The sequence below is a fragment of the Salvia splendens genome, chromosome 8 (assembly GCF_004379255.2).
Source record: "Salvia splendens isolate huo1 chromosome 8, SspV2, whole genome shotgun sequence".
NCBI lineage: Eukaryota > Viridiplantae > Streptophyta > Magnoliopsida > Lamiales > Lamiaceae > Salvia > Salvia splendens.
In genome coordinates this window covers 2,380,183-2,433,174 of record NC_056039.1, presented here as the reverse complement: position 1 = coordinate 2,433,174, position 52,992 = coordinate 2,380,183, and the positions used below count along the sequence as shown (strand labels likewise).

Here is a 52,992-nt window from a genome sequence, read left to right as displayed (position 1 = left end):
CAATCACCTAAATCAAGCACATGTAATATTGCTCCTAGAATAGATGATTTGCTTACCATGTACATTGTATTTCTACACCCTATTTAAAGGGAACATTACACAATGAATAATCATAAAACACAATACAAATCATTGTCTTCTACTGCTTTTCTCTCCCAATATGTCGTCTGTACCATTGAACAATATGCTTTCTCTATATTCTCTTTATTGACCTTTTGGTTTTGTTAGGGCTTGTTTGATAAGTGTGTTTTTCTTTGTCTAGTTGGTATTAAGTGGTGTGTAGTTGTTATCAAATTAGTTGAGGTAAGTTGGTGGTCTAAGTAGTGCTTAGAGTGTTTCGTTTGTTGGGTGTTGGCTGTTTATTTTCATAATTATTCGTCAGACGTTTCAGTGGCAGACGCAGAAATAATAACGATAAGGGCTGTGATTTCTAAATTTATTTTAAAGTAAATTTTTAGATGTTTTAGAATAGTTATAAGGGCTTTTACATAATAATTTGCCTTAAACTTGAATAAAATTTAAAATTTTATAAAAGAAAAATGATTAAAATATAATTTTCGTAAGGGCTTTAGACCATGTTTATCAGCAACCTCCCAACCCAACCCAACCATCCACTTTTTCAATATTTAACTCATTTCTATCTCCTTCACATCATCTTCTACATCATTAATATTCATCCAACCCAACCACACATATTTTCATGGTTTATCAATGACCACCCAACCACACTATTATATATTTATTTTTAATACTATTATTATTACATGAAATACTTATTATTGTAAATTTATCAAAAAACGTAATAAATGACAAACTAAAAATTATATAAACAAACAAATAAAAACATAAATTACAACCATGGAAATACGAAATTGAAAATACATCATTGGTGCTCATACATAAGATGAAAATTAGACATTCAATACCAATAATCTTGAGAAGGGTTAACATTTTGGGAAGGGCTGAAGTTTTGGGAATCGGAGAATATATTATTCTCATCATCCTCATAGCTAGCAACAAGGGAAACTAAAAACTAGGAAATTATACTAAACAATAAGAATTATAGGAGGAGAAAAGATGATATTTTTTGGTGGGCAAAACTATAGCAAATGTGGTCTCTATTTATAGAAGAAGAAAAAAATATGAATTTTGGTATAAATTTTATAATTTTTTAATACTATATGACACAATTTCATTAGCTGAGTGGTGAAATGAGAAGAGAGACCGAACGGTCTGTTTGAGGAGAGAGAGGGACTTGGGTCGATGAGAGAGAGACCCATGTAAGGCATTTATTTTTTTTAATTGAATTTCTGACGTGGAGGTCGACCTCCTACGCCTATAAACATGGTCTTAGCCCCACCCTAGTTATACATAGGTCCGCCACTGGACATCTCGATTGAGTGTGTTGGACCTACTGTTGTACTAGCTCGCTAATCTTTCGCTTAAGTATTTTTTTGATACAATTGGTGAGTCTTGAATTTAAAGGGATTCTATAGAGTGATAGCCATGAAATCATTTTACACCTTTTGTTTATACTATAGAAAATAACAATCATCTTCATTTGGCAAAAAGTATCATATAATAACCAGAATTTATAACTACGATGCTACTCTATCTTTGTAATTAACATACATTTATGTGAAAATAGTTTTTTTTAAACACTGAGACTTTGCTGCAATAATTCCTAGTGGTATACCAAATAAAAGTCCTAGTAATACAACCAAATAATGCATACATGAAATAAATTCAATCATGCAAATTATTGTGACATGTGATTTAAAAAAATATTCTATAGAGCGATAGACTGATAAAATTATATTCTCAACTTGATAATCTTCATTTGAAAAAGTATTATTTAGTAACAAGAATTAACTACGATGTTGTTCCCAGAATTAACCACGATCTTGTACGTACCTACAAACTTTAATGTAAAAGTGATATAAAAATAATTGTGGCCATTCTTTTACTTTTACTTTATTCGAAACAAAAATTATTGTACTCATTGGATTAAGTGATACACGTGAAAACCATCACTCAGAAATAATTACAGTTATTAATATAAACATTAATTCATAGAAGTGTTTCAAGAACAGTTCTTGAACTCAAATGATAGTAATATTATTATTATTATTATTATTATTATTATTAAATCAATAAATAGTAATTAAAATTAATATTTATATCAATCAATAAGTTACTAGCTATGTGTTGTTAAATCATTAATAAAAACAATTTATAATTGAAGTAACTTTTGAGAGAATGTAAGGTTGATTCAAATGGTTTGAAATAATTGAAGTAATTTTTGAGAGAGAATGTTAGTTTGATTCAAATGACTTAAAATAATTGAAGTAACTTTTGAGAGAGAATGTTAGGTTGATTCAAATGGCTTGAAATAATTGAAGTAACTTTTGAGAGAGAATGTTAGGTTGATTCAAATGGCTTGAAATAATTGAAGTGGTTTTTGCAAGAAAATGTTAGGTTCCTTAAAATTTATTCTGACTTGAAATAATTGAGGGTTATGAGGTAATATCTTCCTTTGGTTTTGTATAAATATACATAAATATGTTGGCAATTGAAACTAAAATAATATATTACAACTATTTCACATCAGTGTTCACATAGACGTGAAACCATTATGTAATTTTAATGGGCCACTTCTCCTATCACCAATTGGTTTTAGGATGGAACTCATTGATTTCTATCATGGTATCAGAGCGGGTCGCCGATTGTGGGTCAAATTTAACTGATCCAGCAGTATATCTGGACTGAAAACGAAAAAATTGATTGACCTAGCAGTATATATGGGCTTGAAATTTGGGCCATTGGTCCAACCGATCTGGAAAAAATTGGACAAGTCGTCCAATCGATCAGAAAAAAAGTCCAACCCCTCCAAGGTTCACCTTGAAGGGATTGAGGGAGAGTGTTGACAATTGAAACTAAAATAATATATACAACTATCTCACATCGGTGTTCATATAGACTTGAAATCACTATATAATTCTAATTGGTCACTCCTTTTATCACAAATTGGTTTAAGATAGAACCCATGAATTTCAATCAAAACGTATCCTCTTCCTTGGTTTAATTATTCTAGCAAAACATGAAAAAGGGTGCAAGGTTAAGAAGATAACATGATTATGGTGCAAGAAGCTCCTAATTAGATCAAATATGTCCTCAATTGATTAAGGAGTATAAAGGAAAAAATTGAGGACTTAAATGTAGTACTTAATAGTTTTTCAAAGGTATATGATGATATTCTTTTGAATTGAGAACTTGAGATACTTAAAATAAGTACAAATCTCATTTTTAGGTCACAGAATTTAAAGTGTACTCTTTAACATAAAATAATAAACGGCCTCCATTATGATTTATTCTTATATTATTACAACAAGAATGAATATTTCAATATTCCCACACTTAATTTATAATAACATAAAGATGGAAATTATTTGGGAATAAAGAAAACATTCTTATATGATTATTGGGTCACCAAATTGTGAATTACAGATTATGTAGACAAAATTGATAAAGTTTAGTAGCTCTTTCATCAATTAGATCAACTTCTTGGCCGCAAAAATTCAATGCTTTTGCATCCGAAGCCATTTGAGGTATGCAATCTTGAGCAATTTGTATATAATAACGACAACAACCATCGAATACTGGATCATAAGTCACATCATAACAAAAGGCATTGAAAATTGAGTCCTGGCAACTATTATATGTGACAACTGTGTAGCATGTAGCACTATTTTTTTCATTTATAACTGGAGAAATTATGTTACCATTAATTTCTTGGAGTTCACCAGAAATCAATACACTGATAATCAGAAAAATTAGGATATGAATCATGGTGAAAGTGTTGATGTGAAATGATAGGTTAATAGACTTCTTCTAAATATATTCAAGAAAGTTATAGATGGTTAATTAATTGGATGCATGCGTTTCATTCCTTCAATTTAATTATCCCAATTGAAACCTATGAAATATTAATAATGCCGTTGGAAAAATTGATAGTGAATTTAATATATAACTGTCGGAGATTTATCAGCGGAGGTTACATCAGTAATCAACAATAAATGTACATGTACGTATGTTGGTAAATCCATAAAGTCAACTCCATTTTTTTCTAGTGATTCTTCCAATTGAAACATGTGAAATTTTAATAGTATTCTATACATTCGTGTGGTAATATTGATTCAACGCTACTTAATAATATTTGTGTTAATAAAATGTGTGATTAATTTTGTGCTAATGGCTCTTATAACTAATGCTCTTTTTTGTATACTATATCAAATTTAAGCACTTATTTGTGAACATATTTGGAGGCTCAGACTTGAGAGAGTCGTGGGTGGATTAAAAGGCCTCTTATATGGTCTGCAAATATTTAAAAGAAAGAAGTAAAATTATCATTTTCTCAAACATTAATTAATAGTAAAAAAATCAACTTCTAAAAGAATTATAAAGTGGAGCACTACTATTAAACACACCAAATTTCCCAATTTGATCGTTGAATTGGGGGTCCAAAAACGTCCATCGGTTAAGACAGTGTGAATGAGGCATGCATGTATAAACATTCCTATTGTTGGATTATTTGAGATCACATACAAAGTAAGTCATTTATTCACGGACGAAAAAATTACTTATAAATATAAACCTGCTCGTCTTTGAGTTGTATTAGCAATTTCAGTGAATGGAACATCGAGGCTGCTTGCAAGAAGGCATGCAACCATCATCAAGGAAATGATAAGCTTCCACATCTATAGAGTGAGAGAAATTGTTGGGTACGCTCGCGTCCGGCCGGCCGGCACTCATTGAGACGCCCTGGGCGGCATGAATTAATCGAAATAATTGTAAATTGCACGGATTTGCTCCTGCCTAAGATTGATTCAGTTTGCTTTGGCAATCATCAACGTTATCACACCATCAACCTCCCTATATAATTAAAGAAAGTCAAACATAACCTAAAATTAAGATATTTCATGAAAAAATAGTTTAAATCAATTATAACCATGAGAAAGAGGAGCCAATTCTTGGCCCCGTCTCCTGACCCGGCCGAGTAATAGTAGCCAGCCGGTGAGCCGTCCATACACACTGAAATGGAATTATGTGTATATAATCACATACAAAGTAAGTCATTTATTCACGGATGAAAAAATTACTTATAAATATAAACCTGCTAGTCTTTGAATTGCATTAGCAACTTCAGTGAATGTAACATCGAGGCTGCTTGCAAGAAGGAATGCAGCCATTAAGCAAATGATCATGCAGTGAAGCTTCCACATCTAGAGAGTGAGAAAAAATTAGCATTAATTACTCTGTAAATTGATGAATTTAGTGAATGGAAAAGTATATGAAATTTTGAAAACTATCACCTCTTGGAGGTTGAGAGGATGGTTACGACTTGGTGAGGTTGAGAGAATAGTTAGGACTTGGTGATTCTAAAGAGTGAGTGAGAATGACGAGTAATTCTCCAACATTATGGGCATATAAATAATAATACTGATTGTGTCATAATAATACTGATTGTGTCATAATAATACTGTGTTTGAAAAGTGAGTGAAGTGGAGAATGTTATGTTTCTGATATTGATATGGAGAAACTATTTAAGTAGTAGTAATTTTTTAGAGAGGAAGTTAGGTTCATTCAAACGGCTTGAAATAATTGAAGTAACTTTTGAGAGAGAATGTTAGGTTGATTCAAATGGCTTGAAATAATTGAAGTAACATTTGAGAGAGAATGTTAGGTTGATTCCAATGACTTGAAATAATTGAAGTAACATTTGAGAGAGAATGTTAGGTTGATTCAAATGGCTTGCAATAATTGAAGTAACTTTTGAGAAAGAATGTTGGGTTGATTCAAATTGCTTGAAATAATAGAAGTAATTTTTGAGAGAGAATGTTAAGTTGATTCAAATGGCTTGAAATAACTGAAGTAATTTTTGCAAGAAAATGTTAGGTCGCTTCATATTGATTCTGACTTGAAATAATTGAGGGATATGAGGTAATATCTTCCTTTGGTTTTGAATAAAGATACATAAACATGTTGGCAATTGAAACTAAAATAATATATTACAACTATCTCATATCGGTGTTCAAATAGACTAGAAACCACTATGTAATTCTAATGGGTCACTCATCCTATCACCAATTGGTTTTAAGATGAAACTAATGGATTTCTATCATGGTATCAGAGCGAGTCGTCGATTGTGGGTCAAATTTAACTTATCCAGCATTATATTTGGACTGAAACCGAAAAAATTGATTGACCCAACAGTATACCTGGGCTTAAAATTTGGGTCAGTGGTCCAACAGATTAGAATAAAATTGGACAAGTCTTCCAATCGATTAGAAAAAAAAGTCCATCTCCTCCAAGGTTCACCTTGAAGGGTTTGAGGGAGGGTGTTGGCAATTGAAACTAAAATAATATATTACAACTAACCCACATCGATGTTCATATAGACTTAAAATACTATATAATTTTAATGAACCACTCCTCCTATCACCAATTAGTTTTAGGATGGAACCCATAAATTTATATCAAAACATACCCTCCTCCTTGGTTTAATTATTCTAGCAAAATATGAAAAAGGGTGCAAGCTTAAGAAGATAACACGACCTAGTGATTAATTTATTTTGTATACTAAACAATGGGCCGTAATAATTATTTTATCTTTGTGAAATATAGCAACCAAAACGTAGCCTAAATCGTATTTGTGTTAAAATCATGATTGGACAAAATTACCCTTATTAAAAGTTGATAACATATCATCTTTTAATTGAAGGCTCAGACTTGAGAGAGTCGTGGGTGGATTAATTTGTGTGACTTTTAAATAAGGGTGAAAGCTGTTTCAAGTTTAAACAAATGGAAATATCGTAGTTTATCAAAGTTTAATTATTGGATACCAACCTATATATGTAAGTGTATTGGATGGATGATTATAAATCTGATATATGTCCCATTCTTGTTACACTTATGTCTCCATCACCATCCTGCAACTCACATTTATTAATAAAAAATTTAATCCCCTTTAGTTATGGGATTTGGATGGTGATTTTTATTTGGAAATATGGGCTTAACTATTAGGCAATTACCTTAAGTGGTAATCAATTAACGGTGTCATAGCTTCGTACGACTTAAGTCCCTAACCTTTAATCTCTTTTATGTAAAAAGGCACACATTTTTAGCATATTCATCCAATTGTTTGTTCGATGACAAATTTATTTTAATTATTTGTGGTTTTTTATTGGATGTAGGAAATGATATGATTTTATTAGTCTTGTCTTGGTTGGACAAATTCAGCCCACAATTTAATCTCGAGATAGTGTTAAGTAGGAATAATCTTAGTTTACAAATTTTATTCAAGATTAGCTTGTCTCGATATTATCTAAAATAGAAGTAGATCGAGTCTATTTGTTGACGAAAATTTGTACTCACGAGTCATGACAAATCTTACATAACATTATCCCGAGATGAGGCATCGGATCGTATCTAGTCAACCAAATACTACTACTATTAATAATATACAATATTATACTCCCTCTGCCTCCTTGTAAGTGAGATATTTAATTTGAGCACAAGATTTAACTAATAAAAGTGGATAAAGTGGAGTATTGTTTTGATTTCCTCCTAGAGGAACATGATTATGGTGCAAGAAGCTCCTAATTAGATCAAATATGTCCTCAATTGATTAAGGAGTATAAAAGGAATAAAATTGAGGACTTAAATGTAGTACTTAATAGTTTTTCAAAGGTATATGATGCTATTCTTTTGAGTTGAGAACTTGAGATACTTAATAGAAGTACAAATCTCGTTTTTAGGTCACAGAATTTAAAGGGTACTCTTTAACATAAAAATAACAGCCTCCATTATGATTTATTCTTATACTATTACAAGAATGAATATTTCAATATTCCCATAATTTATAATAACATAAAGAAGGAAATTATTTGGGAATAAAGAAAACATTATTATATGATTATTGGATCACCAAATTGTGAATTACAGATTACGTAGACAAAATTGATTAAGACTAGTATATATTTGTGAATATATTTGTCGGTTTCACAACTACAACTACAGAGATAACATTATCGAGTATCAAAAACAGTAATCCTGATTTAAAGAAAACTGAGCATATTGCATAATTCATTGGATGATAACATTTTTTTCTTAGTACATATCTCTAAAAAATTAGCAGCAGTAATAAGTCTAACTGGTTTTCTGTCAAAGTACCAATTTGCAAAAGCCTCTTGTATGCTCTGCAAATATTTGAAAGAGAAGAAGTAAAATTAACATTTTCTCAAACATTAATTAATACTAAAAGAAAATCAATTTCTAACAGAATTATAAAGTGGAGCACTACTATTAAACTCACCAAATTTCCCAATTTGATGGTTGAATTGGGGGTCCAAAAACGTCCATCAATTAAGACAGTGTGAATGAGGCATGCATGTATAAACATGCCTATTGTTGGATTATTTGAGATCTCTCTAACGGCTTTTAAAAATGCACCCCCTAAATCTGTATCCAAAACTCAATTGTTTAATTAGTTTTGTCTAATAAAAAATATTACTTCAAGCTTGTAGAACAAAAAATATAGATTAGTGTACCAGTTATTAATTGTTTGTCTGTACTTGTACAAGTACTAAGATTGTTCACGCACGATTGCCATCTTTCGCTGTCATAAGAAAGTGGAGGTACCAAACGGTATCGAACCTAAAACAAATACGTACTAATAAGTATGAAATTCGCATTATATTTATCAAAATTATTACTACTGTTTATAGAAATTATTCTACTTAGCTACATACCCTACATACCTGATATGCATCAAATGCACTATCCAATATAATGTCACGCCCGCATTTTCTAAGGATAGAAAACACGGTTGATCGCGACTAGGGGAGGATTAAAGAAGCGGGGAAGAAAGAGGAAAACAACACAAATCGACCATAGCTCGAAACAAATGGGAATAGCTCGAATAAAATCAGAGTATCTCAACAATCAACAACTCGAAACAAATATTATCTCAACAATATTTGGCAAAAGAAACAATATTTAGCGGAAGCATTTCGAGAGTAGAATAATGCTATGTATGAAGACACAACATATTCTAGACATTTGCTAGACATTCTTCACTTTTATGCTCAACACCCACCGCGCTCGTCACCGCTCAACCTGCACATTTTTAAAAAGAAATGCAGGGCTGAGTACTTGATGCACTCAGTGGACTCATGTCGAAAATATTTTATAAAAAGTATTTATCATGCCACCATTGAGTGACCTTGGGGTTTTAACTTTAGAAATTGCCCAAGACACTAAAATCATTTCCATCGTAAAACTCGTGACTGCAGTCATTTTCTCATAGATGTCTACCATATCTGATCCATTGATGACAAAAGCCACATCAGATAGGTTTCCATAGAACAAAACAAAACACGGCATGACAAATATTCATATTATTTTTACATAAAAATATACTTAGGGCATTGCCCTTATTTAAAAAGAAAGCCCACCTCGCTTGCTTATACCACACAATCACGACTTTACGCAACCTTTTACTCTTGGTAAACCTCGTATGTGCAACAACCCTTGTCAATATCACCACACAATCAGGTTTTCCATTATTACAATTATCATGCATGTCATATCGTTCCTTTCATCGTTTTCTTAGATTGTCCATTCCCGAACGTTCATCAACATAAGGAAAAACATGCCACAATATTTCTCAACGTGTTACACATAATCATGCCAGGATACCTTCCTAAATCATACATGCATCATATAATTCATTAAAACTTAGCAACAAGTGATATTTTCACCAAACAACAAAACTGGCAGAATTGAGCGGTTGGTTGTAAAAATCACCAAAAATTGCCCCGACCTCATATGAAGCTAAAATTTGGTCACAACACAGTAGACACATTCGAGTTCATCCAGTTAAAATTTCACACTTAAATCATATCATTTGGTCAATCAAAACATTTATGCAACTCTCTGATCGGAACATAAAAATTCTGGCAGCACTGCGCTGTTCATTTGAAAATTTCACCACATATTCATCTGATGTCCAATAAGGCTGAAACTTTTACACGACTCAGAAGACACTTCAAATTTTCATCTAATTCAAGAATCACATCAAACGGAGGTCATTTGGTCGGTCAAAAAATACGAAACTTTCTGGGCGAGAACACAAGTTCTGACAGAACTGCGCAGTTAACTTTAAAAATTCATTTAAAATTCATCTTTCGTCAAAAGAGGCTGAAATTTATACACAACATAGAAGACATCTCAAAATTTATTCAGTTAAAAATTCGTACCAAAATAAGATCGTTTGGTCGGTCAAACACACGTCGGAATATACTATCCGAACATGATGATTCAGAATTATTCTAAATGAATGCAAAGAATTCAAGGCTGGGAATTGATCGGTGATTACCTTCTTAGGCGGCAGAAAACTCTCTTCTCCAACTCGGTTCATTCTCTAAATTTTAGTTCTCGATTTTTCTTGGTATTGAATTTATGTGTAGAAAGATCGTGGCATTGATTGTATATATATAGGCAAACTAATAGATATTGATGGATTTGGTGGTTGGAGAGATTTAGAGAGTATAGATATGGGGAAATCGTTTGGTGATATGGTTTAGAGAAATATATTTGACCAAGTCAACTAGGAAAAGATTTAATTAGATTTATTTGATTTTTTTTCTCCTTTATTTTTTTCGGGGTGTTACATATAAAGATTGGAGTTTGAATGTCTCGTACTAGATTTTCAGGGAAGAAACACTGCAAAATAATTAATTACTACCAAATATTTGTCAATATTAACTTTTAATTTATTATAATGCTAATCATATAAGTCACTTACCAAACTCGGATCTATTCTCTCAGTGCATGTCACGGGAAGGAGGCTATAATAGTGGAGTATTCGATAAATAAGAGATTGATGTTTATGAATCAAATATGTCAAATTGTTTTGAAGAAATTCATATGTTTACAAAGAAGTGATACATACATGGAGCGTAATTACGGAGGCGGCAAAATATTTCTCTCTGTAGTCGGCATTAAGGACATTCTCTCTGTCACGTAACACAAAAAAGAGACCAAATCAAGTAGCAGTCAAAAAATCACCAAAAAGTAATTAATTTGAGATTCTTACCCTCGAAAGAAAAATCCCCCATCCGAGAGGCATTTCACTCTGCCCACATCGGGGAGACGTGCTCGAAAGCCGTCACAATGTAAGATAGTCGCAAGCCCCCCTGCCGATATTCCAGAAAGAATAGCCTGCAAATAAATACACTATAATTAGATGCATCACAAATATAAAATAATATTGCATTGATTAAAGAAATGAACCTACATTCTCTCCAACGCCCATCCCTTTAGCCAAAAGGTCGTCAACAACAGCATCAAAAATCCTGGATCCACGAAATTGAAGTTTCGGTCCCTGGTACAACATGACGGGTCATGTTAATAAATAATTAAATAAAGTTATTGCAAAGTTTTGAATTACTAACTTACTTGGCCATCAAACTCGGTGTCACCGAGGAATGATGATTGGTCACAATAGGCCACGAAAATCCTATTCCAATTATAGAAATCTGAAAATGATACCTGTTAAATAAAATTAAAACGAATTAATTAATTAATTAATTAATGCTTCTCTCTCAATATATAAATATACCCGGGTTGATTTGGCGATCTGGGCTAAGAATCTCAGAGAATTTGGTAAAAGGCATGAATTTGCTACTGCCAAAAGATTGATTCAGTTTGCTTTGGCAATCATCAACGTTATCACACCATCCACCTCCCTATATAATTAAAGAAAGTCAGACATAACATAAAATTAAGATATTTCAAGAAAAAAAAAGTTTAAATCAATTATAACCATGAGAAAAAGGAGCCAATTCTTGGCCCCGTCTCCTGACCCGGCCGAGTAATAGTAGCCAGCCGGTGAGCCGTCCATACACACTGAAATGGAATTATGTGTATATAATCACATACAAAGTAAGTCATTTATTCATGGATGAAAAAATTACTTATAAATATAAATCTGCTCGTCTTTGCATTAGCAACTTCAGTGAATGGAACACCGAGGCTGCTTGCAAGAAGGCATGCATCCATTAAGCAAATGATCATGCAGTGAAGCTTCCACATCTAGAGAGTGACAAAAAAAATAGCATTGATTACTTTGTAAATTGATGAATTTAGTAAATGGAAAAGTATATGAAATTTTGAAAACTATCACCTTTTGGAGGTTGAGAGAATGGTTAGGACTTGGTGATTCTAAAGACTTGGTGAGGTGGAGAGAATGGTTAGAACTTGGTGATTCTAAAGAGTGAGTGAGAATGACGAATAATTCTCCAAAATTATGGGCATATAAATAATAATACTGATTGTGTCATAATTATATCAAATTGAAAAATATACAGCTTTTCTCCTCTATAACTCATAGCTTTGCAAATAGAGGAAACCACAACTTTTCTCCATAACTCATAGCTTTGCAAATAGAGGAAACCACAGCTTTTCTCCATAACTCATAGCTTTACAAATAGAGGAAACCACTTTTCTCCATAACTCATAGCTTTGCAAATAGATGAAACCACAACTTTTCTCCATAACTCATAGCTTTGCAAATAGAGGAAACCACAGCTTTTCTCCATAACTTATAGCTTTACAAATAGAGGAAACCACTTTTCTCCATTACTCATAGCTTTGCAAATAGATGAAACCATAACTTTTCTCCATAACTCATAGCTTTGCAAATAGAGGAAACCACAACTTTTCTCCATAACTCATAACTTTGCAAATAGAGGAAACCACATTTCTCTATAACTCATAGCTTTGCAAATAGAGGAAACCACAGCTTTCTCCATAACTCATAGCTTTGCAAATAGAGGAAACTACAGCTTTTCTCCATAACTCATAGCTTTACAAATAGAGGAAACCACTTTTCTCCATAACTCATAGCTTTGCAAGTAGAGGAAACCACAGCTTTTCTCCATAACTCATAGCTTTGCAAATAGAGGAAACCACAGCTTTTCTCCAAACTCATAGCTTTGCAAATAGAGGAAACAACTTTTCTCCATAACTCATAGCTTTGCAAATAGAGGAAACTACGTCTTTTCTTCATAACTCATAACTTTGCATATAGAGGAAACCACAACTTTTCTCCATAACTCATAGCTTTGCAAATAGGGGAAACCACTTTTCACCTTAACTCATAGCTTTGCAAATAGAGGAAACCACTTTGATGACTAATCCATTCACATATTTCTCAAAATGAAGAAAACATCAAAAGAGATTATTAAATGGGCCTTTAGCATTTTCAATAAATCGGAAAGTGAAGATAAAGAGGCCCCAATAAGCAAAAGTATTTTTATTTCTTAATTTAATTCCTGACCACAAGTCATTTTTATGGCCAATAGGACTACGTTGGCTTTGATTATGACAGGTAAATCACAGCCGCAACTCTTTGGAAAACAAAAATAATTAATTATGGTTTTATGGAAGTTGTTTAACATTTAACTAATTCTCACTATTTTGGTAAAGATCTTCACGAGGCTTTCGTTTGTAAATAGATTCTTGTTAGTTTATTAATGGGGTTTTGAGTGTGACCGATAACTGTTTTTTTTGGGATCAATTCGTCTTCTTGTTTTTGTCGAATATCAGTGCTCATAATTAGGCTAATACGACAATAATTTTCAGCATTATCCACTATTCATTTCTTGTACACAAATATTTTATTTATTTCGGACTAACTAAGTATGATTTAATATTCATTCATATTTAGTTAAAAATCCATATGAATCGAAAATGAGTTCATAACTAAAAAGGATGTGGTTGATAGTGCTTGACATAGAATCTTGATCGTTGTGACGATTCTTTACTTTATCCAACGAATTGAATACAATAATATACTATTGAATAATGATGGAATGATCTAGTGTGTAGTTAGTTTATCACTTAATTGGGAATAAAGATGGAAATTATTTGGGAATAAAGAAAGCATTCTTATATGATTTCGTGAATAAGAAGAATTAGAGGAACGCCTTCGGTATTTTGGTGCTGTGTTTGAAAAGTGAGTGATGTGGAGAATGTTATGTTTCTGATATTGCTATGGAGGAACTATTTAAGTAGTAGTAATTTTTTAGAGAGGAAGTTAGGTTGATTCAAATGGATTGAAATAATTGAAGTAATTTTTTAGAAAGAATGTTAGGTTGAGTCAAATGGCTTGAAATAAATAATTGAAATAACTTTTGAGAGAGAATGTTAGGTTGATTCAAATGGCTTGAAATAATTGAAGTAATTTTTGCAAGAAAATGTTAGGTTGCTTCAAATTGATTCGGACTTGAAATAATTGAGGGTTATGAGGTAATATCTTCCTTTGGTTTTGAATAAATATACATAAACATGTTGGCAATTGAAACTAAAATAATATATTACCACTATCCCATATCGGTGTTAACATAAACTTGAAACCACTATGTAATTCTAATGGACCACTCATCCTATCACCAATTGGTTTTAAGATGAAACTCATGGATTTCTATCATGGTATCAGAGTGGGTCGCCGATTGTGGATCAAATTTAACTGATCCAGCAGTATATTTGGACTGAAACCGAAAAAATTGATTGACCCAGCAGTATATTTGGGCTTAAAATTTGGGCTAGTGGTCCAACCTATTAGAATAAAATTGGACAAGTCGTCCAATCGAGCAGAAAAAAAGTCCAACTCCTCCAAGGTTCACCCTAAAGGGTTTGAGAGAGGGTGTTGGCAATTGAAACTAAAATATTATATTACAACTATCCTACATCGGTATTCATATAGAGTTGAAATCACTATATAATTTTAATGAGCCACTCCTCTTATCACCAATTAATTTTAGGATGGAACCATTGATTTCTATCAAAACATACCCTCCTCCTTGGTTTAATTATTCTAGCAAAACATGAAAAAGGGTGCAAGCTTATCACCAATTAATTTTAGGATGGAACCATTGATTTCTATCAAAACATACCCTCCTCCTTGGTTTAATTATTATAGCAAAACATGAAAAGGGGTGCAAGCTTAAGAAGATAACACGACCTAGTGATTAATTTATTTTGTATACTAAACAATGGGCCGTTATAAATATTTTATCTTAGTGAAATATAGCAACCAAAACGTAGCCTAAATTGTATTTGTGTTAAAATCATGATTGGACAAAATTACCCTGATAACATATCATCTTTTAATTAGAGGCTCAGACTTGAGAGAGTCGTGGGTGGATTAATTTGTGTGACTTTTAAATATGGGTGAAAGCTGTTTCAAGTTTAAACAAATGGAAATATCATAGTTTATCAAAGTTTAATTATTGGATACCAACCTATATATGTAAGTGTATTGGATGGATGATTATAAATCTGATATATGTCCCATTCTTGTTACACTTATGTCTCCATCACCATCCTGCAACGCACATTTATTAATAAAAAATTTAATCCCCTTTAGTTATGGGATTTTAATCAACGAATGGATGTTGATTTTTAATTGGAAATATGGGCTTAACCATTAGGCAATTACCTTACGTGGTAATTAATTAACGGTGTCATAGCTTCGTACGACTTAAATCCCTAACCTTAATCTCTTTTATATAAAAGGGCACACATTTTTAGCATATTCACCTAATTATTTGTTCGATGACAAATTTACTTTAATTCTTTGTGGTTTTTTATTGGATATTGGAAATGACATGGTTTTATTAGTCTTGTTTTGGTTGGACAAATTCATCCCGCAATTTAATCTCGTGTTAGTGTTAAGTAGAAATAATCTTAGTTTACAAATTTTATTCAAGATTAGCTTGTCTCGATATTATCTAAAATTGATGTAGCTCGAGTCTATGTGTTGACGAAAATTAGTGCAAGAAGCTCCTATTATATCAAATATGTCTTCAATTGATTAAGGAGTATAAAAGGAAAAAAATTGAGGACTTAAATGTAGTACTTAATAGTTTTTCAAAGGTATATGATGCTATTCTTTTGAGTTGAGAACTTGAGATACTTAAAATAAGTACAAATCTCATTTTTAGGTCACAGAATTTAAAGGGTACTCTTTAACATAAAAATAATAAACAGCCTCCATTATGATTTATTCTTATACTATTACAAGAAAGAATAAACTCCTTCGAGAATGCACTGTATGAGGAAGAAGAAATACCACAGACATGGGAAGAAGCTATGAGACACAAACATTGGAAGGAAGCAATGAAAGAGATAGATGCGCTGATCCGAAACCACACATTGGAGAAGTGTGCTCTGCCTGAAGGGAAGCCACCAGTAGGCTGTCGATGGGTCTTCACTATCAAAAGGCGACCTAATGGCTCGATAGAAAGGTACAAGGCACGGCTTGTTGCGAAAGGCTACACTCAGACTTATGGAGTGGACTATTTGGAGACCTTCTCGCTAGTAGCCAAGATGGACACTGTTCGAGTATTGCTATCTGTTGCTGCTAATAGGGACTGGCCATTGCATCAGTTCGATGTGACGAATGTCTTCCTTCATGGTGAGTTGAAGAAGGAAGAGGAAGTGTATATGGAGGCACCTCCGGGTTTTGCAGGGGAATTCAAGACAGGTGAAGGTTGTCGATTAAGGAAGACCTTGTACGGATTAAAGCATTCCCCAAGAGTGTGGTTTGGAAAATTTGCCGGAGCAATGAGCAGTTATGGATACACACAAAGCAATTCAGATCATACTCTATTTCTGAAGAAGAAGAAGAAGAAGAAGAAGAAGAAGAAGGGTGACAAGATCACATGCTTAATCATTTATGTTGATAACATGATTATTACAGGTGACGACCTAGAAGAAATTGAGGATTTAAAGAAGAACTTATTCCAATAATTTGAGATGAAGGACTTGGGTGATCTCAAGTATTTTCTGAGGATTGAGGTTCTAAAGTCAACTAAATGGATCTTTCTGCGACAAAGGAAGTATATCTTGGACATCCTCGCGGAAACTGGACTACTAGAATGTAAGCCAGCAGACACTCCTATGGCAGTTAACCATGGCCTACGAATCAGAGAAGAAGCTGAGTTGACTGATCGTAGTCGATACCAGCGACTAGTTGGAAAACTCATATACCTTTCGCACACCAGGCCGGATATAGCTTATGCAGTGGGGATCGTAAGTCAATTCATGCACAAGCTACAGACTGACCACATGGAGGCAGCACTTAGGATTTGTCGATATTTGAAGGAACCCCGAGACATGGCGTGTTATTTTCCAAGAACGGACACCTTGAGATTCATGGGTATACTGATGCTGATTGGGCAGGGAACCCAAATGATAGGAAGTCCACAGCAGGCTACTTTACCTTTGTTGGATGTAATTTAGTAGCGTGGAAGAGTAAGAAGCAGAAGGTGGTGGCTCTCTCGAGTGCTGAGGCATAATTTCGAGGAATCAAAAGTGGGTTGACTGAGATATTGTGGCTAAGGAGATTGATGAAAGAGATTAATTTCTCTCCCAATAAGTGTCAGTTGTATTGTGATAACAAGGCCCCCATAAGTATCTCACAAAACCCAGTTCAACATGATCGGACTAAGCATGTGGAGGTAGACAGACATTTCATCAAATAAAACATTGAGAAGGGTATTGTTGAGCTACCTTTTGTTCGATCAGAGGATCAACTTGCCGACATACTAACCAAGGCAGTCAACGTAAGAAACTTCGAAGATGTGTTATCCAAATTGAGTATTGGAGACCTCACCACTCAATTTGAGGGGGAGTGTTGAGAAAAGGAAAGATCTCTTAGAATAAAATCACCCTAAATTAGGAGTCAATCACCTAAATCAAGCACATGTAATATTGCTCCTAGAATAGATGATTTGCTTACCATGTACATTGTATTTCTACACCCTATTTAAAGGGAACATTACACAATGAATAATCATAAAACACAATACAAATCATTGTCTTCTACTGCTTTTCTCTCGCAATATGTCGTCTGTACCATTGAACAATATGATTTTTCTATATTCTCTTTATTGACCTTTTGGTTTTGTTAGGGCTTGTTTGATAAGTGTGTTTTTCTTTGTCTAGTTGGTATTAAGTGGTGTGTAGTTGTTATCAAATTAGTTGAGGTAAGTTGGTGGTCTAAGTAGTGCTTAGAGTGTTTCGTTTGTTGGGTGTTGGCTGTTTATTTTCATAATTATTCGTCAGACGTCTCCAGTGGCAGACATAGAAATAAATAACGATAAGGGCTGTGATTTCTAAATTTATTCTGACTTGAAATAATTGAGGGTTATGAGGTAATATCTTCCTTTGGTTTTGAATAAATATACATAAACATGTTGGCAATTGAAACTAAAATAATATATTATAACTATTTCACATCAGTGTTCACATAGACGTGAAACCATTATGTAATTTTAATGGGCCACTTCTCCTATCACCAATTGGTTTTAGGATGGAACTCATTGATTTCTATCATGGTATCAGAGCGGGTCGCCGATTGTGGGTCAAATTTAACTGATCCAGCAGTATATCTGGACTGAAACCGAAAAAATTGATTGACCTAGTAGTATATATGGGCTTGAAATTTGGGCCATTGGTCCAACCGATCTGGAAAAAATTGGACAAGTCGTCCAATCGATCAGAAAAAAAGTCCAACCCCTCCAAGGTTCACCTTGAAGGGATTGAGGGAGAGTGTTGACAATTGAAACTAAAATAATATATACAACTATCTCACATCGGTGTTCATATAGACTTGAAATCACTATATAATTCTAATTGGTCACTCCTTTTATCACAAATTGGTTTAAGATAGAACCCATGAATTTCAATCAAAACGTATCCTCTTCCTTGGTTTAATTATTCTAGCAAAACATGAAAAAGGGTGCAAGGTTAAGAAGATAACATGATTATGGTGCAAGAAGCTCCTAATTAGATCAAATATGTCCTCAATTGATTAAGGAGTATAAAAGAAAAAATTGAGGACTTAAATGTAGTACCTAATAGTTTTTCAAAGGTATATGATGATATTCTTTTGAATTGAGAACTTGAGATACTTAAAATAAGTACAAATCTCATTTTTAGGTCACAGAATTTAAAGTGTACTCTTTAACATAAAATAATAAACGGCCTCCATTATGATTTATTCTTATATTATTACAACAAGAATGAATATTTCAATATTCCCACACTTAATTTATAATAACATAAAGATGGAAATTATTTGGGAATAAAGAAAACATTCTTATATGATTATTGGGTCACCAAATTGTGAATTACAGATTATGTAGACAAAATTGATAAAGTTTAGTAGCTCTTTCATCAATTAGATCAACTTCTTGGCCGCAAAAATTCAATGCTTTTGCATCCGAAGCCATTTGAGGTATGCAATCTTGAGCAATTTGTATATAATAACGACAACAACCATCGAATACTGGATCATAAGTCACATCATAACAAAAGGCATTGAAAATTGAGTCCTGGCAACTATTATATGTGACAACTGTGTAGCATGTAGCACTATTTTTTTCATTTATAACTGGAGAAATTATGTTACCATTAATTTCTTGGAGTTCACCAGAAATCAATACACTGATAATCAGAAAAATTAGGATATGAATCATGGTGAAAGTGTTGATGTGAAATGATAGGTTAATAGACTTCTTCTAAATATATTCAAGAAAGTTATAGATGGTTAATTAATTGGATGCATGCGTTTCATTCCTTCAATTTAATTATCCCAATTGAAACCTATGAAATATTAATAATGCCGTTGGAAAAATTGATAGTGAATTTAATATATAACTGTCGGAGATTTATCAGCGGAGGTTACATCAGTAATCAACAATAAATGTACATGTACGTATGTTGGTAAATCCATAAAGTCAACTCCATTTTTTTCTAGTGATTCTTCCAATTGAAACATGTGAAATTTTAATAGTATTCTATACATTCGTGTGGTAATATTGATTCAACGCTACTTAATAATATTTGTGTTAATAAAATGTGTGATTAATTTTGTGCTAATGGCTCTTATAACTAATGCTCTTTTTTGTATACTATATCAAATTTAAGCACTTATTTGTGAACATATTTGGAGGCTCAGACTTGAGAGAGTCGTGGGTGGATTAAAAGGCCTCCTAAGGTCTCTAGCCAGCTCAACATCCACCGCAACATCCCGCTCAACCTGCAAAATTTTTAAAAGAAATTGCAGGGCTGAGTACTTGTTGTACTCAATGGGCTCATGCCGAAAACATTTATCAAGTTATGTCATCCATACCAGTGATCTCGAGTTTTATACGCAGTAAAGAAAATATCACGAGAACACAAAAAAGTTTCATAGACTGACCAGTCAAATAATCTCCCCACTTTTCACATCAATCCAACAGTCACAACCACAGTGCGACGAAAGTGTGGCCACACTATTCGCCCACGAGACCGGCCGACTTGCAAGGACGGCTCACGATCCCACCAGTGTACACAGCCCGATAGGGTTTACGGCCATACTCGGACCCGAATTCGTTTCACAAAACAACCATATAGCCTAACGGAGTAAACTCATACGAACTAGGCATCAGGCACACAATCTCATAACAAAAACAGTCCATGGCATGACATAACAGTTAAACCACCCTTGTATCTCCACATAATATTTTTCGGAAAAATAAAGAGGTTTGAAAAGAAAGTCCACCTCGTTCTCTTAGTAAGTCACAACCCAACTTAGCAACTCTCGATCCTCGAGTTCACGAGTGCCCAACACCCTTGTCAACGACAACACAAGTCAGCCTCACACAACATTATTTTACTATGCATGTCCTATCGTCGCTCTCTCAACGTTTTCCTCAATTTCCCAAACCCAACATACATCTCAAAGGTGTAAAACACACGTAACACATTTCAACTTATCACAAGTGATTTCAACATTTAGGCACATTCCTTGGACATACATGCATCATACAATACTTTTAAACTTGAGAAATAAGTGTCATTTAATCAAGGCAGAAAACTGGCAGAATTGCGCGACCGTTTTGTAAAAATCACTTTAAATTCATCCGAGCTCAAAACATGCTAAATTTTGGTCACGATACAGAGGACACATTCAAGCTCATCCATGAAAATTTTCATATCGAAATCACGTCATTTCGTCAGTCATATCACATATTGAACTCTCTGGTCGGAACATACAATTTCTGACAGTGTTGCGCAGTTCATTTGAAAAATTCACCATAAATTCATACGATGCCCAAAAAGGCTGAAAATTTAACACAACACAGAAGACACTTCAAATTTTCATATAGTTTAAGAATCACATCTATCGGAGGTCATTTGGTCAGTCAAACAGAAAACGAAACATTCATGGCGAGAGCTCACGTTTCTGGCAGATTTGCGCAGTCAACTTCAAAAATTTATTAAAAATTCATTTTTCGATAAAACTGGCTGCAATTCACACGAGACACAGAAAACATCTTGAAGTTTACTCAGTAAAAATTTCGTAGCAAAATTCGTTCGTTTGATGGGTCGAATACAGATCATAAGTCACTGGTCGAGCATCACAGAATTCTGGTTCAAATTCGAAAATAGGGTTTTTAAATTTCCACAACGAAAACACCGATTCTTCATGCTCGAAAACACATAATCATGCTTACACGTTACTCATACCCATATTTGCATACAAACTCATATCATTCACCACATATTTCGATCCAACACACATGGTTTCAACCAACAAATGCAAAAGTCAAACAAGTTCTTACGAACACCCGATTTCCCCCCGTTAAAACTTGCGATCTATCAAGCCAACACTCTCTACATGCATGTAGGACTCAAAACATGGTTCAAAAGAGAAGGAGGAGGAAAAGTGTGCGAATATACCTTCCTTTGACAAAACGAATCGGTAGAAACGTAGAATGAAGCGATCCGTCGGAAACTCTTGAAGATACTTTCAATGGATGCGAGAATAATGGTGGATGGAGGGTTTTTGGAGAGGGGAGAGTGGAAGAAGATGAAAAAAACGTGTGGGAGAGGGAGAGAATGAAAGTGGCGAAATTTTTGAGTGAATGGGGGCTAGGGTTTTATTATTTGGTATTTATTTGCTAGGTTTAAGTCCATGAATGAATTAAATAAATAAATTGTGGGGAATTAAATATATAGGCCAATGAATGAAAATCCCACAATTATGAAGAGCCAAATTTTCGAAAATTATGGCTGAAAAATTAATAAGGAATTACTTGGTATTTACTTGGAGAGAATTAATTCCACAACTTAGGAAATAAAAATAATGGATACAAGGAAACAAATAAATTAAATCTCCAAGTAAGAAAATTGTGGTGGGGGCCGAAAATTTCAAGGGCTTGGCACAAGGAAATTATTTAAATCCCCAATTAAATAGAATAGGATTTAAATTTGGTCATTTCTTTATGGAATAAGGCTCCCATAAAATAGGTAACAATTATTCAAATTCCCACAAGGAAAACAATAGTATGGAGCGTGTGACATGGAAGAAAGTAGTAGAAAAATTATTCACACCCCCAATTAAATAGAATAGGTATTTATTTGAATAATGAGGGATTCCACAATTAGGAAACAAATAAGATATTCCCCAAATTTTATTGGAGAGGGCCGAAAATTGCTAGGCTAAATAGCCAAGGAAAATATCCCAACTCTCTATTTACTTTGGATGAAGAAATAAATTTTAACATGATTTAATTGGATTAAATTCAAAGGAAGGGAGTCAATAAAGCAACAATTAAATCAAATGAAAATAATTCTTTCTCCTATAGGAGATTTTCGAACACTCCCAAGGAAAATAAAATGGAGTTCGAATTTCATGTAGTACTACTTAGGGGTCATTTGGTTTGGATTTAATTTGGATAAGTATCCCAAAATAAATAATTAAATCCACAAAAAGAAGTATTATTTCAATAATTAGGAAGAGCCGAATATTTCAATGAATCGACTCGAGAAATGATAAATGCATGATCCTATTAATCTTTCCCCACATTGGAAAAACGATAAAAACTCGAGCTCATCATTCCACAATTACCCCAACAATTTATTTCACGCAAAGCACTTAATCACATAAAATCAAGCGTTTCAAAAATTCCAAAATTCCAATAACATAATAAAAAGGGTCACAAAAGTTTGGGATGTTACATTATTCTACTTAGTTACATACCTGATATGCATCAAATGCACTATCCAATATAAAGATTGGAGTTTGAATGTCTCTTACTAGATTTTCGGGGAAGAAACACTGCAAAATAATTAATTACTACCAAATATTTGTCAATATTAACTTTTAATTTAATATAAAGCTAATCATATAAGTCACTTACCAAACTCGGATCTATTCTCTCAGTGCATCTCACGGGAAGGAGGCTGGATATATTCTACAATAGTGGAGTATTCGATAAATAAAAGATTGATGTTTATGAATCAAATGTGTCAAATTGTTTTGAAGAAATTCATATGTTTACAAAGAAGTGATACATACATGGAGCGTAATTACGGAGGCAAAATATTTCTCTCTGTAGTCGGCATTAAGGACATTCTCTCTGTCACGTAACACAAAAAAGAGACCAAATCAAGTAGCAGTCGAAAAATCACCAAAAAGTAATTAATTTGAGATTCTTACCCTCGAAAGAAAAATCCCCCATCCGAGAGGCATTTCACTCTGCCCACATCGGGGAGACGTGCTCGAAATCCGTCACAATGTAAGATAGTCGCAAGCCCCCCTGCCGATATACCGGAAAGAATAGCCTGCAAATAAATACACTATAATTAGATGCATCACAAATATTAAATAATACTAGTATCTCTCCCCGTGCTATGCACGGCCCATTATATTTTTTTCCAGAATATATATAATACCAAATAATTATGTGGCATAAATATTAAATGAAAAATAATTTATCATAATTAATCCATAATAGAGATAGAAATTATAAATTATTGAGTTTCATTTCATTGCAATATAGTGATCCTATACACTAAAAACCCAAACCTCGAAATCTAAATCCTAAACCCTTAACTTTAGTAGAAATTATAAATTATCGAGCTTCATTTCATTGTAATATTGTGATCCTATACACTAAAACCTCAAACCTCGAAACCTAAATCTTAAACCCTTAACTTTAAAATATACTCATCATGACCAACAATGAGCCAAATATCAATAAAATTCTCCCTCCGTCACAGTTCAATTTTAATTTGTTGATCACTTATTCTATTTTGAGGGTTTTAGATATGTGTTCGATATCTTACACTGGGTTGGCCTACTTGATAATTCTTACTGTAGTGGAGGTTTTTTATCTGAATCTTGTCTGTAAATCTGTTTATATGATCATATCAAGAAAGTGCTTTACAATAGGCCTATGTGAATGGTAATAAAAAAAAATCTTGCTTGCATTCATTCAAGGATTAAAATGAAAAGGTTTTTAAATCAAATAACATAAATGACAATTGAAATATCAAACGTTAAATATTAGAAGTGGTATAACATTGATGTTGATTTGACTCATATTTAATCACGATGGAAATCATCATCTAATTATATCACATAATTTATTTCAAAAAATGCTTACAATGGAGGCTCTGAATCCTAATAGGAGATGAATGATCATTACAGCCGTAGATTGTGGATAATTATGTCAATTAATTCATAATCAATTTTTATATTTGAAGATAGAAACTACCGGGTGAATTTCAAATTGTGCTTCCAAAATTTAATGAGTTCAAAGTGGAAGATATAATTTTTTAAAATTGCATTTACATCCCTGGCATAAAATTGCATTTACAACCCTTTGCGCGACTTAAAATATTTTTATTTTATTAATACATTGTGAATAAACTAAATAAAATAAGAAACAACATCGTTACATAAGATTTAAAAAATAAAATAAAATGTACTATACACAACATGTTAAATAATTTTAAAACTAAATCAACATGGAACATTTGTTAATTAGAACATTTACATAGATCTCTACAACAAAGAAAAATATCACCCTTAACAACATACACACTTCAATACCAAAACACTATTTAATATGAAATCAATATAAATATTTAATATACAACTTAAAATATTATAAGGACAATAATATTGTGATAAAAGACAAAATGATGGACCACAAAGCATATAAACAACACACATATATAAATATTAATAGTAAAACTTAACATTAGAACAACGAAACAATAATTCAAAAATTATGAAAAAACTTATTTGTAAACAACTTTAACAGTTTCCTCTTTTAACACCTAAATTGATGATTTATACATGTGGGCTAAAAAAATGTGATACTTCATGTACTTTGTCGTCTTTTATGCTCTTCTTCTTCTTTGCTTCCTTTTGCCATTTCATTGACTTTTGGTGTTTTCTTTGCACGAAAACTACGTTAGAAACAACATCAATAAAGAAAGGAGGATGGATAAGAGACTGATAGAGCAACTCGCTAGCATTCTCCATCATTGTATACGTCGATGCACATAAGTTAAGCCTGAATTTGTTCACTATTTTTTACTAATGGAATTTGTACATTGTTTTTGACTGAGCTAATGTGTTCGAATTATTACCATTTATAGACAAAATTGGGTGTAACCATCCAACATATAAATGGATTTAATTATATAATGTAACCGTTGTTAATTGTTATATCTAATAATTAGATTTGTAACTCATGTATTTGGAAGAAATTCCATTATTGGGAATGAAACTCCTCCTATCATTAAAGAAAATGTAACGTGCGTATTATGGGACGCATATCATTGGTTCCACCATTCATTCAAATAATTTGAAATTATATCGTAATAAATGGATGAAATTATAATGTAACCGCTACGAATTTAAAAATTAGTTCCAAAGTTATTTAAGTCAATGCTTAAATTAGTTGCTCAAATTGATAAGAAACGTCCACTAAACACTAAATGTTTAAAATCTCACCCAAAAATTTCACTATTGTAAATTCATGTTGTGAATTAATTACATAATAGAGGCTTTGAGCCCTAATAGGAGATGAACTATCATTACAACCCAAGAGAGTGGATAATTGTAACACCCCGTTTTTCTAAACCTAATTTTCGAACCCTAAAGTACTTGCATTTAATGCTCTTAATGTTGCGAAGTCCGTGAATTAATGATCTAGTAGAATTGTTGTTGGATACTTTACATGACCTAATTTTGAATTGGAATTTTGACTGGGTCAACTTTGTGGAATACGTGACGTGGCTGTGTTGAATAATTGACATGGGGTGAAATTAAATGTTTGTGAATAATTGATAATTTATTATTAGAGCTAGAAATTGTGAATGCGAATTTAAATAATTCCTTTCCGTGTGGAATACTTATTGGACTCGATTCCGTGTTGGATCCGATAAATTAAATAAATAATATAAAAATCCAGTCCGTGATAAATAAATTGTGGGCTGCACAATTTAAATAAAATGCAAAGGACCGTGAATTAAACAAATCTACTTAATTTCGACATGTTGACTTGGTCATCAATCAACATTAATTCAAGTTTTTAATTAAATATTCTGTAGAGATCTTCCTCCTCCGTGATAAGATTTTCCTCCTGCGTGATCAGTAAATAAATCACAAATAAATTCAAATTGATTCAAAATTTAAAAAAAGGGAAAATTCGAAAACTCTCCCCTTAACCCACGTTAGAAAAAACCGCCCTCTCTCCCCTAAATCTCTCTCACATCCAAACCAAATCACCTCCCTATAATATACGTTTCACCACCAACCCGTTTTTCTATAATATACGTTTCACGTCTCTCACAAGAACAAGGCAACTCTCATTCAATCGAATACAAGCCGCAACTCAAAGATCGAATTCGAACTCAAGCCTCTTGCAACGACAAAGCTACCTTTTCTCCCCATTCCAATCTAGCCGAGTTCAAGGTAATCTACAAAACATCCCCTCTCACTATTCTACCATTTTGGAAATCAACCCATTGAATTTTTTCTCTATCAGAAAACTGAGAAACTAAGAGGAGAGAACGAGAGCCGCAATCTACCACCGGTCTAAAAAAATAAAAAAAAAAAAAAAAAAAAAAAAAAACGAGAGCCGCAATCTCTTTTGTTCGAGCCAATTCGTTCCCAATCTACAAAGGTACATCAATTCCCTCTACAATAGCCTCAATTTTGTGCATCTCATAACTTTGTAACCAATCTAATAATCTGGGAATCAAAACAAAACCGAATGAAAGATTGAACATTTAACGAATCGGAATCAACTTAAAGAACCTTATCTTGCGGGGTGGTTCGGGGCTGCGCGGTGTCGTTTCGGAGCTGTTCGGGGACCGTCGAGCAGCCACCGGACAGCAACAATGGGCAGCGACAGCAGGCGCCTGACTCGGCGCTTCTGTACGACAGCTGTGACCCCACGCGACGTGCGATGGAGGGGCGAGCAGTAGCTGACCGACGAGCAGAGGCCGCCGGCGTGAGGGTCGACGCGATGGTGGAGGATCTGGACGCGGCGACAGCAGCGTCTCCCGGCAGCGACGACGGAGGATCCCGGCGACGAGCAGCAGTGGCGGTTCAGGCGGAGCAGCCATGGCTGGCGGAACCACGCCTTCCATCTCCCGGCTGAGAAATCACCGGCGTTGCTGCCATGGTTGTGCGGTAATATTAGAGATGGAGATGGCGACGGAGGATTTTGGGGAAACTTCTCCAATTTCTGTCGAGATAGGGAGAATTAGAGAGTTAGGATGGTGAGGGAGAGAGAAAGGGTGTTGACCGAGATGGAGGGGGTAGGGAAATCTTTGCTTTTGTGTTTGATTTGGGCCACTATTTATTTTGTTGGGCCCAAATTTACTATTTATTTTGTTGGGCCCAAATTTTTATTTGGAGAAATAAGGATGAGTTAATAATTGTTTGGGCCGGATTAGATAATTGTGTTGGGTTGCTCTTGATAAAATACTGGGCCAATAATTTAATTTTGGGGGTTCTTTAATTAATTTCAAAACTTTTCAAAGAACAAGGAACTTTATCTTAAGTGCATTTTCGAGGGAAAATAATTTCGATGATTAATTTATGGGCATAAATAATTTTGGGATTTTAATTCGATATCGTGGAGGAAAGTACGGGGAGCGAACGGAGGAATTGGGGGCGTAAACGGCCGCCAAATAATCGAAAACCGAGATTAGACGAGATAAATAACTTCACTTAGGATGCATGCTTTTTTTATTTATTTAATTTGAAAGTGTGTTGATTTATGTGTTATGTAAATTCTAAAGGTGATATCTCGCAAGGGAATCGTGATCGCAAGGGAAAGAAAATAATTGCGGATTAAGCACTCGAGGTGGGCTTTCTTTTAAATAAGGACAACGTCCTAAATATTTTATCGATGGAAATGAAACTGTATTTATCATGCTGTGATTTGTGTTTTAACGTGCCTATCTGATATGGCTATGCGCCATTGTTATATAAAAGAAACTGTATTTATCATGCCGTGATTTGTGTTTTAACGTGCCTATCTGATATGGCTATGCGCCATTGTTATATAAATCGAATTCGGGTCCTCGTAGGGCCGCAAACCCTACTTGGACTAGTGTACACCTATGGTAGATCGTGTGCTAGCGTACGGGCTGGCCGGTCTAGTGGCAGTTAACCATGGCCTACGAATCAGAGAAGAAGCTGAGTTGACTGATCGTAGTCGATACCAGTGACTAGTTGGAAAACTCATGTACCTTTCGCACACCAGGCCGGATATAGCTTATGCAGTGGGGATCGTAAGTCAATTCATGCACAAGCCACAGACTGACCACATGGAGGCAGCACTTAGGATTTGTCGATATTTGAAGGAACCCCGGGACATGGCGTGTTATTTTCCAATAACGGACACCTTGAGATTCATGGGTATACTGATGCTGATTGGGCAGGGAACCCAAATTATAGGAAGTCCACAGCAGGCTACTTTACCTTTGTTGGTGGTAATTTAGTAACGTAGAAGAGTAAGAAGCAGAAGGTGGTGGCTCTCTCGAGTGCTGAGGCAGAATTTCGAGGAATCAAAAGTGGGTTGACTGAGATATTGTGGCTAAGGAGATTGATGAAAGAGATTAATTTCTCTCCCAACAAGTGCCAGTTCAATTGTGATAACAAGGCCGCCATAAGTATCTCACAAAACCCAGTTCAACATGATCGGACTAAGCATGTGGAGGTAGACAGACATTTCATCAAAGAAAACATTGAGAAGGGTATTGTTGAGCTACCTTTTGTTCGATCAGAGGATCAACTTGCCGACATACTAACCAAGGCAGTCAACGTAAGGAACTTCGAAGATGTGTTATCCAAATTGAGTATTGGAGACCCCACCACTCAATTTGAGCGGAGTGTTGAGAAAAGGAAAGATATCTTAGAATCAAATCACCCTAAATTAGGAGTCAATCACCTAAATCAAGCACACGTAATATTGCTCCTAGAATAGATGATTTGCTTACCATGTACATTGTATTTCTACACCCTATTTAAGGGGAACATTACACAATGAATAATCATAAAACACAATACAAATCATTGTCTTCTACTGCTTTTCTCTCCCAATATGTCGTCTGTACCATTGAACAATATACTTTCTCTATACTCTCTTTATTGACCTTTTGGTTTTGTTAGGGCTTGTTTGATAAGTGTGTTTTTCTTTGTCTAGTTGGTATTAAGTGGTGTGTAGTTGTTATCAAATTAGTTGAGGTAAGTTGGTGGTCTAAGTAGTGCTTAGAGTGTTTCGTTTGTTGGGTGTTGGCTGTTTATTTTCATAATTATTCGTCAGACGTCTCCAGTGGCAGACATAGAAATAAATAACGATAAGGGCTGTGATTTCTAAATTTTATTTTAATGTAAATTTTTAGATGTTTTAGAATAGTTATAAGGGCTTTTACATAATAATTTGCCATAAACTTGAATAAATTTTAAAATTTTATAAAAGAAAAATGATTAAAATATAATTTTCGTAATGGCTTTAGACCATGTTTATCAGCAACCCCCCAACCCAACCCAACCCAACCCAACCCAACCATCCACTTTTTCAATATTTAACTCATTTCTATCCCCTCCACATCATCTTCCACATCATTAATATTCATCCAACCCAACCACACATATTTTCATGGTTTATCAATTACCACCCAACCACACTATTATATATTTATTTTTAATACTATTATTATTACATGAAATACTTATTATTGTAAATTTATCGAAAAACGTAATAAATGACAAACTAAAAATTATATAAACAAACAAATAAAAAACATAAATTACAACCATGGAAATACGAAATTGAAAATACATCATTGGTGCTCATACATAAGATGAAAATTAGACATTCAATTGCAATAATCTTGAGAAGGGTTAACATTTTGGAAAGGGTTGAAGTTTTGGGAATCGGAGAATATATTATTCTCATCATCCTCATAGGTAGCAACAAGGGAAACTAAAAAATATTAAATTATACTAAACAATAAGGATTATAGGAGGAGAATAGATGATATTTTTTTGTGGGCAAAACTATAGCAAATGTGGTCTCTATTTATAGAGGAAGAAAAAAATATGAATTTTGGTATAAATTTTATAATTTTTTAATATAATATATTTAAGATATATTAATTATTAAAAATAATAATATCAGCTAATGAAATTGTGTCATTTGGCACAATCTCATTGGTTGAGTGGTGAAATGAGAAGAGAGACCGAACGGTCTGTTTGAGAAGATAGAGGGACTTGGGTCGATGAGAGAGAGACCCATGTAAGGCATTTATTTTTTTTTAATTGAATTTCTGACGAGGAGGTCGACCTCCTACGCCTATAAACTTGGTCTTAGCCCCACCCTAGTTATACATAGGTCCGCCACTGGACATCTCGATTGAGTGTGTTGGACCTACTGTTGTACTAGCTCGCTAATCTTTCGCTTAAGTATTTTTTTGATACAATTGGTGAGTCTTGAATTTAAAGGGATTCTATAGAGTGATAGCCATGAAATCATTTTACACCTTTTGTTTATACTATAGAAAATAACAATCATCTTCATTTGGCAAAAAGTATCATATAATAACCAGAATTTATAACTACGATGCTACTCTATCTTTGTAATTAACATACATTTATGTGAAAATAGTTTTTTTTAAACACTGAGACTTTGCTGCAATAATTCCTAGTGGTATACCAAATAAAAGTCCTAGTAATACAACCAAATAATGCATACATGAAATAAATTCAATCATGCAAATTATTGTGACATGTGACTTAAAAAAATATTCTATAGAGCGATAGACTGATAAAATTATATTCTCAACTTGATAATCTTCATTTGAAAAAGTATTATTTAGTAACAAGAATTAACTACGATGTTGTTCCCGGAATTAACCGCGATCTTGTACGTACCTACAAACTTTAATGTAAAAGTGATATAAAAATAATTGTTGCCATTCTTTTACTTTTACTTTATTCGAAACAAAAATTATTGTACTCATTGGATTAAGTGATACAGGTGAAAACCATCATTCAGAAATAATTACAGTTATTAATATAAACATTAATTCATAGAAGTGTTTCAAGAACAGTTCTTGATCTCAAATGATAGTAATATTATTAATATTAATAAATCAATAAATAGTAATTAAAATTAATATTTATATCAATCAATAAGTTACTAGCTATGTGTTGTTAAATCATTAATAAAAACAATTTATAATTGAAGTAACTTTTGAGAGAATGTAAGGTTGATTCAAATGGCTTGAAATAATTGAAGTAATTTTTGAGAGAGAATGTTAGTTTGATTCAAATGACTTGAAATAATTGAAGTAACTTTTGAGAGAGAATGTTAGGTTGATTCTTTTACTTTTACTTTTACTTTATTCGAAACAAAATTTATTGTACTCATTGGATTAAGTGATACACGTGAAAATCATCATTCAGGAATAATTACAGTTATTGTAAACATTAATTCATAGAAGTGTTTCAAGAACAGTTCTTGAACTCAAATGATAGTAATATTATTAATATTAATAAATCAATAAATAATAATTAAAATTAATATTTATATCAATCAATAAGTTACTAGCTATGTGTTGTTAAATCATTAATAAAAACAATTTATAATTGAAGTAACTTTTGAGAGAGAATGTTAGGTTGATTCAAATGGCTTGAAATAATTGAAGTAACTTTTGAGAGAGAATGTTAGGTTGATTCAAATGGCTTGAAATAATTGAAGCGGTTTTTGAATAAAGATTCATAAACATGTTGGCAATTGAAACTAAAATAATATATTACAACTATTTCACATCAGTGTTCACATAGACTTGAAACCATTATGTAATTTTAATGGGCCACTTCTCCTATCACCAATTGGTTTTAGGATGGAACCCATTGATTTCTATCATGGTATCAGAGCGGGTTGCCGATTGTGGGTCAAATTTAACTGATCCAGCAGTATATCTGGACTGAAACCGAAAAAATTGATTGACCTAGCAGTATATATGGGCTTGAAAATTGGGCCATTGGTCCAACCGATCTGGAAAAAATTGGACAAGTCGTCCAATCGATCAGAAAAAAAGTCCAACCCCTCCAAGGTTCACCTTGAAGGGTTTGAGGGAGAGTGTTGACAATTGAAACTAAAATAATATATACAACTATCTCACATCGGTGTTCATATAGATTTGAAATCACTATATAATTCTAATTGGTCACTCTTTTTATCACCAATTGGTTTAGAATAGAACCCATGAATTTCAATTAAAACGTATCCTCTTCCTTGGTTTAATTATTCTAGCAAAACATGAAAAAGGGTGCAAGGTTAAGAAGATAACATGATTATGGTGCAAGAAGCTCCTAATTAGATCAAATATGTCCTCAATTGATTAAGGAGTATAAAAGAAAAAATTGAGGACTTAAATGTAGTACTTAATAGTTTTTCAAAGGTATATGATGATATTCTTTTGAATTGAGAACTTGAGATACTTAAAATAAGTACAAATCTCATTTTTAGGTCACAGAATTTAAAGTGTACTCTTTAACATAAAATAATAAACAGCCTCCATTATGATTTATTCTTATCTTATTACAACAAGAATGAATATTTCAATATTCCCACACTTAATTTATAATAACATAAAGATGGAAATTATTTGGGAATAAAGAAAACATTCTTATATGATTATTGGGTCACCAAATTGTGAATTACAGATTATGTAGACAAAATTGATAAAGTTTAGTAGCTCTTTCATCAATTAGATCAACTTCTTGGCTGCGGTTACGGTTACGGTTTGGAATCGCCAGTTTTTCAGCGGTTTTTTACTGTTTTTCACGGTTCCAAACCGGCGGTTTCGGCACAGTTTCACGGTTTTCCGGCGGTTTTTCTCCGTTCCGGTCTAGAACCGGCTACGGCACGGTTTTGGTTCCAAAATTTTGGAACCTGAACTGAACCACGATTCCAAAAGTGACGGTTTTTGTTCGATTTAAATCTCACTTTTTCGGTTTGGAACCAGAACCGCCGGTTACAGTTCAGCAGTTAACCGCCCGAACCGAAAACCTTGGGCATCTCTAGTAGTAGTAATTTTTTAGAGAGGAAGTTAGGTTGATTCAAATGGCTTAAAATAACTGAAGTAATATTTGCAAGAAAATGTTAGGTTGCTTCAAATTGATTCTTACTTGAAATAATTGAGGGTTATTAGGTAATATCTTCCTTTGGTTTTGAATAAAGATACATAAACATGTTGGCAATTGAAACTAAAATAATATATTACAACTATCTCATATCGGTGTTCACGTAGACTTGAAACCACCATGTAATTCTAATAGTCACTCCTCCTATCACCAATTGGTTTTAAGATAAAACCCATGGATTTCTATCATGGTATCAGAGCGGGTCGCCGACTGTGGGTCAAATTTAACTGATACAGCAGTATATCTGGACTGAAACTGAAAAAATTGATTGACCCAGCAGTATATATGTGCTTAAAATTTGGGCCAGTGGTCCAAGCGATCAGAAAAAAATTGGACAAGTCGTCCAATCGATCAGAAAAAAAAAAATCCAACCCCTCCAAGGTTCACCTTGAAGGGTTTGAGGGAGGGTGTTGGCAATTGAAACTAAAATAATATATTATAACTATCTCACATCGGTGTTCATATAGACTTAAAATTACTATATAATTTTAATGAACCACTCCTCCTATCACCAATTAGTTTTAGGAAGAAACCCATGAATTTCTATGAAAACATACCCTCCTCCTTGGTTTAATTATTCTAGCAAAACATGAAAAAGGGTGCAAGCTTAAGAAGATAACACGACCTAGTGATTAATTTATTTTGTATACTAAACAATGGGCCGGTATAAATATTTTATCTTTGTGAAATATAACAACCATGAAATATAACAACCAAAACGTAGCCTAAATTGTATTTGTGTTAAAATCATGATCAGACAAAATTACTACCCTTATTAAAAGTTGATAACATATCATCTTTTAATTAGAGGCTCAGACTTGAGAGACTCGTGGGTGGATTAATTTGTGTGACTTTTAAATATGGGTGAAAGCTTGTTTCAAATTTAAACAAATGGAAATATCATAGCTTATCAAAGTTTAATTATTGGATACCAACCTATATATGTAAGTGTATTGGATGGATGATTATAAATCTGATACATGTCCCATTCTTGTTACACTTATGTCTCCATCACCATCCTGCAACTCACATTTATTAATAAAAAATTTAATCCCCTTTAGTTATGGGATTTTAATCAACGAATGGATGTTGATTTTTATTTGGAAATATGGGCTTAACTATTAGGCAATTACCTTAAGTGGTAATCAATTAATGGTGTCATAGCTTCGTACGACTTAAATCCCTAACCTTTAATCTCTTTTTATATAAAAGGGCACACATTTTTAGCATATTCACCCAATTATTTATTCGATGACAAATTTACTTTAATTTTTTGTGGTTTTTTATTGGATATTGGAAATGATATGGTTTTTTTAGTCTTGTTTTGGTTGGACAAATTCAGCCCGCAATTTAATCTCGAGTTAGTGTTAAGTAGAAATAATCTTAGTTTACAAATTTTATTCAAGATTAGCTTGTCTCGATATTATATAAAATTGATGTAGCTCGAGTCTATTTGTTGATGAAAATTAGTGCAAGAAGCTCCTATTAGATCAAATATGTCCTCAATTGATCAAGGAGTATAAAAGGAAAAAAATTGAGGACTTAAATGTAGTACTTAATAGTTTTTTAAAGGTATATGATGATATTCTTTTGAGTTGAGAACTTGAGATACATAAAATAAGTCCAAATCTCATTTTTAGGTCACAGAATTTAAAGGTACTCTTTAACATAAAAATAATAAAAAGCCTCCATTATGATTTATTCTTATACTATTACAAGAATGAATATTTCAATATTCCCATAATTTATAATAACATAAAGATGGAAATTATTTGGGAATAAAGAAAACATTCTTATATGATTATTGGATCACCAAATTGTGAATTACAGATTACGTAGACAAAATTGATAATGATTAGTAGCTCTTATTTGTGAATATATTTGTCGGTTTAACAACTACAACTACAGAGATAACATTATCGAGTATCAAAAACAGTACTCCTGATTTATAGAAAACTGAGCATATTGCATAATTCATTGGATCGTAACATTATTTTTTATTACAAATCTCTAAAAAATTAGCAATAGTAATAAGTCTAACTGGTTCTCTGTCAAAGTACCAATTTGCAAAGGCCTCTTGTATGCTCTACAAATATTTGAAAGATAAGAAGTAAAATTAACATTTTCTCAAACATTAATTAATAGTAAAAAAATCAATTTCTATCAGAAATATAAAGTGGAGCACTACTATTAAACTCACCAAATTTCCCAATTTGATGGTTGAATTGGGGGTCCAAAAACGTCCATCAATTAAGACAGTGTGAATGAGGCATGCATGTATAAACATGCCTATTGTTGGATTATTTGAGATCTCTCTAACGGCTTTTAAAAATGCACCCCCAAAATCTGTTTCCAAAAATCAATTATTTAATTAGTTTTGTCTAATAAAAAATATTACTTCAAGCTTGTAGAACAAAAAATATAGATTAGTGTACCAGTTATTAATTGTTTATCCGTACTTGTACAAGTACTGATATTCCCCAAGCACAAATCCCATCTTATGCGGTCATCAGAAAGTGGAGGTACCAAACGTAATCTCACCTAAAACAAATAAGTATGAAATTCGCATTATATTTATCAAAATTATTACTACTGTTTATAGAAATTATTCTACTTAGTTACATACCTGATATGCATCAAATGCACTATCCAATATAAAGATTGGAGTTTGAATGTCTCTTACTAGATTTTCGGGGAAGAAACACTGCAAAATAATTAATTACTACCAAATATTTGTCAATATTAACTTTTAATTTAATATAATGCTAATCATATAAGTCACTTACCAAACTCGGATCTATTCTCTCAGTGCACGTCACGGGAAGGAGGCTGGATATATTCTACAATAGTGGAGTATTCGATAAATAAGAGATTGTTGTTTATGAATCAAATATGTCAAATTGTTTTGAAGAAATTCATATGTTTACAAAGAAGTGATACATACATGGAGCGTAATTACGGAGGCGGCAAAATATTTCTCTCTGTAGTCGGCATTAAGGACATTCTCTCTGTCACGTAACACAAAAAAGAGATCAAATCAAGTAGCAGTCGAAAAATCACCAAAAAGTAATTAATTTGAGATTCTTACCCTCGAAAGAAAAATCCCCCATCCGAGAGGCATTTCACTCTGCCCACATCGGGGAGACGTGCTCGAAAGCCGTAACAAAGTTAGATAGTCCCAAGCCCCCTGATAGGCTAGCATTAGTCACCATTTTAGAGTCACTTTTCATGCTATATGGTTGAAAATTTGCATATAAAGATGCATGTTTTGGCAGAAAATGAATGGAGTGGTCCGACGAGCATGCTAATGGAATGGATTCTGGATTACATGCAAAAGTAGAGGCAAATTGAATGCAAATTCAGTAGTTTGAGAAGAAAGGAATCCACAAGACACAAACTGCCCAGTTTGATGGATTGGCCAGTGTCCGAGCAATTGTTGACAGCTCTTCAAAGTCGCATTTCAAAGCTAAGTTGACGAGTCTTTGTGCTACCAATGCCCACAAGCGACACTTTTGAAGGCAAAAGAAGCCAACTACCATCATTGGGAGTGGAGTAGACTTCCACATCAGATTGGTTGGAAGATGTGTAACAAAAACAACAAAACTTATCTTTTGGCGAAAACTTTCCATTCATCACTCTTTAGATAGCTTTAGTTAGTTTTATTTTCTCTCTCTAAGCTTAGTTTTCTCTCATCCTTGAAGCAAATTTCGAACCATAGGCAGCCATTGCCACCTTTGCTCACCATGGGGTGAAGCTTGTAGTTATGTAGTGTTTTAATGCTTTGAATGATCTAGTTCCTTGTTGTACTCATTTTCCAACATCTTAACTTTCTAGTTAAGGTTGTTGGGCTGATATTAAAGAGCTTTTGGTGTATTTAATTCTCTAAGTGTTTAGCATTTATGTTTGGTTGTTGATGTTATTGCTTGTTTAGGACAAAAACCTTGTTTTCAAGGTTGCTATTGTAGGTTTGTGTTAAGCTTGCTTTCTTGTGGTGTATTTCCTTGTTTATTTAAGTTATCTAAGCATGTTAGGAGGCATTTTAGAGGTTGTTCATGGTTGAAATGCGTTCCAAAAAAAGAGAAGTAAAAGTATGTGTAAGTAGACGGTTGTTGTGTGATTTTCGTCGTCTAGTCGGGTTTCTTTTTTTGCATGTCTTTGTATGATCTTGTTGATTTCATTCTTCTAGCTTTCTTTACCATGTTTAAGTGTTCTTGAAGCTCATTTCATCTTGTTTAAGTGTTAAATTTTTCAGCTTTTCATTTGGTGTTTTCAAGACATAATTAGGTAACTAACTTGTTGATTTGGTGTTTCTCTTGCATAGTTAAGTGTGTAGCAGCCATTTAGTCCTTTCTTTACTCGTGTTTTCGTGCTTTAGTGTATTTAGGAATCCAAAAATCTGATTTCAAAGTGCTAATCCTTTTACCCTTAGTTTAGTTTAGTTGCCAACTACCTTTTACCATTGGATAATAGCCAATAGCAAGCAACAAGTACAATTCCTTTTCACTCTTTGACATGGAGCCTCCAAATCAGTTTTAAACTCTCTCTCTCTCTCTCATGCATTTCATGTCAGCTTAGTCACCTTAGGAAGTCTACAAATTAGCTAGTTAAGTAGGCTTTTAATTCCCACCTTTTAAGTGTCTCTTTCCTAGTAAATTAGCTTCTCTAGCTTTCATTTAGGTGTGAACACTTAGAATTTAGTTAGCAGCCTTCTACTTAGTTCCTTTTGCTTCTTTTACTTAGGAATTTTTTCGTGAAAAAAATCTGGTTTCTTTCCCCTTGTTCCTTTTATTCCCGAAAGTGTTGTTTTACAAAGTGTTGTCTTTTTTCTCGCTGCTGCTTTTATGTTCCTGCCAAACTGCCCAGTTTATTAGCTTGCCCAGTTTACGTTCCAGTGTATATTGAATTTTATTTGCACTCTTAGTTCCCACATTAGTTTAAATCTTGTTTATATTTCGTAGTTTAATTCCCAACCCCAAATTAAAGCGTGGCGGCTTCGCCAAACTCTAAGTGTTGAATTACATAACGGATACGACCGTTCCTCGTGGGATCGACATCCGACTTACCACATACTAATTAATAGTATTTTGGGAAGTGGGAACGTATAAGTATTGTTGAATAGGAAGAACACGCGCCTACGACACGCGTGCAAAATCCCTTCCTCTCACCCCCTTGCCGATATACCGGAAAGAATAGCCTGCAAATAAATACACTATAATTAGATGCATCACAAATATTAAATAATATTGCATTGATTAAAGAAATGAACCTACATGACGGGTCATGTTAATAAATAATTAAATAAAGTTATTGCAAAGTTTTGAATTACTAACTTACTTGGCCATCAAACTCGGTGTCACCGAGGAATGATGATTGGTCACAATAGGCCACGAAAATCCTATTCCAATTATAGAAATCTGAAAATGATACATGTTAAATAAAATTAAAACGAATTAATTAATTAATTAATGCTTCTCTCTCAATATATAAATATACCCGGGTTGATTTGGCAGTCTGGGCTAAGAATCTCAGAGAATTTTGTAAAAGGCATGAATTTGCTACTGCCAAAAGATTGATTCAGTTTGCTTTGGCAATCATCAACGTTATCACACCATCCACCTCCCTATATAATTAAAGAAAGTCAGACATAACATAAAATTAAGATATTTCAAGAAAAAAATAGTTTAAATCAATTATAACCATGAGAAAAAGGAGCCAATTCTTGGCCCCGTCTCCAGACCCGGCCGAGTAATAGTAGCCAGCCGGTGAGCCATCCATACACACTGAAATGGAATTATGTGTATATAATCACATACAAAGTAAGTCATTTATTCACAGATGAAAAAATTACTTATAAATATAAACCTGCTCGTCTTTGCATTAGCAACTTCAGTGAATGGAACACCGAGGCTGCTTGCAAGAAGGCATGCATCCATTAAGCAAATGATCATGCAGTGAAGCTTCCACATCTAGAGAGTGACAAAAAATTAGCATTGATTACTTTGTAAATTGATGAATTTAGTGAATGGAAAAGTATATGAAATTTTGAAAATTATCACTTTTTGGAGGTTGAGAGAATGGTTAGGACTTGGTGAGGTTGAGAGAATGGTTAGGACTTGGTGATTCTAAAGACTTGGTGAGGTGGAGAGAATGGTTAGAACTGGGTGATTCTAAAGAGTGAGTGAGAATGACGAGTAATTCTCCAACATTATGGGCATATAAATAATAATACTGATTGTGTCATAATTATATCAAATTGACGAAAATATCTAGCTATAATTGGCAATTTTAAAAAGTAGTATTAAATATGGCGTAATAAATAATCTGATATGCATCCCTATTTTTTTCCTCTTTTTTAATAAAATTTTTTAACTCTTTTTGTTTGTGGTATTTTTTAATCAGCGAAACAACCTTTTTAGTCTAATAACAAAATTTTTTGGAAAGAGAGGTACCGCCTTCCCCCTAAAGATACCTCAAAACTTCACGGCCCTTTAATTTATCATATTGTAATATCTTTATTATATTTTCATACACAGTGGAGAAATTTGGGTATTTCAAAGAATAATCGTACATCAAAATTCATCATCACATAAAACTAAAAAAAAGGGAAGAAATTCTACATTAATTCCTTACAAAAAATTTAAAGCAAAAAATGTAAAAACAACTGGTTTAGTGCTTTATTCGCCATACCTAAATATCTTGATCAAGATTTATTTCACGATAGTACATCATAATTCTGTATTTACTATATAAGATAAAAGGGACCTCAATTCAATTTCATTTCTTCACCTTTTTCTACTTTCATCCAATTTTATTGTATTATTTATTGAATTATTGGTGTTCTCTCATTTATTTGACACAATAAATGAATATTTATTATGTGTTTACTTTGTAACAAATGGTAAAAAATACTACTGACGTCATTAATACTGATTTTGGCCAATCTTCTTTTGTGGATGTTGATTTTTATTTGGAAATATGGGCCGAACTATTAGGCAACTATGCTTTACGTGGTAATCAATTAATGGTGTCACCGATATATATTCAGTAAATGAAAATTGATTGCGTGTTTACTTTGTAACAAATGGAAAAAAATACTATTAAAATACTAAAGTCATTAATACTGATTTGGGCCTATCTTCTTTTGTGGATGTTGCTTTTTATTTGGAAATATGGGCCTAACTATTAGGCAGCTATGCTTTACGCCATATATATTTACCAAATTGTCATGACAAATTTACTTTAACCATTTGTTGTATTTGATTGGATACAGGAAATGATATGGTTTTATTAGTCTTGTTTTGGTTGGACGAATTCTACCAGCTAATTAATCTCGAGATAGTGTTAAGTGGAAATAATCTTAGCTTTTAATCAAGATTAACTTGTCTTCGACATTATCTGAAACTGAATTAGCTCGAGTATTAATTTTTCCAAGGGAGAAAATCAATACTCACGAGTCACGACAAATTTCACGTAACATTATCCCGAGATGAAGTATCGGGTTGTATCTAGTCAACCAATTACTAATAATATTACTTTCTATCTCATTATATGTGAGATTTTATTTGGGCATAGAAGTTAAGAAAATGATGTTTAGTCATATTAAAATAATAAAAAGTAGATAAAGTAAGAGTAAATATGTTTTTTGTGCCAAAAATGAAAAATCTAACTTATAGTGGAATGAGAAAAAAGAAATACTACTCGACTAGTTTAATATGAAATATTTTCTTTATTAGTAATTCTTATTTTCTCGATTTATGTGTATCATCCTTGTGCGGAAATCATGCTAGTTTTATGTATGTCATTTTAATTTTATTGGACGTACACAAAGGGACTTCTTTGTGGGTGTTAATGCACTAGATTGTAGGCCTACAACCCAGTTTCACTTGGGTATTAATTTCATTGAATTATGGGCCTATAGCCCAGTTATATACAGAAAAAACAAGCATAATGGGTCTTTTTTGGTATCATTGTATCTCAAATAATTTCCTCGAGTTATAGCTACTATAATTTAATTAGAAATGATTGAGCTACCTTGATTAAGCTTTTACAAATTGAAAAAATAAAAAGTAAAGTAAACTTGAAAAATTATTTCCTTCAAACTACTATTAATCATCGTATCTACACTACATACTTTTATTTAGGTTGACAATCAAGCATGTATAATTTTAATATATTATTAAAATTAGGTCCCGGCAGTTGTCAAATGAAAATGATGAAACACTAGGGAATTTAAACACGCAAGTTAGTACTGAATATAAAGCTACTTCAATAGGAGTATAAGATAAGTGTGAGGAATAAATTCCAAAAAATTGAACTCATTTAAAAGAAAAGAAGTAAAATAATAATTTCCCTATCAAACATGGAGTAGAAAAAAAAACAACAAGGAAAAGAAAAGGAAAAAAAACTAGGCTTAAGAGTGGAGATCATGAATGGGACAAAGAGTCACTAATGCCCATTCCATGGATGTCTTGTTTTGGTCCCATTCCCATATATGTGTTGAGAAAAGGAAAGATATCTTAGAATCAAATCACCCTAAATTAGGAGTCAATCACCTAAATCTAGCGCATGTAATATTGCTCCTAGAATAGATTATTTGCTTCCCATGTACATTGTATTTCTACACCCTATTTAAAGGGAACATTACACAATGAATAATCATAAAACACAATACAAATCATTGTCTTATACTGCTTTTCTTTCCCAATATGTCGTCTGTACCATTGAACATGGTATCAGAGCGGGTTTGGACTTAGATAAGGTATCATCATCGTCCTTGATACCTTTCTCGGCCCTCCCATTTTTTTACCTTTCCATTCTTCTTTTTTGTACCTGTACCAGTAAATCAAAATGTCAGACGAAGACAAGATATTATCAGAAACTTCAAACCCGTCCATGGCGGACGAATTTGCCCTGCAATTTGCCAATTTCATGCGCAATAGTTTTGCGATGAACCAGAACCAAACCAATCCACCAGAAGCTCCTGCTGTGTTATACAAAATAGACACACAGCCACTCCACATCGGCGGAGACAAACTGAACGGAGAGAATTACGCTATTTGGTCGGTACTTATGAAGGCGGCGATAAGTGGTCGGGGAATGGTCTCTCACGTGACCGGAGTGCCTGCTCCCCCACCACGAACAGATCCAACCTTTGCGCATTGGCAACAGGCTGACCATTGTGTTTTCACATGGTTAACACAAAATATGGAATCTCGGCTAGTCAGCCGAGTATCACAACACCCAACAGCCAAACATATTTGGGACGCATTGGCTGTTACTTATGGAAGCGGATGGGATAAAATCCAGGTATATGATCTCAACTTCAAAGCAAGCATACTGCGACAAGGGAGAAAATCGTTAGAGGAGACATGGAGCATATTACAGGAACTTTGGATCTCAATCGATCAAAAGTACTGGAATCCGATGATATGTCCATAGGACATAGAAATTCACAACAAGTTTATACAAGACCAGAGACTCTGCCAATTTGTCTATGCAATTGACAGTAAGTATGAACCAATCAAGAAGGAAATCTTAAAGATGGAACCACTTCTCTCCTTGGATTATGCATACAACATGGTAATGCGAGAGGCAACAAGATACCAGGTTTTATAAACCAGTAACAATGGCGGCAGTGGGATGCCTATGGAGGGAATCGGTGCTGGACTCGCCGTCTCCGGACAGCAGGGTCACTCCGGCGGCTCTTGGGGTAGTAATCGAGGCGGCGGGAATTGGCGACGAAACAACAGCCAACACGACGATGAAGACAAATCGAAGCTCGTGTGCTCCTATTGCAAAAAGAAAAAGAAAACGGTCTTATAGAAGAATAAAGTTGAAAAGGTTATGTCAAGCCATATTTTGTTTTGGAACTATGCCTATCTGACTGCAACGATGAATGGAATGGATTGATGGGAGACCGTGGGAGGTAACCACCTCCCCGGCACTTGAATGTTAAGATATGATGAATGATGAGAGGAATGATGAATGATGAGTGGAGTGATGAATGAACAAGAGATAGTGAAATCGGGTTTGTCAGATACGGCATATGTTCCAGGAAAATAGATCGAAAGATCGCTCTTGAAAAAGGAAAAGAAAAATGTTTAGTGTTCTCGGACTTTTCCTAAAACCCCGAGTTCACTCAAAGAGTGGCTTGACTAAATCAGTTGTTTTTATAAAATATGTTTTGGCACGTGTCCACTGAGTACACCAAGTACTCAGCCCTGCATATGTTTTCTCTATGTGCAGGTTGAGCAGTGACGAGCGCGGTGGGTGTTGAGCATGAAAGTAAAGAAGATAGTAAATTAAATGTTCTGAATATATTATGTCTTCATACATAATAATATTCTACTCTCGAATACTTCCGCAGAATATGGTTTCTTTCGCCAAGTATTGTGCTCGAAAATTTTATCTCGAGTTGCTGATTGTTGAAATGATACTCTGATTTCATTCGAGCTATTACCATTTGTTTCGTATTTCCGCTGCTATATATATATATTTTGAACTAAAATATTATTCTTTTAAGCTACTTGAGTCTTTCTTATGAACTGTTATCCTTAAATGCTATTCTAAATGTTTGTCCCTTGGTCACGATCGCCTCGTTTGTAACACCCCTGGGGTGGGCGTGACACTCATAGCTTTGCAAAGACAGGAAACCACAACTTTTCTCCATAACTTATAGCTTTGCAAATAGAGGAAACCACAGCTTTTCTCCATAACTCATAGCTTTGCAAATAGAGCTTTGCAAATAGAGGAAACCATAACTTTTCTCCATAACTCATAGCTTTGCAAATAGAGGAAACCACATCTTTTCTCCATAACTCATATCTTTGCAAATAGAGGAGCCAATTCTTGGCCCCAACTCCTGACCCGGCCGAGTAATAGTAGCCAGCCGGTGAGCCGTCCATACACACTGAAATGGAATTATGTGTATATAATCACATACAAAGTAAGTCATTTTTCACGGACAAAAAAATTACTTATAAATATAAACCTGCTCGTCTTTGAGTTGCATTAGCAACTTCAGTGAATGGAACATAGAGGCTGCTTGCAAGAAGGCATGCAGCCATTAAGCAAATGATCATGCAGTGAAGCTTCCACATCTAGAGAGTGAGAAAAAATTAGCATTAATTACTTTGTAAATTGATGAATTTAGTGAATGGAAAAGTATATGAAATTTTAAAAACTGTCACCTTTTAGAGGTCGAGAGAATGGTTAGGACTTGGTGATGTTGAGAGAATGGTTAGGACTTGGTGATTCTAAAGACTTGATGAGGTTGAGAGAATGGTTAGGACTTGGTGATTCTAAAGAGTGAGTGAGAATGACGAGTAATTCTCCAAAATTATGGGCATATAAATAATAATACTGATCGTGTCATAATTATATCAAATTAAAAAATATAAAGCTCTTTTCCATAACTCATTACTTTGCAAATAGAGGAAACCACTTTGATGACTAATCCATTCACACATTTCTCAAAATGAAGAAAACATCAAAAGAGATTATTAAATGGGCCTTTAGCATTTTCAATAAATCGGAAAGTGAAGATAAAGAGGCCCAAATAAGCAAAAGTATTTTTATTTCTTAATTTATTCCTGACCACAAGTCATTTTTATGGCCAATAGGATTACGTGGGCTTTGATTATGACAGGTAAATCACAGCCGCAACTCTTTGGAAAACAAAAATAATTAATTATGGTTTTATGGAAGTTGTTTAACATTTAACTAATTGTCACTATTTTGGTAAAGATCTTCACGAAGCTTTCGTTTGTAAATAGATTCCTGTTAGCTTATTAATGGGGTTTTGAGTGTGACCGATAACTGTTTTTTTTGGGATCAATTCGCCTTCTTGTTTTGTCGAATATCAGTGCTCATAATTAAGCTAATACGACAATAATTTCCTGCATTATCCACTACTCATTTCTTGTACACAAATATTTAATTTATTTCGGACTATCTAAGAATGATTAATATTCATTCATATTTAGTTAAAAATCCATATGAATCGAAAAAAGAGTTCATGACTAAAAGGGATGTGGTTGATAGTGCTTGACATGAATCTTGATCGTTGTGACGATTCTTTACTTTATCCAACGAATTGAATACAATAATATACTAGGAACAATTCTATTTTTGTTATAGAGAACTAATGGAATTCCATTTTAATGAAGGAGATTAGATTTATTTCGGATGGGGGAGTGACGCACAAGGGTTATGCGTCGTTATTATTGAACGACGCACAACCCTTATGCGTCGTTGGTTAACGACGCATAATCGTTATGCGTCGTTTAAAGACGCATAAGCATTATGCGTCTTACCCTAATGACGCATAACCCTTATGCGTCACACTGGTAAGCATTCCCGCCTATCACCCGGGTGACCCGGGTTCGATCCCCGGCAACGACGCATTCTTTTAAGTGATAAGTATTTGATAAAAATGAGTTATTCTAAACATTTGTTTTTGGCAAATAGATATTACTCTTATAAAAGACTTAATTAAAGAAGTTAAGAATAAATGCCCAATCTAATTGGTCCCCCAAAACGAATACATGTACATTGACAAATTAATTTATACTTCTATTATCTATGACCGCTGTTTATTTTATTTTATATATTAAGTTTATTTTCGAATATCTTAAAAATTACTATTGTTTATGCCGTTAATTGTATAATAATATAAAAATCAAAACTTTATTCACTTATAGATTACGCTTATATAGAATACATGGGCATAATATTATATACTATTAATTAAATAATCCAAGTCTTTATGTTATAAGAAAATAAAATAATGCTTATTATAAAATAATTTCCAAAAGTCCTTGCTGCAATAGTAATAATAATAGTAAAAATGCGCCGTTGCCGGGGATCGAACCCGGGTCACCCGGGTGATAGGCGGGAATGCTTACCAGTGTGACGCATAAGGGTTATGCGTCATTAGGGTAAGACGCATAATGCTTATGCGTCTTTAAACGACGCATAACGATTATGCGTCGTTAACCAACGACGCATAAGGGTTGTGCGTCGTTCAATAATAACGACGCATAACCCTTGTGCGTCACTCCCCCATCCGGAATAAATCTAATCTCCTTCATTAAAATGGAATTCCATTAATTCTCTATAACAAAAGTAGAATTGTCTCTAATATACTATTGAATAATGGTGGAATGGACTAGTGTGTAGTTAGTTTATCACTTAACTGGGAATAAAGATGGAAATTATTTGGGAAATAATTTCCCAAATTGAATACACTAATATACTATTTGAGGACTTAAATGTAGTACTTAATAGTTTTTCAAAGGTATATGATGATATTCTTATATGATTTGGTGATTAAGAAGAATGAGAGGAACGCCTTCAGTAATTTGGTGCTGTGTTTGAAAGTGAGTGAAGTGGAGAATGTTATGTTTCTGATATTGCTATGGAGGAACTATTTAAGCAGTACTCCTAGTAATTTTTTAGAGAGGAAGTTAGGTTGATTCAAACGGCTTGAAATAATTGAAGTAACTTTTGAGAGAGAATGTTAGGTTGATTCAAATGGCTTGAAATAGTTGAAGTAACTTTTGAGAGAGAATGTTAGGTTGATTCAAATGGTTTGAAATAATTGAAGTAACTTTTGAGAGAGAATGTTAGGTTGATTTAAATGACTTGAAATAATTAAATTAACTTTTGAGAGAGAATGTTAGGTTGATTCCAATGGCTTGAAATAATTGAAGTAATTTTTTAGAGAGAATGTTAGGTTGATTCAAATGGCTTGAAATAATTGAAGTAACTTTTGAGAGAGAATGTTGGGTTGATTCAAATTGCTTGAAATAATTGAAGTAACTTTTGAGAGGGAATGTTAGGTTGATTCTGTCACGACCCGATCTTTGTTAAGGATAACAAGCATGGGTGATTCGCGACTAATATGGGGATTAAAGAAGCGGGGTAGAAGGGGGGTGAAAATCAAGGAAGAACTTGAAGAATACTAATTCAAAAATACTGCAACCGATGAACCGAATATTTGGTTACATGTTCTCAAATAGAATCATTCACCATAGCAACTAAATCAGAGTTCGAAGGTGAGACTATAAGATTCTCACTTAACAAAAATACAGCGGAAAGAGGTCCCTACGAAACGACTTCGTGTATGAAGACACGAATCGTCGAGAAATCCACATGCTTATTTAATAGCATCGACTCCGATCAATTCTTCTCCATCTTGATGTTCAACCTGCACATTTATAAATACATGCATGGCTGAGTACAGGAGTACTCAGTGGACACGTGCCAAAAATTAAAACATACAAATATAAGTTGTCATCCATCAACAGTATCATACGGGGGTTGATGCACTTTTTATTAGCACTAAAAATACCTGCAAGTTTACAAGGTAGAACTAGTAAAGCTAAAGGTCAGTACCGGGATATCGAACACATGGAATAAGATTGCAACTGGCTATCATATACTAAGCGTCATATACTATCTAGATACACAGAGTATTTTTGGTTTTTTTTATAAACTAGTCATAAATATAAACAAAAATAAAAACAAGAAAAATACAAAGCAGGCTAAAGAAAGTAGAGTTTATGAATCCAACTACTACGACCTAGTGATGGTTAATCTCACAGAACATTTACCTTTATGTGTCTCCAGGATTATTAGGAAAGTCGTGATTCTAGAATAAGCCCTCTCTCGAGTGCACCTATTCAGTAGATTAGACTCTAACTATCAAAGTCTACTTTCAATAGATTAGATTCTAACTCCGTAAGTTCCTAAGTTTCAAGCCCTCACAAAGGATCCCCTCTCTCGAGTGCAGTTAAACGTATGTGTTGTACTCGTTCCTTTTACCACGTAAAACTAGTTATCTCTCGATTAATCTAGTCAGACGAACATAGTTCTAAAGTTGGCCAGTCAAAAGAACAATAAAAGCACAAGAACAAGCAAAATTACCACAAGAGCTAGAAAAAGGTTCAATTCAATAATCAAAACATATTCATAATAGTTTTTACCAAAAAATCTGCAAATGATGTTTAACTACTCATAGACAAGTAGTAAAAACAAAAATAAAAGTTCTAGACATGAAAGAAATTGATAAAACTCAGGGTTGAACCCTCAATCTTCAGTCTTTTCTTGCCTGGATCTGCAGAGCTCCGCTCCAATGGAAGATGGATGGATTATGTGTGGAAGATGGAATGGAAGAATGTGCAGAGGGGGAGTAGGATTGGAGGCTCTGAGATGAAGATTATGAATTAGGTTCAGAGGTATTTATAGGCTGGAAAAGGTTTATTTTTGATAAATTTCGTGCCCTACAAGATATAGAAAATATGGTATTTTGTTTCCATCCTTGAACTTCCGCCTAATTTCCGCCAGCTTTGACTGTATTGCGCAATGTTCGTAGAATTGTAATAACTTTCTCTACAGAACTCCGATTGAGACGTTTAAGGTATCCACGCGATGCTCTTTCGAAGACGAAGAGAATGACATGTAGTAAGCACTGATTGGACTTCAAACTTGATGGCAGAATGGGCTCGAACAGAGGCTGCTACACCTTGGCCTTTTTGTATCTTTTTTCTATCTTTTTCTATCATTTATCAACAAACACATTCAAAATACCAAATGTATAATATATGCAATTTAAGAACATAATTTGCATGATTGACATTTAAAACTAGTCAAAGCTAGCCCTTAAAAACATGCAAAATCCGTGTTTGTCAGGGGTTTTTCTTAAAAAGGCGCGAGCATACTAAATTCTTTTGTGATCTTAAAAGTCCGACTGCAGTCTAAGTTCTTGATGTATTCCTCCATGTCTGAGAATCCAGTGTGCCGTGAAGGTGGTCACCTTCAACAAGCACCCTCCCCGGCCAACCTCTCTCTAGGATGGCTCACAGCGCTCGCGCACGAAATTCCGAATAGGATTTGCGGTCCTATTGGGAACTGAATTCGTTACCCAAATTTTTGGCATCGCCAAACTCCCGGCATATAGCCCTCACAGACAGGTCTCGAAAACAAACATTTCATGGCATGGCAACAACTTTAAAATAATTCACATCTCCATTTTTTAGAAAAGATGATATTTCATAACTTCAAAATATTTGCTTTATATCCACACTATAGTGCTGGATATTATAAGAAAGCTCACCTGGTATGCTTATCTCCAATTAAAGTCCTCGTTTGGCCTCACTTGCCCTTGAATAAACTCTCCTTTAGAAATAAATGGCGTGACACGCTAATTAGTACTCGAACTATTTTTCTAAAAAAAGAATGCGTGCACCCTATGGGATAGCATCTATCTCTTAGTTTCGGCTTATAGGATATTCCTTAAATCCTAGCTTAGTTTTACTGTACGGCGGTGCTTAATTATTCCACTTACTAATTTGGAGAAATTCTATTACCTCTTAGTAAAATATGGATTCTTAAAATCCCTCCTTAAATTCCTTCCCCTTCGGATTTTTCTTAAGGCCGCCCATGGCGTCGCGAGGCGACGCCGGTCGGCCTTCGCGTCTCCCGCTTCCACGTCCTTCCTTCTACTCCACCATAATTAAATTCTAAGTCTAACAATTAAATTTCTTGGCACAAAACCTTACTCCCACAAGACTAGCCCATTTAATCAATTTAAAGGCCCAAATCCTTAAATTAGAAGAACACAGCGGCCACTTCTTCTCTCTCGCTCTCGATGTCTCTGTTTTCCGGCGAAATCGCCATCTCGTCTGGGCGCCGGAGCTTCATCGGCGCCCTCCGTCGGCTCTTCCGGAGGCCGCGACACCAGAACCTCCTTGATCTTTGCTCGACGGCGTCGGCGTCTGCCGCCGCTGCTTCGAGCTCGCTTCCGGGGCTCCGTCGTCAACCGATCCTCGCGCAAGCTAAGTCTACTTCCCCTACTCCCTTATGTTTGTTTTATTGGGAATCTAGTTCTTAGCAGTGGTGTGACTATTCTCCGATTGAGACTCTATCTTTGTTCCATGGTTAAGTTCTCGATGTTCGTTTCAAGCAGTCTGTGTTGCTATGTGTTGTACGTTTTTGTTGAGCATTGATTGATATGCTTCATCCTATGTTGTGAAAATCCTATTGCGAATCTAAGTTCTTGGCTAAATACTATGGTTGTTCTATATGATGCAAAGGTTGGTCTTGTGGAGGTTATCTCAGTGCGGTGAACTTGATTTGCCTTTTTCTGCCGCGGCCTCGCACTGCCCGTTCCTCCCTCCGTCGCCTCTGTTATCCGAGAGCCTTGGGGCCGAGAGAAAGTGTGGATGGGAGGAGGGGGGGGTGACGGTGGTATTTATAGGCAGTTCCTTGGCCTCTCATGGCAGCAACTTGGGCATTGATGTTCCTATTCTTGGTTACAAGTTTAGCTCCCTTTTGAGCTTGATAAGTATGTTGATCATACCAAATTTGTGTAAGCTTTGGGGCTCCTACTTTCGGTTTCAAGCTCAGCCTCCTTTTGAGTTTTATGTTTATGGGAATCTTACCTATTTGATGCAAGCCTTGGGGCTGCCCCCCTCTTAGCTGCCTCCTAGTCTCGGTTTGGAGGGTGTAGGATTCTATTGTTGCCTTTAAAAGGCCCTTGGTGATGAGCTTATCCTTTGCTCATCTTGTTCTTATACTTGCTATTTTGAATAAGTCCTCCACTTTTGAGTCTTGTGAATCCAAAATTTTCATACCTATTTTGATGTTTCACTTGTAGGTGCAAGTTGTCCCTCCTTGGTGTTTTGTGGAGCAAGAATCGAGAGGGAGGGATGAGGGGAAGAGAGAAAGAAGACTTCTTCTTGAAGCTCTTGTTTTCTATATTACTTTAGTAAATTCCAAGATTTGTATTGTCCCTTTCATACATGTAAGCATGTACTATTAGCACCTTCCTTAATCATGTAATTTGCATCTCCACATGGAATTTGTTAATGAGAACATATCTTTTACTTCTGTGCTTGAGGACAAATTCTTGTACTTGGTTTCCTTCACAACACTTGTTTTATTCCACGATGGAAATTACAACGGAAATCCTACGTTCACACATCCTACACGTGAGAATTAATTAGTCTAATAAATTCGGATTATCCTTAACAAAAGGAAAGAAATTCCGGGGCGTCACAGATTCCGATGGCTTGAAATAATTGAAGTAATTTTTGCAAGAAAATGTTAGGTTGCTTCAAATTGATTCTGACTTGAAATAATTGAGGATTATGAGGTAATATCTTCATTTGGTTTTGAATAAAGATACATAACATGTTGGCAATTGAAACTAAAATAATATATTACAACTATCTCATATCGGTGTTCACATAGACTTGAAACCAATATGTAATTCTAATGGGTAACTCATCCTATCACCAATTGGTTTTAGATGAAACTCATGGATTTCTATCATGGTATCAGAGCGGGTCGTCGATTTTAGGTCAAATTTAACTGATCCAGCATTATTTGGACTGAAACCGAAAAAATTGATTGACCCAGCTGTATATCTGGGCTTAAATTTGGGCCAGTGGTCCAACATAAAATTGGACAAGTCTTCCAATCGATCAGAAAAAAAGTCCAACTCCTCCAAGGTTCATCTTGAAGGGTTTGAAGGAGGGTGTTGGCAATTGAAACTAAAATAATATATTATAACTAACTCACATCGGTGTTCATATAGACATAAAATCACTATATAATTTTAATGAACCACTCCTCTTATCACCCATTAGTTTTAGGATGGATCCCATGAATTTCTATCAAAACATACCCTTCTCCTTGGTTTAATTATTCTCGCAAAACATGAAAAAGGGTGCAAGCTTAAAAGATAACACAACCTAGTGATTAATTTATTTTGTATACTTAAGACTCACTATATAATTTTAATGAACTACTCCTCCTATCACCAATTAGTTTTAGAATAGAACTCATGAATTTCTATCAAAACATACCCTCCTTGGTTTAATTATTCTAGCAAAATATGAAAAAGGGTGCAAGCTTAAGAAGATAACACCACCTAGTGATTAATTTATTTTGTATACTGAATAATGGGCCGTTACAAATATTTTATCTTAGTGAAATATAACAACCAAAAAGTAGCCTAAATTGTATCTGTGTTAAAATCATGATTGGACAAAATTACCCTTATTAAAAGTTGATAAATATCATCTTTTAATTGGAGGCTCAGACTTGAGAGAGTCGTGGGTGGGTTAATTTGTGCGACTTTTAAATATGGGTGAAAGCTTGTTTCAAATTTAAACAAATGGAAATATCGTAGTTTATCAAAGTTTAATTATTGGATACCAACCTATATTTGTAAGTGTATTGGATGGATGATTATAAATCTGATATATGTCCCATTCTTGTTACACTTATGTCTCCATCACCATCCTGCAACTCACATTTATTAATAAAAACTTTAA

The 52,992-nt window shown here is 34.1% G+C and overlaps 4 protein-coding genes and 3 long non-coding RNA genes across 10 annotated transcripts; 2 read left to right on the top strand and 5 right to left on the bottom strand.

Moving 5' to 3' along the window:
• Positions 1–8,116: 8,116 nt before the first annotated feature.
• On the bottom strand, positions 8,117–8,934 carry LOC121746201. 2 transcript variants are annotated; one of them, XR_006038927.1, is made up of 3 exons: positions 8,610–8,934; positions 8,375–8,520; positions 8,117–8,258 (listed from the first exon to the last, which is right to left on the bottom strand). It is a non-coding gene; the product is annotated as an uncharacterized LOC121746201 (long non-coding RNA). The 2 variants fall into 2 exon arrangements; XR_006038928.1 differs by lacking the exon at positions 8,117–8,258 and having other exon boundaries at positions 8,337–8,520; positions 8,610–8,715; positions 8,820–8,912.
• A 1,932-nt stretch (positions 8,935–10,866) lies between these two features.
• Positions 10,867–12,655, bottom strand: LOC121746198 (pectin acetylesterase 8-like). 3 transcript variants are annotated; one of them, XR_006038925.1, is made up of 7 exons: positions 12,248–12,655; positions 11,888–12,156; positions 11,684–11,810; positions 11,521–11,613; positions 11,360–11,446; positions 11,159–11,283; positions 10,867–11,078 (listed from the first exon to the last, which is right to left on the bottom strand). XR_006038925.1 is itself a non-coding variant. In XM_042140125.1 (7 exons), exons 2-6 carry the CDS (start codon positions 11,963–11,965, stop codon positions 11,193–11,195), a joined length of 444 nt encoding a protein of 147 aa, XP_041996059.1. In that variant the 5' UTR covers positions 11,966–12,156; positions 12,248–12,637; the 3' UTR covers positions 10,877–11,078; positions 11,159–11,192. The 3 variants fall into 3 exon arrangements, 2 of the variants coding, with proteins under 2 accessions (XP_041996059.1, XP_041996058.1); XM_042140125.1 differs by having other exon boundaries at positions 10,877–11,078; positions 11,521–11,581; positions 12,248–12,637; XM_042140124.1 differs by having other exon boundaries at positions 10,878–11,078; positions 11,521–11,600; positions 12,248–12,638.
• Positions 12,656–16,884: 4,229 nt separating this feature from the next.
• Positions 16,885–17,370, top strand: LOC121744635 (uncharacterized mitochondrial protein AtMg00810-like). The gene has a single exon (XM_042138233.1). It carries the CDS (start codon positions 16,885–16,887, stop codon positions 17,368–17,370), a length of 486 nt encoding a protein of 161 aa, XP_041994167.1.
• A 5,791-nt stretch (positions 17,371–23,161) lies between these two features.
• On the bottom strand, positions 23,162–23,745 carry LOC121746202. Its single transcript, XR_006038930.1, has 4 exons — positions 23,621–23,745; positions 23,480–23,540; positions 23,322–23,375; positions 23,162–23,239 (listed from the first exon to the last, which is right to left on the bottom strand). It is a non-coding gene; the product is annotated as an uncharacterized LOC121746202 (long non-coding RNA).
• Positions 23,746–26,567: 2,822 nt separating this feature from the next.
• Positions 26,568–27,951, top strand: LOC121746200. Its single transcript, XR_006038926.1, has 2 exons — positions 26,568–26,893; positions 26,967–27,951. It is a non-coding gene; the product is annotated as an uncharacterized LOC121746200 (long non-coding RNA).
• A 7,553-nt stretch (positions 27,952–35,504) lies between these two features.
• On the bottom strand, positions 35,505–36,861 carry LOC121744634 (pectin acetylesterase 6-like). Its single transcript, XM_042138232.1, has 8 exons — positions 36,776–36,861; positions 36,594–36,657; positions 36,436–36,489; positions 36,276–36,353; positions 36,085–36,190; positions 35,850–35,995; positions 35,654–35,735; positions 35,505–35,551 (listed from the first exon to the last, which is right to left on the bottom strand). The coding sequence occupies exons 1-8, from the start codon at positions 36,859–36,861 to the stop codon at positions 35,505–35,507; spliced, it is 663 nt and encodes a 220-aa protein (XP_041994166.1).
• A 1,859-nt stretch (positions 36,862–38,720) lies between these two features.
• LOC121744633 (pectin acetylesterase 8-like) lies at positions 38,721–39,582 on the bottom strand. Its single transcript, XM_042138231.1, has 5 exons — positions 39,498–39,582; positions 39,347–39,429; positions 39,143–39,269; positions 38,984–39,063; positions 38,721–38,843 (listed from the first exon to the last, which is right to left on the bottom strand). Exons 1-5 carry the CDS (start codon positions 39,580–39,582, stop codon positions 38,811–38,813), a joined length of 408 nt encoding a protein of 135 aa, XP_041994165.1. The 3' UTR covers positions 38,721–38,810.
• Positions 39,583–52,992: the final 13,410 nt, after the last annotated feature.

Excerpts from the sequence above, each read along its gene's own strand:
- LOC121744635 (XM_042138233.1), top strand. The coding sequence starts at position 16,885 with ATGAAGGACTTGGGTGATCTCAAGTATTTTCTGAGGATTGAGGTTCTA.
- LOC121744634 (XM_042138232.1), bottom strand. The coding sequence starts at position 36,861 with ATGGTGACTAATGCTAGCCTATCAGGGGGCTTGGGACTATCTAACTTT. Across the intron at positions 36,354-36,435 it reads AGAGAATAGATCCGAGTTTG|TGTTTCTTCCCCGAAAATCT; the intron begins GTAAGTGACTTA and ends ATTATTTTGCAG. Across the intron at positions 36,191-36,275 it reads GTGCATTTGATGCATATCAG|GTGAGATTACGTTTGGTACC; the intron begins GTATGTAACTAA and ends TATTTGTTTTAG.
- LOC121746198 (XM_042140124.1), bottom strand. The coding sequence starts at position 11,965 with ATGGACGGCTCACCGGCTGGCTACTATTACTCGGCCGGGTCAGGAGAC. Across the intron at positions 11,284-11,359 it reads GGATGGGCGTTGGAGAGAAT|GCTATTCTTTCTGGAATATC; the intron begins GTAGGTTCATTT and ends ATTTATTTGCAG. Across the intron at positions 11,079-11,158 it reads GGGGGATTTTTCTTTCGAGG|AGAGAATGTCCTTAATGCCG; the intron begins GTAAGAATCTCA and ends GTTACGTGACAG.
- LOC121744633 (XM_042138231.1), bottom strand. The coding sequence starts at position 39,582 with ATGGATGCATGCCTTCTTGCAAGCAGCCTCGGTGTTCCATTCACTGAA. Across the intron at positions 39,430-39,497 it reads GAGCAGGTTTATATTTATAA|TGTGTATGGATGGCTCACCG; the intron begins GTAATTTTTTCA and ends ATTCCATTTCAG. Across the intron at positions 39,064-39,142 it reads AGACTGCCAAATCAACCCGG|ATTTCTATAATTGGAATAGG; the intron begins GTATATTTATAT and ends TATCATTTTCAG.